The sequence below is a fragment of the Myotis lucifugus genome, unplaced genomic scaffold, assembly GCF_000147115.1.
Source record: "Myotis lucifugus unplaced genomic scaffold, Myoluc2.0 scaffold_97, whole genome shotgun sequence".
Classification (NCBI taxonomy): Eukaryota; Metazoa; Chordata; class Mammalia; order Chiroptera; family Vespertilionidae; genus Myotis; species Myotis lucifugus.
The window spans coordinates 848,495-920,583 of NW_005871145.1; the positions used below are offsets into that span (position 1 = coordinate 848,495).

Below are 72,089 nucleotides of genomic sequence, written 5' to 3' on the forward strand. Positions count from 1 at the left end.
ACCTCACAAAATTATATACTGATGAAGCCAAAACATAGCACAATGCTTAAACAGAATAGTTACTCAAAAATTTAATTTCCTTTTCTTTCCATTTCATTCCCTATCTCTTTTCATTTCTTTCTCTATATTGTCACTTTTCTCTACATAACTATTAAAAATTTTATTAATTATATTGGTTTATTAAACATATAGTTACTGTACTACTGAATAGGGAATTCTTTAAGATCAATGACATCATCTCATTTAGGTCTGTATTCTCAGGATTTAGTCAAATGTTGATTACATAGAAAAACTCATGGGAGTCTAATGAAATGGTGATTCAGTTAATGAACAAACTTACACTGGCCAAATTCCTCAATATTGACTCTATCAATCATTCCTTCATATTTTGGTCAAAATGTATAATTGTGTATCTATATTTGCATGTGTTTATTTTTTTAGTTTGTGTTCCCGGGAAAAATAAAAGTTCTATGAATACAAATTCTGACTTGTACCCTAATAAAAACTCATGTCTAGAAAAAAGTTAGGGCTCAGTAAAAGATTTTGATGAATGAATAAATGATAATGGAAAGTAAAGCAAAAGACTCTTCATTTGTTTGTAAAAAAAAGAAAAAAAAAAAAAACAGAACACAGACAACAAAACCTGTTAGGTCATTCTACAGTGACAAATTAGACCAAAACTTCAGTTTTTAATACTGCGAAGATTTTGTATTAGTTTGCCATGGCTTCTGTACTAGATTACCATGCACTTGAGAGTTTAAAATAACATGAATTTATTTCTCACCGTTCTGGAAGCCAGATGTCAGAAATTAAAGGAATGAATGGATCCATTCCCTTAGTTCTAAAAATACAGAAAATAATCTCCCCAAACATCCCAAGATCAGATCTGTAGTGGTAAGACAAATGGCTATACTTTGTTTTTTAAAATTTCTGTAGAGATTTCTAGGCTTTTAAGAAAGAAGTAGGTGTGAGAAAGCTTGCATCAGGTCCTAACATCACCTAAACCAGAGATTCTAGTGAGTTTTAATTTTTGTGGCCTAAATTGGCTGTAGCACTGCTGATTTGATGAGTGGAGGCTCTTCCCTCTAAGCTTCCCTCTCCCCTCCCATGTCCTCTCAGCTAAAAAAACATACACACATTATCCTCGGATATCTCCAGTCAGATTAGGAGGGTCAATCCGGAATTGGGAGCCTCCTGAGATATCCACTTGTATGACACTAAATGCTTCCTCTGAGATTTGTGTGATAGGTCATCTCTGCCTTGATATTTGCAAGAGCACACTCCTGAGTTATATTCCACTACATAGAGCTCCACCGGTGGGGAAGGAGTGTTCCTGGGTGCAGACTTCTGGTCTATAATCTGGTCATGAAGGTTTTCCATACTTCCTCCTTTGTACCTTCATTTGTCTGTTCCTACGACAAAGGTAAATATGAAGAAAACATACAATCATAGCCAATTAGGATGGGAAAGGGCTCTAAAAGGGCCAACAGTTTTTATTTTGCAAATGAGGGAAATATATCCCAGAAAGGTTAAATGGGACCATAGGCACCCTGTTAGCTAGTCATCTTGTCACTCCTAATATGCTGTTCTTTCCACTCTATATGCTGCTTTACAGCATCCAGATCTCCATGCTCATTACCATCAGATGTCTTATGTAAATGACTGGGGTGATGGTTAGACTCCAAAGGGATATTCCACCTCCTAATTTTTTAAAAAATTTAGAATGTGCCATAGTTGAAGTAGTGCAAATACCACCTCTCTTTCTGAATGTCAAAGGTCATAAAACTTTCAACATCTATTTGGGGATCTCAAATGTAAAGCCATTTTCTTTAGGAACATCAAAATTTGAATAGTCAATATTGTTGGCTAAGTCTCTTGCAGTAACCAAGAAGAGATGAGATAGACTATGAAAGTAATGGCCTAGATTGCCTGATTTTTAAAATGCTAGTATCTTTTTAAAAATTATTACATCAAACTAAAAAGCTTCTGCACAGCAAAGGAAATCATCAACAAAATGAAAAGGGAATCCATTGTATGGGAGAACATATTTGCCAATGATACATCAGATAAGGAGTTAATTTCCAAATTATGTAAAATGTTAGTATCTTTTATGCTTGTCAACGAATTTTCATATTCATTTTCACATCAGAGCAAGACAGCAGTCAATGAAGGATATAGAGGAGCTTATGAATTCATTTATTAATTAACTTCTTGTGAAGTAACTTCTGACCAAGTGGCAGACCTACATCTAGCTGATTATCAATAAAACTAGAATTAAAATTGGCCTTGTGTTTATAGTACAATCCTGCCCATAAGATTGATACTTTCTGGGTCAAAAGGAGTTGTTTTGTGTCCTTTTGCACCTACAAATAGTATAGATAATAAATTTAGTTAATACATTGCCTATTCTTGGTTCATCAGTAGAATACAGAAATTAACTTTTCCAAAAAGAAATTAAATCAGATTCACATGTTTATGCATTTGGACCAACTCTGGCAACTCTAGCAAGCACAGACATGTAAGAATTGTTAAACCAGTCTCAGGGGAGGTAACCTCATTGTCAGTAGGGTGTCCTGGAATATTCTGGTTACTTTTATGATCATTTTGTAACATTTATACACACTTTTATTGTAGCACATCTCTTTGGGGGGTTAACATTTATCTACTCCCTTAAAAAGTCAGGAATCACGTAACACAAGCTCCTGGTATAGAGCTGGTTTATGTGCAAAATTAGTGAGTAGGAGAATGAGAAGAAGAGAGAACTAGCATTCCATGTGCCAGGCATTGTGTTAGGAGGGCTGCACATGTCATTTCATTTCATGTTTTCAGCTCTGTATAATAATACATTGGGTATTACATGAACTGGGTATTTCATAGACAATGAAACAGATTCACAGAGTGTAAGTAATATTTCCAAGGCAGCATTCCATCTAAATTGCTCTTGAGTGAATGACACATCTGTACAATTGGGGAAAAGTATATTCTTGTATTATACTTGTAAACAGTCATCTTGGGCTCTTCTAAATGATAGTACTATACCTATAATGTGACACATTTTTTTTCTCTCTTTCAGGGCTCAATTCTACCAATTACTTTTTCACATTAAACCCTAATTGAGATTTTTGACTGTGCCATGTATTTTACTAATTATTAATACCTATCTGCTTATAATTGCCTGTTTACACAATTGTGTTTACCACTCGTGCTTTTATTCATGATGTTTCTTCTGCCTTGTCTAATAGCAGCACCAGTAGTAGTAGCCCCGGTGAACTAGATATAAAAGTGTAGGTGTCCCTAAAGCAGGGCTCCAAATTACTGTGTATCTTCAGCTATTATCAGCAAGCTTGTGAGATATCGCTCAGAAATGGGAAATGTGTTTGACAGGGCTTATCAGCATCATATACCAATGACTGACAAAATGTTTCTTATATTTTACTTTCTGTTCTTCAAGCTTTCTATGTATATCTTAGACAAGGTGCTTGAAAGATATGGCAAGCAGTGAAAAAAAGTTCTGTGATTTGATGTAATAGAGTATACCAGATAGCCAGTAAGCTGAAATGTGCGTCAGAGTCATAGTATGGTGGCCCCAGTAACAGGGACATTCCAGTGTCCTTCCACACATCTTCTAGATGAACCACTTCACTCAACCCACCACAAACCACCATTTAGTTCCATTTCTTGCACACAGGCTCCTGACCTTGACAGGAATCTGACAAGAGATTCTGTTCAATTCTCATGATAATCATCAAGTAGCATTATCTTGTGTTCACTCATTTCATCATAGATGCTTCTCATGATGTTTTCCGAATGACTTCAATGGAGAACATTTCAGAGGTGACTGAGTTTATTCTTGTGGGGTTAACAGATACCCTAGAGATGCAGATCCCACTCTTCATAATCTTCTCTCTCATCTACCTTATCACTCTGGTTGGAAACCTGGGGATGATCATGTTGATTATGTTGGACTCTCAACTCCACACTCCCATGTACTTTTTTCTCAGTAACCTCTCCCTGGTTGACTGTGTTTATGCCTCAGCTGTCACTCCCAAGGTAATCATGGGGTTTCTCACAGGAGATAAGATCATATCATACAATGCATGTGCTTCCCAGATGTTTTTCTTTGCAGCTTTTGCCACCACTGAAAGTTTCCTCCTGGCCTCAATGGCCTTTGACCGCCATGTTGCAGTATGTAAACCCCTGCATTATACCACCACTATGACAAATACTGTGTGTGTCTTACTGGTCACGGGACCCTACATCTGTGGACTCTTGGAATCTTGCATCCATGTTGTCTTCACTTTCCACCTCTCCTTCTGTCATTCCAATATTGTTAATCACTTTTTCTGTGATATTCCTCCATTGCTGGCTCTCTCTTGTTCTGATATTAACACAAATGAGACTGTACTCTTCACATTGGCAGCGTTCAATGTCTTTTTTACTCTCTTGGTTATCTTGAACTCTTACTTGTTCATTTTTATTGCTATCCTGAGGATGCACTCAACTGAGGGACAGAAGAAAGCCTTCTCCACCTGTGTGTCCCACCTAACAACTGTTTCCATTTTCTATGGGACAATCATGTTCATGTACTTACAGCCAAATTCTAGTCATTCCATGGACACAGACAAAATGGCATCCATATTCTACACCATGATCATCCCCATGCTGAACCCTCTGGTCTATAGCCTAAGAAACAAAGAGGTCAAGAGTGCATTCAAGAAAGTGATTGGAAAAGCAAAGTCTGCATTGGGCTTGGCCTACTAACTAGAAATGGCATGCAAACCATTGAAACTTCTAATAGATTTCTAGTGTCTATAAATATTTTTTGAATTTATATTATTTATTTTTTAAAAGAGAAGTAAGCCTTTATTTCCTTGTTTCACAAATAAAGCTGGATGAGACAGTATATTTTTTTCTTCAATTTTTCTGAGCAGTTCCCTCCAAATGAGATTGATTCTATTCATGTTTTGGGAATATGACTAGGTAGGAGAAATGTTGGATGCATTTTCCCAGAAATTCAATATTACTTCTAACTTAAGATCAAGATTATAATCCTAGATATTATCAAATCTTACACTATATCACTCTATTAGTCTGAAATGCTTTGTAGGTAAACCTTCTAAGTATATGACATCAAAGTTATATTTTCAATTACTAAAATTTGAAAGAACTTCATGATTCTTTTTTTCTGCAAAAAGCTTTATTTGTTTCATTTGGTTCAATGCATGGAAGAGGGCTCCAGGGTGGTTAAAAGAGTGACTAGTAGTTTCAGGAAGAGGCTCAAGTAAAAAAAGGCTAGTTCTTGATAAAAGAGATTTTAAAAATATGCCCAATAAATTGAAATAATATTGAATGCAGAGGGGCCTCTGAAAGGCCTCTGGGCTCCAAAGGCTCCTAGTCATGCTTGAGGGTGAGCCTTTCTAAGAGATACTCGCTCAGCCCAGCCTGGGGGCCCGCCAACCTGCAGATGTTAGTCAGGTGTCACCCATCTTCTTGATCAGTTTCACCTCCTCACCCAGGAAGTGGTTCTCCAGGAAGTCACAGAGATAAGGGTCTGCACGGGTAGAACCCAGGGCATGCAGCTCCAAAGGGCCTGGTTCAGGTTCTTCTCCAAGGCCAGGGCGGCTTTCCTGGCGTCCTGAGTTTTGCCCCACTCCTCTTGAGAAGGTTTCAGCACATCCTGGAAGAGAATGCAGCCACCACACTTGTTTTGCAACTTTAGGAGATGCTCAACGCCCTCGCACTTCTCCGCCAACTCTCAAAAGAAGTGGCCTACATCCTCGAGAACCACATCGTCAAGGTCAAAATAGAAGCCCAGAGAGAGGTAGGTGTAGGAGGCCTGCAGATGCAGGTTGGCCAGGCAGTTGACCAAAACCTCCACCCGGGTGGAATAATTCTGATGAATTTGGGAGCTCATGGTTGTTCAGCAATAAGGAGTTAAGCAGAAAAAAACCAGGTGTGTTGGCTGTTTCTGGAGGTGTTTCTGAAGGTGGTGACTGGATAAGACGCAGGAGAGTGGTCGGAGCCTGGAAGAAGTGGTGCCCCTGGGTCTGTTCCATCCAAATACTGTTGAAGCAAGAGACAGATCCAGGACCACCAAGGGCACTGCCTCCATGATTCTTATTACATAGCATAGAAGCTTGGTTCTCCAACATTCATGCTCTTAAGAATTATGTTGAGACCATCGACATGCAGAATCCTAAGATCTAATTTCAAATAATCTAATTTGGTATACCATGGTGGAGCCCAGAAATCTATATAATTATCACTCATTAGCTGAGATAGCAAGAATGCCAGTGGGGACTTTGGATGTTGAGGGATATAATATAAGCAAAATTTATTTGGTTTCTGAATTTCAGAGATTAAAAAACACAGTTCAGAAGGCAAAAATATATCCATACCTACTCCTTACCTGAGTTCTAATAGATAAAGTTCATATAAGAGAGTCTGGGTAAGGAAGACTGTCTAATGCTTAAACTTCCCCTGCATTCCAGATGGAGTTGGTGTGGAGACCACACTTTGAGAACTGTTATCCTAGAGCAGTGGATCAAGGGCATTATTAAAAGACCAACAGCATCAGCATCTCCTGGAATTTTTCATAAATGTTAATTATAGGAACTCTTCCACCCAGACCTATAGAATCAGAAACTCTAAGAGTACAGCCCAGATATTTGTGTTTTAACAGGTCCTCCTGGTGATACTAAAGCATTGAGAACCACCAGACTCATGCAACCTAGGTACACTAGCCTAAAATTTTAGTTCAGCTAACAATTGTTTGACCCTATAACATACTGTAGTGGGCATATTTTTAAAATCTCTTTTATCAAGAACCACTAGTCTTTTTTAATATATATATATATAAAATTATTACATATGTGAAGGACAACTAGTCTTATCAGGGCATCTTTGTTACGAAAGCATTAGAAAGTCTGAAAGAGACATGAAAAAATTGAAATAATATTGATCTAGCATTTTTCTTGAAAGTTTTAAAATCTCCTTTAATGTTGATATTCTGAAGACTCTCCATTACTCACCACCTAACAACTATAGGAGCACATTAGGTCACATAGGTTTTTGAGACCATCAGAAGTATATAAATGGGTTGGACCCCTTAGGTTCTCTTTTACTGCCACTACTTACAACAAAGCCCATGTTATCTGGAAAGACTTGTCATTTCTGTTTTCTAGAAGTTTCTAGGAGCTTCACCTAGATAAAGAAACTAAACTGGAAAATTCATATGCTCAATGAACATTGACTTTTAGGAGGGTCAAATACCACACATCTCACTTTCAAGAGGATTTTATCTAGTTTTATGGTTCAAAATTTCTCTAGAGTGCTAACAGTGAATTTTGGTCTATCATAAATACTACACATTCTGGGCTATTTTGTATAGATCACTGACCATAGGTAAATTTCACACTACCAAACAAGACAATTTGGTCCTTGTAATTGCTGGTGGACATAATTATGTCATGTTTAAAGAATTAGGGATATTGTAAAGTATCTATTATTTTGAAGAAACTGTGGTTCCATTAATGTGCTTAATTTCTGTGCACTTGCTTCATAGATGAGTCATCTAATATTGTTCCTAAGTCAAAGGAAGGCTCTCTCAACTGACCACGGTAATAAAAAAATAGTCAAGCCCTAACGGGTTTGGCTCAGTGGGTAGAGCGTCGGCCTGCGAACTGGAGGGTTCCAGGTTTGATTTGGGTCAAGGGCATGTACCTTGGTTGCGAGCACATCCACAGTAGGGGGCGTGCAGGAGGCAGCTGATTGATGTTTCTCTCTTATCGATGTTTCTAACTCTCAATCCCTCTCCCTTCCTCTCAGTAAAATCAATAAAACATATTTAAGTAAATAAATAAATAGTCAAGTTAATGTGTTGTTGTTGTTATATAATATATATGTAGACTAATACATAAAAACCTCTGATAATCCTTAGATGAAAGGTTTTCAAGAAATTACAGGATTAAATGGAGAGGTTGAAAATAGAAATTCTTTTAGCAGAATCAGGGGTAAAACAGTACATGAAATTGAAGGGAAGTAAATAAAAGAAGAGTAAATAAAACAACCTGGTTGGGTGAGAGTTAAAAATACAGTTATCATCATAGAAATTAGTAGGATTAGGGCAGGGTTCAGCAGAAAGAAATATAAATATGACTGACAGGGGAAAGAGAAAGCTAAAAGTGATAAATGGGACATAAGTCCAATCTAAGAGAAAGGAAGTAGAAATTACAATACAGAGTTTTGAGGTTAAAAGGGACCATGAACATCATCTAATCCAATCATTTGTGACACCTCTAATTTTCCTAAGTGGGCTCATTTTAGTGCACTTTAGGCCTTCTGTGAGCCCTGACTTGTCATGAACATTTCACTGGTTAGGTTTGCCAGAACAGAACATCCCGAGGTCCCTATCAGTATAGATAGGAATGAGGACACCATCCTGTGTCCCTAGACAGCAGTTATTTGTGAGCAACACGTGGAAACTTGCCTATTAACTTCGCCACAGTTGATCAACTCAGGAAATTTTTTCCAAATATGATTTTAGTTGGATTTGTTTTAAGAAAGACCATTGGGGAAACTCCTCCTCTTTGGGACCCATTATTTTAAGACATGCTATAGGTCACTAAATTGTCTGGCTAAATCAGGCAAGAATGGTCTCAAGAATAAAGAGGAGAATGCAAAAGATGAGCCTGGTCCTCCCATGCACGATTCTGGCATAGGATGATTTCTTGCTATCCCTCTTTATTTTTGTCCTATCCTAAGGAAGACATTCTAACATTTGACTCTTTTCCTGAACCCCGGCACACTCTTTCCCACCCACATCTAAATATTACGAAGACATCACCTATCTGCCACTTTTTATTTCTAGGGGATTGTGCACATCTGAAGCCCATGTATTCTTATTTCATTTCATCCTTAAAGAACAGGATACATAGGGGCAGAAAGCACGTCAGGAGAGCTCCCTTAATCATCTGTGGCAGAAACTGTTAGCATTTCAAAAAAAATTGTTTTGTCTGTATGAATTTTCTTTGATGGCTGATAGAATGAAGTAAATTACAAGAGGTAAGAAATCATCTTCAGAGCTCTTTCAAAAATTAATTGGTTATTCTTTTCCTAGTTGATCTTAACTGACTGTGTATAATACTTCAGAGCAAGGGAAGTCAAACAAGACTTGCAGACCAAATTCAGACTCTTTTTGTATGGCTCTTGAGCTAAGAATATTTTTTTTACTTTATTTTTAATTCCCATTTTTTATAAAGCCATAATGATCACCATGAATTTGTTTTAATATTACATGTCTTAAATTTGTCTTGCTACTATATTACATATATTGATCTTATATTTGTGTGACTATTGGGTTTTGAGTGTTCTAAGTAGTTATTGCTTGTATGGAAAAAAAAACTATTGTGTTTTATGTAAAGTAAAAGCCCTTTCATCCAAAGCAATTAGATCCAGTGCTTGATTGGTTCATTAAAAAGGCAGTTATAAGAAAATTAATTTTAAACTGTATGTATTCCTTAAAATCTTCATTCAACTTAAAACATATATTTGCACATTTTACCTCTAGACTTCTGATATTTCACCAAACTTTTTCTGTGTGCTTTTTTCTTTTATTTTTTAATATGTTTTTATTTATGTCAGAGAAATGAAGAGAGAGATAAAATCATTGATGAGAGGGAAACATCTATTAGCTGCCTCCTGCACACCCTGGATCGAGTCCACAGTCCAGGCATGTGCCTTGACTGGGAATCAAACCGTGACCTTTAGATTCATGGGATGATGCTCAACCAATTGATCTATACCAGCCAGGTCTGTGAGTGCTTTTTGTTGATGGATTATTGCAAACTGAATTGTTTCTTGCATGAACCATACTCACAAATCATTGCCTCAATTTGCAATATCAATGTCTTTAACATAGAATAAATATGTAAAGACATTTGTGAAAAAATATATGCTACATCGTTTTTTATGATTTTCCCCTCAAACATATATAGCAGTTCTGTCTGTCTTAGCAAATTGATCAGTAAATTATTATTTGTTTGCAACTCACTTTTTCACATTCACAATTCCATATTTTATACACTTCTAGTAACTTTAATAATATCAGGTGCATCAACAAACACAATTGACTTGGTAAACAGAAACCTCAACTGGAAGAAATACAAGAATCCAGATGTAGAGGAGTTCAGTGTGGAGTGGACACCCACAGGGCGGTTTATAGAGGGAAAGAAAACAAGGTGGTTAAAACAAATTAGTTAACTATTGGTCTTCTTAAAAATGTTCCTTGTTATTTCTAAAAACTTCTCAGTTGGCTGCCTTGGGGCTTTCATAGGAGCAATTAGTTGTCTCATCTTTTTTGGTTGATGTTATGTTCTAGAATTTCCAGAAAATGTTTGGATAAAAGGAGTAATAGTTTTTATATGACACTGTATTTTTTGCCTCTTAAAAATATCTTTGTTTTTTAACTCAATCTGAACAAAGACTTTATATTTTAATAGAGGTATATGTCAATCTATATTAATTGTCCTAACTGATATGTTTTATCCTGCTTCTGACAATTGTCAGAAGGGAGGGGGCCTAGGAGACTGGGTAAGAAGGTGAAGAGATTAAGCAAAAAAAGAAAGGGAAAGGAAAGGAAAGGAAAGGAAAGGAAAGGAAAGGAAAGGAAAGGAAAGGAAAGGAAAGGAAAGGAAAGGAAAGGAAAGGAAAGGAAAGGGGAAAGGGAAAGGGAAAGGAAAAGGAAAGGAAAGGAAAAAGAAGACCTCACAGACAGAAAACAGTATGGGATTACCAGAGGGAAAGGTTGGTGGGTGGAGGTAAAAGAGAGTATAGGAGAGATAACTGGTGATGGAAGGATGCTTGACTTGGGGTGGTGAACACACAATACAATATACAGATGATGTATTATAGAATTGTACACCTGAAACCTATATAATTTTATTAACCAATGTCACCCCAATAAATTCAATATAAATAAAGACAATTTAAGCAAAGTTCTAAATTAAAAACTAAAATAATAAAAATAATAAAACAAGAACTTGGGGTCTGGCCAAAATAGTCATATAACTTAATTATTAGCACCTTTCTAGGATAACTTCAATTATTTGGCTAGTGGCCTAGAATTTGATTTTTTTAAATCTTTTTAAATAAAAAAAATATTTGTTTTTTCATGTGAACAACTAAGCTATCAAAGGGTGCACAATCTTATTATCCAATGTCATCTCATAAATTTAATAAAAAACAAAACAAAGATTTTTGTTCTATATAATTCTTTATTCATTTTGTTCTTTTTTTTAAAAACTATAACTTCATTCTCTTGTGTTTTTTCTCTTTAATTTTTGGGAAAGATATTTATATGATATACATTTGGAAAAATACATTCTCTTTGTGCTTAAAGTGATTAACATTAAATGTTAAGGAATATAAAAATTAAAAACGTGAAGTATTCACATCTAAATAATAATTAGGTTTATACTGAATTATTATTTATGTAGTTTGAGGGAACTAGCACAATATTACCTATCTTGCCTTTCTATTATCCATTTCTCATATTTTTATAAAAGTTATGATTGTAGATTTAGTTTAATATTAGCCCAACCAGTGTGGCTCAGTGGTTGAGCATCAACCTATGAACCAGGAGGTTACGGTTCGCTTCCCAGTCAGGGCACATCCCCGAGTTTTGGGCTCAATCCCCAGTGTGAAGTGTGCAGGAGGCAGCAGATCAATGATTCTCTCTCATCATTAATATTTTTATATCTCTATCCCTTTTCCTTCTCTTATGAAATAAATAAAAAAATATTTTAAAAATTATTTTCCATAATAAGTTTTTCAAGAATTCTATTTGAAATTTCTGTTTTTTTAAAACAATATTTGAAATACTTATTTAGACATAACTGTGTTTTACTGTGTTTTATTTTCTTTTGTATCACAAAATACCCAACAATTTTTATGTTTACTTTTTTAAGTAATTATTTGAGTTATTGAGTTAATGTTTCAGCATGGATGTAGACAATATAATTCCAGAACTATTACAATTTTTTTAAAAGTTTTTCATGTTATAATACATGGATGACAACTGGATTGGATAGAAACTCTTAATCAGGACTTTTTTTTCCCTTAAAACATTTTGAATAGTGGTCCACCATCTCCTGAATTTTTTTATCATAAAAAATATTTTTTAAATATAAATCTATCAGAAAGTAGTGACTTTGTGAAAAATGGTTACTTTTCTTTTTTCCCTTCTAGGAAATTTCTAGTTTCCTCATCATCTTTCCTTATCTCAGCTAGCTCCACTCTTGTTTCTACCTACCATATATCCAATGCTTACCTGCCAGTATATTTGAACTCTAAAATTTGAGTTGACAATTGAAATCTTACAGAAAATACTTCAGTAAGGGAAAATATATGTGGCATATGTCAAATATAAGTGGTACTTTGGAATAAAGATGTGTTCCCAGTCCTCTATGAGACCAAAACATCCAGAATAACATGAAGATTTTTATAATTCAAAATGTAATCTATAAAATAAATGTCTACAATAATATATATATAAATAAATCTTTTACAAAAGCAAAGAGCTAGCACCTATGGATGAATACTGAAGGGCTGATGTTTAAAGTTATTTTAAGTCTTTTTTTCTTCAGGAACATACATATGAATCATCCTAAGGATTATTATTCATATCTTTTATTACAATTAGAATCTCGATCACAATAAGGCAATTTCCATATCAGAAACAAAACGTAAAAATCTTTATTTTCCTCAGGCAATAGATGAACTCAGCAAAGGAAGATTCAGCACTTTCTGTTCTTTTTTGCAGGAGACATGTTTGCTAGGAGCCCTGTCCTCAACCAGTCGGGCCCCACTGAGTTTGTGTTCCGAGTATTCACTGCTGTTCCTGAATTCCAGGCCCTTCTCTTCGTCCTCTTCCTCCTCCTCTACCTGATGATCCTTTGTGGCAACACAGCCATCATCTGGGCAGTGTGCACACACAGCTCCCTGCGCACCCCAATGTATTTCTTCCTGTCCAACTTGTCCTTCATAGAGATCTGCTACACCACCGTGGTGGTGCCCTTGATGCTTTCCAACATCTTTGGAGCCCGGAAGCCCATTTCTCTGGCTGGCTGCGGGGCCCAAATGTTCTTTTTTCTCACTCTTGGTGGTGCTGACTGTTTTCTCTTGGCAATCATGGCATATGATCGCTATGTGGCCATCTGCCACCCACTGCACTACACCCTCATCATGACCCAGAAGCTGTGCATCCAGATGGTGGGCTGTGCCGTGGGCCTGGCGCTCTACCTGTCCCTGCAGCTCACATCTTTAATCTTCACCTTGCCCTTCTGTGGACACCTCCGGGAAATCAACCACTTCCTCTGTGATGTGCCTCCGGTCCTGAGGCTGGCCTGCGCTGACATCCATGTGCACCAGGCCGTCCTCTATGTCGTGAGCATCCTCGTGCTGACTGTCCCTTTCATCCTTATTTCTGTCTCCTATGTGTTCATCACCATGGCCATCCTGAGCATCCGTTCTGCTGAGGGCCGCCGCCGGGCCTTCTCCACCTGCTCTTCCCACCTCACCGTGGTCTTGCTACAGTATGGCTTCTGTGCCTTGGTCTACCTGCGCCCTCAATCTAGCTCTTCTGTGGATGAGGATCGCCAATTTGCCCTCATTTACACTTTTGTCACCCCCTTACTCAACCCCCTGATTTACACCCTTAGGAACAAGGATGTCAAAGTTGCCCTGAAAAAGGCCATCAGTAGCAAAGGAACAGCTGAAGCTCTCTGAAGAGTTAGAACTTGAAGGATGTGACAACAATGAAACTCCTACATACAAATGCCATAGTTACATTTATTTCCCCACAATTTTGATTTACATTAATTATTTTTTCCTAATACATGTAGTTGCTACAGTTTGCTCTCTCTGTCTCTCTCTCTCTTTTTTTTTTTTAGGTTCTCTGAACTTTAAACCTCTGAAAACTGAACAGGAATACTATAGGCTGCTATTGTTCACTTAGCCCCAAACTAAAAATTTACATTTCCTTTGAAGCAAGTTCATTACTTTTAAAGTTTTCTCCTGAGAAGCAATGGTATTGAGTCCTTGAACTCTGATTTGGATGAGAAATGTTCATAAAGACATTTCACTCAATCTAATGTGCCTTATTCTTGTATTTGCCTTTAAACGGTGACAAATAACCATCTGGTCAATTTACCTGTTTCTTTCATTGAACCTCTTTTGCATGTAACAATGGTCCCTGTGTGCTGGTCTAATCTATGCTCTCACATTTAATGCAGGCATGTGCAAGTAGGTCGGAAATGGTGGAGCAGTCCATTTGCTCTCAGAGTTAATATGTGTTGAGGGAAAATGCCAGATTTCTAACCTAAGACTCCTAAGTTGTCAGAAAATAAGAGTGGGTCATTAAGTGCCATGGTCACACTTTCTAGAGGTCATCCTGTGCATTAGTCAGGGATCTCCAGAGAAACAGAGCCAACAGGATGTACAGATGCAAAGGGAGAGATTTATAGTATGGATTGGGCTCATGTGATTATGGAGTCTGGCAAGTCAAAAATATCCAGCCCAGGTTAGCAGGCTGGAAATTCCAGCAGGCATCAATGCTGCAGTCTTAAGTCCAAAGGCATTCTGAAAGAGAAAGCCCTTCCGTTTCTGGGCATCTTGTTTTTTTCCCTTGAGACCTAAAAAATAAGGCCCATGCACATTGTGTTGGTAGACTGCTTTACACGAAGTCTACTGATTTATATGTTAATCACATCCAAAAACCACCTTGACAGCAGCATTTTGACAGGTGTTTTACTAAACAACTGGACACCATATATAGCCTAGCAAGTTGACATAAAATTAACCATCATAATCTACCCTTTGTCAGCTTGGCATCCATACTCATAAACCATATTTAATCTCTAATCAAGACAATAACAAAGTCATACTTCTGCCTAACCTGGTATAATTATCCTACATATAACTCAGAAAATATTAACCCTATCCCCAGAAGAGTATGCAAAGTCCTTGGGTGATGTTCACCCTTCTACTTTATATTCTGTAACTTAAATGCTATGCTGTAGAGTTAACAATATTTAAATACTATAATGCAAAGTCTATATTATGTTATACAGTAGGAGGATAAGAGAGGGAAGAAAACATACATACGTAAAAACATTTTTATGAAAATAAAGAAATGCATGTAACATTTAGTCTTCATTTCTGCAACTGCTCATATGGTCAAAACTGGTATTTATAATCTCTTTTTCCAATGCCCATTCCATATTCTCTTTGTCCTCAGGAAGTTCCACAGCTTATTATGGTTCTTTGCCTGGTGATGTGACCCAATTCTTCATTCCCTAAGTTACAGTATTTTAGCAGTCTTCAAGGGGCCATTCACCGATTCCATTGAGCCAGATGGCTTCAGGATGGTGAATATGCTAAGACCAGTGAATTCCATGAGTATGAACTCATTTATGTACTTCATTTGCTATAAAGTGAGTTCCTTAAGCATAAATAGTGCTTTATGGAATACCATGACTAACAAAACATTCCGTAAGTCTGTAGTTTTGGCAGAAGCTTTGTGTGCAGGGAAGGTAAATCTTCATCCAGGGTAAGTGCAATTATGCAGAATTCTGTAAGATGAATCTAAGCTGAAAACTCCACTGATTACATGGCATCCTTAAGCACCTATTCTGACTGGAGAACTACAGTGACATTTGGATGTCTGCAATTAGTGTCAGTTCAGAATCAGTCAAACACCAATCTAGATGTTACTGCTTAACCCTGCCAGGCTGTTGGCATCTGACTATCCTACACACACACACACACACACACACACACACACACACACACACCAAAGAGCTACATTAATCACTCTAGTCTAGACCCACACAGAGGACTGTCTTTGAGTAAATGGGGCACATGGGAGCATATATTCACTCACAAACTTATAAAAATTTATATACACATGACCAACCAATATTTTTTCAAGGAATAAGCAAATTTGCTAAGACCTATAAGAGTGTCTCTACTCAAAGAGATTCAAGCAAGGAAAGATGCCATCGAAAATATAAAACATTTGATAAATATTCATTGAGGTGCTATTTTTTTTTCTTTAAAATATATTTTATTGATTTTTTACAGAGAGGAAGGGAGAGAGATAGAGAGTCAGAAACATCGATGAGAGAGAGAAACATCGATCAGCCACCTCCTGCACACCCCCTACTGGGGATGTGCCCGCAACCAAGGTACATGCCCTTGACCGGAATCGAACCTGGGACCCTTGAGTCCGCAGGCTGACACTCTATCCACTGAGCCAAACCGGCCATGGCGATTGAGGTGCTATTAAGTATACACTACTCTAAGTCCCATTGAAACCATATAAAAATATAGTCTCAGTTCTCCAGGATGGGACTTAGGCTAAACCCGGCTATGACAATCTGGTGGGAATAAACTCCTTGAAACAGGAGTCTCGGGTGACCTTGATTAGGGAACTTCATATTTCTCAGGAAATTATGCCAAGCACCGATAATGTCACTAAAGGGTTTAATACTGGCCTTTACTTTGACAAGCATCCCCCAGATCATCTATTGACAAGGAACACCAAGTGTAGGGATGGTTTTAGTTTGGACTAATTATCTATCTGCTACCATGGGAGGAGATCAGCAATTACTACACTACCTTCTTCTGGGAGATGGAACCTATGAGATAAGACCCTAGATAGCAAAGTAATTGACTCCTTCCATTGCTTTTCATTTAGGAAGTTTACATAAAATTTCAGTTCTCTGAATAGTCTCTCCAGGCTCATGTTCCTTCTTTAAATATATCCAACAGAGCAGTCAGATATCACTTACTAGGTCCTGTCTTTTAGAATACAACTGAGAAGGTTGGTTTGGTATACTTCTCTTTCTTCTCATGCCAAAGGTAAGAGTAAGTTTTTTTACTTCCTTACAACATACTAGGCACTTGCTGATGCTGGGCTAGAAAAGCACGTAATGGGCTTTACAAGTGGAGATTCTAGGATTTCAGAACCAGCTCAGCCCATGACTTACAGTGTTTCTATTAATTCACTTGGAAGGTCTAGTCTTCTGATTAAAAAGGTAATAATCCCCATTTTCAAACAATGAGCATAATACTGATTTGAATATTTTTTTAAAAGGTAAGAAAGGTTGAGGGAATGACTAAAATAAATTATGATACTGTTTAAGGATAAATGGAAACTCTTCTTGCATAAGATATCTTATTTATCCTCTGCCATGAAGCAGATATTAATAATATCATCCCCTTAAAAGAGTCAAAGAAAGGAGGGAAGAATTAACATTTATTATGTAACTTAATAGGTTTCATACATCAAACCAAGTGTTCTAAATACATTAGCTCATTTAATCTCATCACAACTCCATTAAATATTGTTGTTTACATCTTTCAAACACTCTGGAAGAGAAATTAATTTGAGATGATCTGCTCAGGCAACAAAGCTATTAGTAATAAATTGAGATGCTACCTTGGGTCTGTTATTGCTGAATCCACTAATTCCCTTTTTTTACAAAATGCTAACTAGAGAATTGGACAAGCTGCTGCAGCCCAGACTCTCTTATTTCCAGAATAAACAAGGATGATGTTTCTCATCACATTCTTGCCAACTGGGGCTGGTCTGGCTGTAGAGGTAAGAAAGAAGATGAGGATATATTGTGGGAGGCGACTTGGAAGCATGAGATGGGCTTGGAATCATGAACAGATGCCAGCCTGGGGAAGATTCCTGGATATGACACCGAAGAGCTGTCTGGCCCTGTCTCTGTTCTATTCAACATATTTACTAACAACTTAGAATAACAAGTTGATTTTATGTTGATATGTGTCACTCTCTCAGAATCATAAAAAGCACTATTTTTCTATCCAGAATAAGGACCCCATTACTCTATCTCTCTTCTCATAGTTAATTTCCATTTTTCAGAACTAAACTTAACATCACTTCTTCTTGGAAGCTTTTTCAGTATCCTTAGTCACAAACTATGTCAGAGTCCCATGTTGTACAACCTTACAACACACTATTTTTTTGTTACAGCACTTATTCACAGCTTTAATTATACATATAATTAAATTATATATGTTATGTTAATGAGTGATGGGATTTTTTTCCACAGTGCAGCCCAAGGATTGGATGCTAAGTTGCTTTCTATAAGGCCTCTTAATAATCTTAAAAGTAAAGAAGAGAAAATGAAAAGGTGTAAATTACATATTTTACGATATAGTTATACATATGACATTTATTTATTAAATGTCCATAATTTGCACATTAGGTTTGGTGATATAGGGGGGAAATATAAATAAGAGAGGATGGCTGCCTTTGAATTTACAAATAATAATCTTGGCTACCTGTTATTAGGTTGCTGTTACTATGGGCTAGGCATTACGGTAGATACTTTATATTATAATCTCATTTAATCCTCACAACAACCCTCAGAACTAAGCATAATTATTGTCCCCATTTTTCAAGCCACATCATTTAGTTTCAACACTGATACACTGCCCCTCCTCTGTATGTTGTAATATAATTTTAAATATGCTCAGTGACATTAGAAATAATTCAAAATATTATTGAAGTTCAGAAGAGGAAAAAAGAATGGATTAAATGGATTCTACTTGTTAACTGTGGAAAAACAACAGAGACCCAGCCGTTCATGCCTACAGTACTCTTAATATTAAGGACAGTGACTAATCACATTTCTCCCTATGCTTGTGACAGCAAGTGGGGTTTTGTGAATGATTTTTTACTGCAAGTTATAATTCTGGATTAAGACTTTTTTTCAAACCTCATAAAAATAATATTAAAAGTGGGAAAGTTGAAACAAGGTCACATGATGCCTATTTTCTACCTTCTTTAATATGAGTTGGTCATTGAAAAGTAGAATGGATGCCCTGTGAGAGTTATATATCTTCATTAGAAGGTTTCCAAGGAAGCTGAATCATTTTTTTCTGGACTTCAAATTAGCTCCTTAGTAGAGAAGAAAAATAAATGAAGACTGGCTTTGTCTTTCCTATTCATCCCCTAATTCACAGAAGGGATTCTTAGATCTGCAATAGCTTATGAGCACATATTTCTCATCTTGCGACAAGCCAGGATGAGTGCTATAATAACACTGTGTTTCCTTCAAGTCCCACACTTCTTTTGTTTGGAAGGAAGGAAGGAGGGAGGGAGGGAAGGAGAAAGGAAAGGAAGAAGGGAGGAAGGAAGGAAGGAAGGAAGGAAGGAAGGAAGGAAGGAAGGAAGGAAGGAAGGAAGGAAGGGAGGAAGGAAGAAAGGAAGGTCCCCACTCTCACCTTAATGACTCCTGCTATCAAGAATTTCTTGACACTGTCTTATGGATTTACTGAAAGTATTTAATTTTTATTTCACTTGTACTGAAAATGGCTTTGAATTCCACAAACTTCTTCTGCCTCTTTTCCTCAAAAAAATCCTACATAATTTAGCCCAACTTTTGGCAGTTAGAAATTAAGTTGTAGATTTTTATGTTGTGAAGAGTGTTGTAAAAAGGAAATTAAAAAATTAATCCTGTAGGGGGGTGGGGGGTAGAAGAGGGTAATGGAGGAGGGGAATCTGTAATACTTCCAATAATAAAGATACATTTTTAAAAATTAATCCTGATTCTTCTAGTTTGTAACTCCAACTCTGGTGAGATTACATCATGGCTCATGGTGTGAACTAATATATTGTCAGTTTGATTATTTCTTCTGTTCTTGTAACTCATGACAGACAAAGCCTGTTAGCTCAATGACCTGGGGAAATCGCTCAGTGTTGATGGAGTTTGTGTTCCTGGCTTATCCCTCTCACCCTGAGCTGGGTGCCTTGTCCTTCCTTGGAGTCAGCCTGGTATATACATTGATCATCAGTGGGAATGTCCTCATTGTGGTGGCCATCCAGACAGAAGTCCGCCTCCACACACCCATGTACTATTTCCTGGGCAGCCTCTCGGGAGTAGAAATATGCTACACTGCAGTGGTGGTGCCTCACATTCTGGCCAACATCCTACAGTCAGAGAAAACCATCACCCTCCTGAGCTGCGCCACTCAGATGGTGTTCTTCATCGGACTTGGCAGTACCGATTGCTTCCTCTTGGCTGTGATGGCCTATGATCGTTATGTTGCTATCTGCCATCCCTTGCGGTACCCTCTCATCATGACTTTAGCTCTTTGTGTTCGCTTGGTTGTAGCTTCCGTGGTCATCGGCTTGGTCCTGTCCTTACAGCTGGTGGCCTTCATCTTCTCTCTGCCATTCTGCCAGACTCGGGGTATCGATCACTTCTTTTGTGATGTGCCACCGGTGATGCGCCTTGTTTGTGCCAGTAGCCACATCCATGAGCAGTCAGTGCTGGTGGCGGCCACACTAGCCATCGCCGTGCCTTTCCTCCTCATCGCCACCTCCTACAGCTTCATTGTGGCTGCCGTGCTCAAGATCCATTCAGCAGCTGGCCGCCACCGGGCCTTCTCCACCTGCTCCGCCCACCTCACTGTGGTCCTGCTGCAGTATGGCTGTTGCGCCTTCATGTACCTCCGCCCCAGCTCCAGCTACTCCCCCAAACAAGATCAGTTCATCTCACTGGTGTACACATTAGGAACCCCACTGCTCAACCCACTTATCTATACTCTGAGGAATAGTGAGATGAAGGGAGCCATAGGGAGAGTTCTTACCAGGAGTTGTCTCTCTCAGATAAACTAGGGGAGAGTACAACCTATCAGGCAAATCCCCATACAACTAAGATTTCTCTCAGTTGATGTTAAAACTGACCTTTAAAAATAGTATAAATTGTCTGGATACTGTTTAGCTATGGGTACCAGAGACCTTGAAAATGTTTCTACCATTTTAGTAGACTCGGTAATTTTTCTTCTAGAAAACAAAAATTAACAAATGAGCATAACATAATAGAAAGTGACAACTATAAGACTGCATCTCAGGTATCAACTGGAAGCAGATATGTCATTCAGTAGATTTTAATTTTTAAAATGTAATAAAGAGATTATATGCAGAGGTATGTGAGTGGGAACTAATAAGAGGTGGCAGCACTCTTACATACTAGCAATAGCAGGGGGCCATTATAACCCCTAGACTCCACAGGCGAAAAGAAGGTACAGTATTATTGGAGATCATTGAAAGCTACATCTATCAAGAGAAAACACTTGATCAGAACTGTGACTTTAGAAAAATAAAAAAGCCAACTATTGGCAAAACTATGACCATGCAAAGAGATACAGGGAGATAACTACCCAACCTCTCTCTGCTTGTTTCCTCCCATCTCTTGCCCTGTCTCCCATTGGCCAAATCCAACTGGAAGCAAGAGGGCAAGGGAGACTGAATGATTCAGTTATCAGAAGCTAGCCTTTTTAAACAGGGCGGAGAAGAGAAGGACCTTGAGAGTTGTGACAAACAGAGAACAATCAGAAAAAGATATGTTAACAATCTAATTTCCCCAAAATAAGGTATTTGCTAAACAATGATTGTATGAAGGAATTTTTTTCTTTGTGGCTATTCTTGTATTTATTCATTTATTCAGTAAATTTTGAGCATTTAAATATGCCAGGCATTACTCTTCCAAGAAACCATATAAAAGGGTAGATAGCTCTATGAATTTCCTTCGTTCTGGTTCATTCACATCCATTCCCATGGCCTCACCTTGGATTTCTTTAGCCTTAAATTTATGTTCTCAAATTTTAGTTATCTGTAATGACTAGCATTAAGTACTTATTGTGAATTATAAATATATATTTTTCTAATCTTCAAAAGTTCTATGAAGTAGGGTTGTTATTATTCTATTTCCACTGATGAAACTAAGTCACATAGTTTAAGTAACTGGTGTGAGTTCGTGCAGATAATATGTGATGGAGTTCGAATTTGGAATTTGAACCCAGAGATCCCAGCTTCTGAAGCAACGTTTATTTGTACTTTCAGCATAAAATGATGATGAGTACCTTTTCATAGACTTACTGGCCATTTGGCTCTTTTCATTGTGAAGTATTATTTTAAGAATTTACCTATTTTGCCCTAGCCAGTTTGGCTCAGTGGATAGAGTCTTGGCTGTGGATTAAGGGGTCCCAGGTTCAATTCCAGTCAAGGGCATGTACCTTGGTTGCAGGCTCCTTCCCAGCCGGCCAGGCTCTGGTCAGGGCTCATGCAGAAGGCAACCAATCAATGTGCTTCTCTCTTACATCAATATTTCTCTGTCTTTTCCTCTCTCTTCCACTCTCTCTAAAAATCAATGGGAAAATATCCTCGGGTGAGGATTAGCAACAACAACAAACAAAATGAATTTACCAATTTTAATTGAACTATTTTCTTTTTCTGAGTTTATTGTATATTCTGGAGATAATTCCTTTGACAGATATATTTATTGTTAACATTTTCTTCCTAATTTTGATTTAAACTTCTCATTGTTATCTTTTGTTCAGAAGAAATTTTTTAATGAAATCCACTTTATCATTGTTTTTCTTTTTGGTAATGACTTTTGGGTCCTATTTTAGAAATACCTGCCTTCCTCAAGTTTGTGAAGACCCTTTCTTATGCTTTCTTCTAAAAGCTTTATGGTTTCAGCTAGCACATGTATGTCTATGACACATCACATTACTTTTACATATTTTATAGTACATATAATTATTCTGGTGCTGTTTTGTTTTCTTGTTGAATTTTTGTACTTTTGTGGAAAATCAATTGAACATGGGCTATGTTGTGCATGTGTGTATGTGTGAGTTTATTTCTGCATCCTCTATTCTTGTCCACTTTTGTTTTTTAGAATGTTTAATATTACTTTATTTGGCCTTTTTGTTTGTTTGTTTAAACAAAACGTGTTATTGTCATGCCGTCTGCAGTTTCCAAAATTGTTGGAATGGTTGAAGAAGTAGATGAAGCTTTCAGGAACAATTTCTAGCCACAGCATTTTACTGCCAAAATCAAAAAGCCACCAAACCAAGAAGCTCCTTACTATAAAAATCTTAATCCCTGAGCTATGATCCTTGCCAGCAAAATGGTGCCTTATATCTTTCCTTATTCCTTCTTTAAATTTTTTATTGAGGTATAATTAGCATACAACATTATTTAGTTTTAGATGTACAGATAATGATTTGATATTTATATATTGCAAAATGATAATTACAGTAAGCCTAGTTAACATCTATCATCATACACAGTTACCAAATTTTTTTCTTGTGATGAGAATTAAGATTTACTCTCTTAGCAACCTTTACATATACAATACAGTATTATTGAGTATAGTTGTCATAATGTACATTACATCCTCATGACTTATTTATTTTATAGCTGGAAGTTTGCAACTTTTTATTCCCTCTCTTTTTCATTTTAATTGTGATAAGAACTCTTAACATGAGATCTGCCCTCTTAAACTTTTTTTAAAATATATTTTTATTTATTTCAGGGAGGAAAGGAGAGGGAAAGATAGAAACATCAATTATGAGAGAGGATCATTGATCGGCTGCCTCCTGCATGCCCCACACTAGGGATCAAGGCTGGAACCCCAGCATATGCCCTGACCAGGAATTGAACCATGACCTCCTGGTTCATAGGTCAATGCTCAATCACTGAGCCACATCAGCCAGGCCTACTCTTTTAAACTTTAAAGTGCAAAGTACAGTATTGTTAACTATAGGCACAATGGTACACAGCAGATCTCTAGAACTTATTCACTTTATATAACAGAAATTTTATGCCCATTGAATAACAACTTTCCATTTCTTCCTGCCTCCAGACACTGGCAACCAGCAATTTCATTCTTTCTGTGAGTTTGACTATTTTAGAAACCTCATATAAATGGAATCATGCAGTGTTTGCCCTTCTGCAATTGGCTTATTTTACTTAGCATAATATTTTCCAGGCTCCTCCATGTTGTCACACATGAGAAGATTTCCATCTTTTTAAAGGCTGAATAATATTCCATAATATGTATATAGCACATTTCCTTTATCCATTCATCCACTGATGGGCATTTACATTGTTTCCATACCTCGGCTATTGTAAGTAATGCTGCAGTGAACATGGAAGTTTAGATATCTCTCTGAGCTGTTGTTGCAGATGTCCCTCATTTTCCCCCATTTGCCCACCTCCACCCAGTCCCCACACCCCCTCTCTTGGCCCTTACTCCACTATTGGCTGTGTCCATGGGCTATGCATATATGTTCTTTAGCTAATCCTTCCACCTTCTTTTATCCAATCCCCCCCACACCCCTCCCCTGATATTTGTCAGTCTGTTCCATAAAAATATTCTTTCTGAATTTTTTAAAATTCAGTGTGATAAAACACTTAACATGAGATCTATACTCTTATCAAATATTAAATGTACAATACATTATAATTACCTTCTAAATTATACAAAAATATCCAAGTAAATTAAACATAAGAGCAATAAGAAAGTGGAAATTTTTAAAATATTATATAGAATTACTAACTGAATCAAGTCATCTAAATTACCTGTATTTTTATCTAAACTCATTTTAAAATTTCAAATATCCAATGTTAAGAAATAGTTTAATAAATTGTGGAACATTAACACTATTCATATTATGTAATAACAAAAAGTATAACTATGAACACTACATTTAAAAAGAAAACGTTTGCCCTAGCTTGTTTGGCTCAGTGGATAGTGTATCAGCCTGCAGACTAAAGGGTCCCAGGTTTAATTTCAGTCAAGGGCACATGCCCGGGTTGCAGGCTCAATCCCTAGTATGGGGCATACAGAAGGCAGCCAATCAATGATTCTCTCTCATCATTGATGTTTCTATCTCCCTCTCCCTTCCTCTCTGAAATCAATAAAAATATATTTTAAAAAATAAATTAATCTAATTTTTAAAAATTTATAACCTACTGTTACATAGAAATACTATAGGTTCTCATTGCAACCATGAAAAATACATTTGTAGAAATGAAGTCATCTGAACAAATAAATATATCTGGGTGAGGGGAAGGAAAATAAGTCTGCATATAGCCTCCATATGCACTTAACCACCCATTCAATTATAAGCACAGACTCTTTTAATTGACCATTGCGAGGAACATAAAAAAAGCAAGCTGTCTGCATTCACATGGATTTTAGATATTTTGGACCTTTATGGGAACATCTGCATAAATCTGGATAAATTCGATACATTTATTTTGGCTTCAGAAAAGACATTTTTATGTGCTGTTGCCTCTGCCCTAAAACATTTTCCCTTCCTTTCTCCTGCTGGCTTGTCAGCTATTAGATCACCATTGGACCATCGCCTCAGCGAGGCCTTCGCAGAACACAAAGCAGCCTCTGCACCTGCTGTATCTGTCACAACACTTCTTCACACTCACTTTCCCAGTGCCCTTACCCTATTCTGCCTTTATTTCTATAGCACTCACCCCTTCGAACACATTATTAAATGTTCCTATTCTTATATTATCTTCCCCCCTCCAAGAATATATTCTCTATGTGGGCAAAATTGTTGTCTATTTTGTATACTGAAGTATCTCAAGCACTGGAAATAGAACCTGGTTCATAATAGGAATTCAATATATATTTGTTACCTATTGAACAAATATTTTATTATTGATAGTGGACATGAGACAGGAAAACTAAAGATGGTTAAAATGAATGGCAGCAATGAGAAGAAAGTATGTGATTTTAAGTTTGTGAGGTTTGCAAGGAGTTGGAAAGGTAGAAACATTAAAAATATGATTAGGCTAAGAGTTGGGAATATAACTACACACACACACACACACACACACACACACGGCTTGTTTTTTATATTCATGGCAATGGTATATATGTATATATACCTAAGTGATAGTTATGACCAAACGACCAGAACAGCTGGTCAACCAGTTGCTATGATGCGCACTGACCACAAGGGGGCAGATGCTAAATGCAGGAGTTGCCCCATGGTGGTCAGTATGCTCCCACAGCCAACTTCTGGCAGCCCCTCATCCTTCATCCCTCTCCCCCAGCTGGCCCCCCTTCCCATAGGCCTCAATCACCAGGCAGACCCAGGGATGCCACCCCTGCACAAATTCGTGCACCAGGCCTCTAGTGTGTGTGTGTGTGTGTGTGTGTGTGTGTGTGTGTGTGTGTATGGAAAGTATTAGCAGAGAGAAAATTTGATCAAGAGACAGAAATAAGTAGAATAAGGAAAACTGAAACCAAATATCAGAAAGGATGATTTTGGAAAATTCTTCTGCTTCTAAAGAAAATAACACAATTCACAGAATTTTAGAGCTAGAAGGATCCATGGAGTCCAGGTAATCAACACCTCTTATCACAGATGAGGAAGCCCACATAAGAGCTTCCTAGTTGCCTGAGGTCAACAGTTACCACATGGCAGAACCATAACTAGACTCCAAATCTCCAGATGCCTACAGTACTGTTGTTTCATGAGCTTAAGCTGAAATCAATGTTTTCCTTCAACAGTGCTCACTGGGAGACTGTCTGGAGCACAACACTAGTAAGTTCCCTGTTCATATAGGAAAGGAATGAGAACATCCCCCTGGAATTTCCAGATAATAATTGTCTATGATGACCACACAGTAGAGTTGCCCATCAATCCTTATTAGTTTATCAACTAGGGAAATTTTTCTCAAATATTTTCCTTAGTTGGCTTTAGTATGAGGGGAACCACTAGGGATATTTCTCCTCTGTGGAGACCCATTAATTTTAAAGAGATTTTATAATTGACACTAAAAAATCTGACTAAATCAGGCAAGGCTGGACTCTTGGTGGATGTATCAGAATTTGTTTTCTGTTGTAAAGGAGGAGACAGGTCTCATTCAGGACTTGATTTAGGATTATTCCATAATATCATCCTTCCAAATGATATGCCTCTCGCCCTGCTCCAACCTAACACACATTTCTAAGAGGTGTCTCTTCTTCTGCATATTAGCTTCCAATGGACACTTCTCCATTCTCATCTGGATATTATGCAGGTATCATATACTGTCTAGTTGGCCTCTCCAAGAGATACTGCACAAAGTGTGTGGATCCTCATTCCATTTCATCCTGTTAGAAGAGGATAGAGGGTTAGTGAGCTCTCTGGCAGAGCTCCTTTAGTATCTTTGGCAGAAACTCTTAGCATCTCAGCAAAAAGTTAACCTGGTCTTACGTGGCTGATGGAATGAAGCATATTTTCAAAGTGGTAAGGAAATATCTCAATAAACATAAATTGTTTGATTGATTGGATTTTGGGTTTATTTCTAAAAATAATAATAAGACACAAATTTCTACAATGCTTTATAATTAGGGGAGAATATTCATATATAGCAATATTAAATTGTAGAAAACAAATGAGTTATCAGAGTAGGTATTACTATTCACTTTTATGGATATAGAAAATGAAATTTTGATAAATGGCTGAATTACCCAGCAGCATATATGTAATAAGTGTAAAGCTAGGATGAAACATGGATCTTTTGCCTTTTGTTTGAGTAGTCCCTCCACAGAACTAGCTTAAAGAGTATGGTATGGTTCTCATTTTTTTCAAGTAGCATTATTAAATCATAAGCATTTAATAGTGCTATGTGGGGGAAAGAGTATTCTATGATGAAATAGACTTGGAAAATTTTTGAGGTAAAATTAAGTTGTTTGTTTTACAACAGGACTTCATGCAGAACTTTGCTGTGCTACAGTTCTTATGCATTGTGAATCTTGAAAAAAAAGTGTGAATGTTTTATAATTTGACCATGAAAATTTCCATTTCTGAAGTGTCATGAAGAATTCTGTTCTAGGGAACACAATTTAGGAGTTAGCTTCTCAGATGATGTTTTTATTCTCTTCCTGTGTCATGTAACCTTCTGAGACTAAAGTCTTATAATTATCTTCTATCCCTCCCACAGAGCTGAGACCAAGACTTGAGTTCACAGCAGATATTCAGTAACTATTTCTCTTCTTGATTTATGTATTGATAAGGAACAGCAGTCTTTTGGTTGAGGTGAGGAGGTTTTCTGAAAGTTTATAGAAGGAATACCTATACCTAGAGTTGGGGAAAGATAAGGGTCAGGGAAAACTTTCTGGGAGTGATGAAATATGAATTGATCTATGAAGGAGGAGTAAGATGTAGTTAAGGAGTGGGAGGAGACGAGTGTCCAGGGCAGACAGAAGAGATAATGCATAGTCTCAAGAGCAAGAGAGACTGTGGAACTGAAAGTGGTTCAGTAGAGCTGGTGCAGAGACTGCAATGAGAAAAACAGTGAAATCAGGCATTTGATTTTGTTGGAGAAGAGCATTCATGTGGTGCAGAACTCTTCTGAGCCCAAAGGAATCAAACAGACAAAGCTAAAGCCTCTCTTGAGTTTTGTCTATGCTTTGTAAAATAATTTCTGCAAAAATTTAATAATGACCCATGAATACCAGTGACAAGAAAAATCAAATTCCCATGGATTTTGGTACAGTTTATGAATTTATCAATGCTACTAGAATCCATGTTCTGAGCTGACATAATTGATTTTGTGCCAAAGCCATCCCAAGCTGGAGAAACAAAATTCTCAGTCAGGAAATTGAGAAACCTTGTTAGTCAATAAATGATTGCATTTTCATTATAATATAACAAGGTTTTTTCATTGTAAAATTAAAAAATCACCATAAGAAATAAATTGCTTCCTAACAAATAATTTATTCATGCAAAAAATAATGAGAAAATATCTACTAAAAGTCAGGCAGAGACTTAATGTAAATTATTGTTAATTCTCACAATATCCTGTAAGATAACTATAGCATACCCTTTGTAGCTAAAAATCTTGAGATTCATAGAAAGTAGGTAACTGTCCATGGTTCTAAAACTAATAAATGGCAGATACATATCCGATACTCTTGTTGAGAAATTTACCGTCTCCTAAAGGTGTAAATATCTTGTGAATGGTACAGTGGTCACCATTAGGGGAAACAATTTAGATTAGGAGAAGTTTTGAAGAGTTCTACATTATTCTACAAAAGATTTTGCTTTTCTTACCTGTGTGCATAGCACCAGACTGAGTTTGGGCATGTTTCTCAGCAGCACTGCCAGAATCAGATGAAATGTTCTTTCTGCCTAGAACTTTGCACTCTCTTAACTAAGTTACATAGTCTTTGATGTAAATGAAAAGTGTTTGTGTAGACTCCACGCTGCTAACTAATCCGATAGAATGTGGATTCTGGCCTCAGGTATGCACATAATAAGCCATATACTTTGGACAAGGCTTAACCTTGATGAACTTCAGGTTTTGCATATACTAGGATATGAGAAGATAGGGCTAGATGTCTCTTGAGTTCACTTACAATTCCTAGATATTGAGATTTAACTTTACATATGTTTTCTAAATGATCACACATTTGACCTATGACTGGGCTTTGCTATTGGTTTCATGGCTCCCTGACATTTTCAAAACTGGTTTGGTTTTATATATGCATTGTGATTACGGGTTAGCACTATGCACACATTACACATTGTAATACTGCTTCATAACTATTAAGGACTAATTGCTACCTAGATGAGTATCCCAACATTATCAAACTTATTTGTACATCAATAGTTTAATTGCTTTGCTGCCCACCATCCATTATCAACTGAATCTATTTCACCCACATCTTCCTTTACTGCATGTAGCAGACAAATAGAAAAAAAAATCATTGGGCTGAGAAATTCCCAATCTATGTGGGGCTAAAGAAATTACAGCATAATGGGGATTTAACTACAAAGTATTCAATCTGTTCAAAACAAATCAATTGTGGTTGGGACATAGCGGTGAACAAGACAGGCTTTCTGGCCCTTGTGGAGCTTAGATAGAGCCCTAATTGAAATGTTAATCAAACTGGCATTGCCACAAACTGAGTGCTTTAAGCACCAGCTCCCCAAGGAGGAAACATGGGAACCCAGAAGTCAAGTGAGTTCTATGGGTGGTGATGATAACAGGGTTGGGAGATTATCTGAGGACAGGTTTGAGGAGAAGACTGAGAATAATAAATATAGTTTATGGCTTTGTGTAGACTGTTAGGTGATACAGAAATGAAGTTTTGAATGCCTCACATCATGCAATAGGATGATAAAGACTCAGAATAGAGAAAAGAGCTCTTTTAGACATGAAATAAAGAGCTGGTACTGGGAAGATGTCTAATAATAACTTTTAAAAATGCAATCAACCTCTCACCCATTAGCCGGATGAAAATGTTGAAATGGTCAGATATTCCATTTGTGCCAGTGGACAGGTTATTTCAAGGTCAAAGAATTGAAATTGAGTGATGGAATCAGTTATTTAGGGTTGAAAACATGAACATGAAGGCAATTTATACAAAGACTGTGCCACACATCTTGCTTAATAAACCTAATGGCAATGATTTTATTCTTATATGTCATAAAAGCCAAAAAAACACATTTTTCATGCTTTTTACAGCACAACATTAGCCTCACAAACTCTTATTTTGAACAAAATTTATAGTGAAGAATGTGACCACCTAAATTATTCACTGTATCCATCTCACTGTACCTTAAATGTTTTGCTACTAGTTTTGTGTTCTCCAAGTATGAACATATATCACAGCTGACGACATTCAAGAAAACGAATGCAGTCTTTGAAAATAACCCCAGGGGAGCTCCAGATATGGTTTGAAAGAAACAACAACGTTAAGAGTAAGTAAAAAATTTTTTAAAGTTTGGAAGTACGAATTCTGATGCGTTTGATTTTTTAAATATGTTATAGCCTCACCTTGGGTATATGTGCTAGTTCTTTCTTTGAAATTGCCCTAGCTTGCCTGTCCCAACAGACGTCAGATTTCAGTACTACATACCTTGCTTTATCCTCAGATTAAGGATGTTTTACACAAAAATTTGTTTGCTCCTAGTTGGGTATAATGCTGCTCATTTGATGTTCATATCTAATAAGATAGAATCATTTTTACAAGTTTTCCTAAGTCAAGGTCTATTTTATTTGGTTTTGATGATAAATAATTAGAATTATTTTACTGCAATCTCTCTTTAATTTTACTTTTTCTTATTTCTTTTCTCTTTTACTCTTCTAATTATTTAAGGTTCAGCAGACCAACTGGAAGGCCTAGGAAGATGCAGCTCTAGAGGAGCCTCACTATCTACTCTGGAAAAGATAAGGCCTAAAAGGTAAATATCCAAGTGAAACTCATCATGGTGAGGGAAAAAGAGGGGAAGACAGTTATGCTCACTGGACACCTGCCCTGTCTCAGGCACATTATACACTTGACACATTTAATCTTTATAAATTCCTTATAAGGCTCCATATTCGCATCCCCAATCATTAGAGAACCAAAGCTCAGCAATTAACATAATTACTAGGAAATTTAATTAGCAAATAAGGGGACTAGGTTTCAAACCTAAATCTGGTTAACTATAAAAATCCATGTGATTGACATGCTACTATCCTTCCTTCTCAACATTAGATTTAAATAATAAACCAAAGATATAGAAAAACTTAACATTTATTATATGATTGTAAAATTATGTATATTCATTGCAAAATTTTTAAATACAGAAAAACATAGAAATACATAAAGGTCCACAATCCCACCAACTTGGTAAGACTCACTATTAACATTTTAAGGTAAGTGTTTTTTATTAATAGATATAATTATATTTAAATGGAACCATGATATAATACTTTATCATCTGCTTTTTCATGAGCCTTCCAGATCTTATTAAGTATTTTTCTATAACATAATTTTTAAATGGTTGCAATGTTTCATCACATGGATAAACCATAATTAGCATTTTCTTACTATTTATATTTAAGTTGGTAGAATTTTTAGCCATTATATTGAAATCTGTGATGAACATTCCTGTGAATCATTTTATGCACCTAGTCATGGTTAGTTTATTTGAAAAAAATTCCTTAAAATAATTTTGCTGAATTAAAGTGTATGCATTTCTTCAAGTCTTTTATTGTATACTAGAGGCCCGGTGCACAAAATTCGTCCACTGGGGGGGGGGGGGTCCCTCAGCCCAGCCTGCATCCTCTTGTAGTCCGGGAACCCTCAGGGGATGTCCGACTGATGGCTTAGGCCCGCTCCCCATGGGAAGCGGGCCTAAGCCAGCAGTCAGACATCCTTAGCACTGCCATGGATGCAGGAGAGGCTCCCGCCACAGTTACTACACTCAACAGCCATGAGCCTGGCTTCTGGCTGAGCAGCATCCCCCCTGCCCCCCCGTGGGAGCGCACTGACCATGAGGGGACAGCTCCTGTGTTGAGCGTCTTCCCCCTGGTGGTCAGTGCGCATTAAAGCAACTGGTCATTCCACCATTCGGTTGATTTGCATTTTAGCCTTTTATTATAAAGGATTATCAGTTTGCATTCCACACATTTTTACAGCACTTTATATTTCCAGTATCTATATTTGGTAATATTATCTCTCCTTGCAACTTTAACAACACCAGTATTATCTTTTTCCATTACTCTCAGTATGTAAACAGAAAATAGTACCCAATTTTGTCTAATTTTATATTAATTTGAATACTATTTAAATTGAATGTTTATATACTTGTTAGCCTTTGCATATTTCTTTTTTGAATTGCCTATTTTCCTAATGGTGGGATTTATTTTTTTCTGGGTTAAAAATTTTCATTTTCTCTTCAGTTTGCTTATTATATTTTCCCCACAGACCTTTACATTTTTATTCTGTCAAAATATTTTTGTAAACTTTGCTCATTTGATTATAATTTGGTTACACTCTGAGATCTGAAAAAAATCTTTTAGCTTTCTTCCATTTTTAAAAATATTTGAATGTAAGTCAATCAGAAGTAAATTTTCATGTATAATGTATTGACTTTACTAAATTTTGCATTTTATATTATGTATGTTTTCAAGAATTATTCTTGGAGAATTATTTTGCTTTAAACAATATTTGCATTTAACCATTCAGTCTTAAATACATATTTTACTATTTGATTTTTCAAATCCAGTTTTTATACTACAATTTCCTCAATCTTGAATTATGTATTCTAATTAATCACCCAGCATCCAAGAGTCTTCGTTGAGGAATTGCTTTAACTGTATTTAGAATTAACTGTATTTTTAAGTGTTTATAAATCTGAGAAAGCCTGTTGCTTTTGAACATAAATCACTAAATCCTGGTTACAGAGTTCTTTCGCAAGAATTTGTTTTTCTTAAAATTCTGTAGACACTTTTCTATTGTTTCTTGAGTTTTTATATTGAAAATAAAGTTGTGTCCAAACCAAAATTGCCTAGTTTATAGGTATTTTTCCCTTCCCAGATGCTTATAAATCTCTTTCTTTTCTTTTTTTAAAATATATTTTATTGATTTTTACAGAGAGGAAGGGAGAGGGATAGAGAGTTAGAAACATCGATGAGAGAGAAACATGGATCAGCTGCCTCCTGCACACCCCCTACTGGGGATGTGCCCGCAACCAAGGTACATGCCCTTGACTGGAATCGAACCTGTGACCCTTCAGTCCGCAGGCCGACGCTCTATCCACTGAGCCAAACCAGTCAGGGCTAAAGCTCTTTCTTATTCATGTAATTATTTTGATGCCTGCTTCAATTCTGCTACTGCATTTATAGTTTTCTTATGGTCTTTTCTTATCTCATGCAGCTCCACTCATTTTTACCTGACTCACTTATCTTTTTCTTTCATTTGATCCTGAGTTCTAAAGTTCAAGTTAATTATTAGAAACTTAGGAAAAAAATATTTAAAAGAGAGAAAATAAAGAGTATATATCAAGAAGGATTAGAATGAAAGGTGGTGTTTTTTTTTTTAGTTTTATATGGAGTCTAAACAACTGATTGAAAAGTGAACCACCCATGAATAAATCATTGGCTAGCCATAAAATGGGATACCACAAAACCAATGAAAAGAACAAAGTCTTGTTAGAACAGCAATCAAGAATGACCTTTGCACACATCATGATGAAGCCAGTTACAATACAGTACATACTTTATCATTACACATATAAATTGAAACATAAACTAATGTCCAGTCATAACATTTGAAAAAGTAGTTACCTTTGGGAGGTATAATACTGAAAGGAGGTACAAAAGATGCTTGTAGGTTATTAGAATTGTTCTATTTCTTAATTTTGGTAGTGGTTACACTAGTATCTTTACTATGTGAAAAATAAATCAAGCTTTACACTTAAGATCTGTGAAAGTTTCTGTATGCATGTCATATTTCAATAATAATTTACCAAAATAGTGAACTACACACCCATTTAGCTAATTTTTAAAATATCTACAACTATACAACTTTTTTGTTTTATTAAATGCAAGCAAATAATTAGCCCTTGTCAATTTGATTTAAAATGCCAGAGTAAAAAAAAAAAGTGAAGTACTGAAAATTCAGATTGATAGTTACAAAATAATATGAGGATGTAACATTCAGCACAGGAAATATAGGCAATAATATTGTAATTTGGTACCAGTTGGGTACTGGAAATATCAGAGGATATTTGTAACCTATATGATTGTCTAACCACTATGCTATACACCTGAGACTAATACAAAATAATATTGAATGTAAATTTTTTTAAATATATTTTATTGATTTTTCACAGAGAGGAAGGGAGAGAGATAGAGAGTTAGAAACATCGATGAGAGAGAAACATCGATCAGCTGCCTCCCGCACATCTCCCACTGGGGATGTGCCCGCAACCCAGGCACATGCCCCTGACCGGAATCGAACCCGGGACCCCCCAGTCCGCAGGCCGACGCTCTATCCACTGAGCCAAACCGGTTTCGGCTGAATGTAAATTTTAATGAAAAAAATATTTTTAAATGACAAAATGATCATAACAATAACAGCAATAATAATAAAATATACCAGGGTAAAAAAAAAAAAAAAGACATTGCACCAGGAATATCTACACATCTTTGTCACCAGAAATGTCTACAGATGAGTATATATCCCATTCATGAGCTTTCCATGGAAACACATACCATACCGTCTATGTACATTTATTCCAAGCATTGATATTGGCAACTGGATACTAAATAGGTAATTCTAAATCAAAAACTGAAGTTAAAGTCACTTATTTTCCTCAGGCAATAGATGAACTCAGCAAAGGAAGATTCAGCACTTTCTGTTCTCTTTTTCAGGAGACATGTTTGCTAGGAGCCCTGTCCTCAACCAGTCCGGCCCCACTGAGTTTGTGTTCCGAGTATTCACTGCTGTCCCTGAATTCCAGGCCCTTCTCTTCGTCCTCTTCCTCCTCCTCTACCTGATGATCCTTTGTGGCAACACAGCCATCATCTGGGCGGTGTGCACACACAGCTCCCTGCGCACCCCAATGTATTTCTTCCTGTCCAACTTGTCCTTCATAGAGATCAGCTACACCACCGTGGTGGTGCCCTTGATGCTTTCCAACATCTTTGGAGCCCGGAAGCCCATTTCTCTGGCTGGCTGCGGGGCCCAAATGTTCTTTTTTGTCACACTTGGTAGTGCTGACTGTTTTCTCTTGGCAATCATGGCATATGATCGCTATGTGGCCATCTGCCACCCACTGCACTACACCCTCATCATGACCCAGAAGCTGTGCATCCAGATGGTGGGCTGTGCTGTGGGTCTGGCGCTCTACCTGTCCCTGCAGCTCACATCTTTAATCTTCACCTTGCCCTTCTGTGGACACCTCCGGGAAATCAACCACTTCCTCTGTGATGTGCCTCCGGTCCTGAGGCTGGCCTGCGCTGACATCCATGTGCACCAGGCCGTCCTCTATGTCGTGAGCATCCTCGTGCTGATTGTCCCTTTCATCCTTATTTCTGTCTCCTATGTGTTCATCACCATGGCCATCCTGCGCATCCGTTCTGTTGAGGGCCGCCGCCGGGCCTTCTCCACCTGCTCTTCCCACCTCACCGTGGTCTTGCTACAGTATGGCTTCTGTGCCTTGGTCTACCTGCGTCCTCAATCTAGCTCTTCTGTGGATGAGGATCGCCAATTTGCCCTCATTTATACCTTTGTCACCCCCTTACTCAACCCCCTGATTTACACCCTTAGGAACAAGGATGTCAAAGGTGCCCTCAGGAATGCCATCATCGGTAAAGCAGCCTTGGACACTGATTGAAGGCTTAGGGGAACTAGGGTGGGTGTCTGTAGGTCTCCATGATAATGAACTCTAAACAACAAATATAAAATTATAACACTGACTTTCTCACACTTTTCAGTTAACATTTCTCTTTTGCCACATTTGCTCTATGTCTATAATTCACAGTCATTTTCCTGAAGTGTCTTAAACAAGACTTGAAAATTTGGACAAACCTTTCTATGGAGGAGCTCTAGTCTGCTAGTCCTAATTGAAAGATTCTTGACTCAGACATGACATTAGCTCTATCAGGGAACTCTCACCCCATACACGCTGTGAGTAAAGGTTGGTACCTTTAGACGGCCTGTCTCCTGAGGAGGCAATGATATTAATTTATCCCATGAAAGATGCCTCGAATAAGGACTATTCATTAAGACATATATTTCACTCAAATAAATATATTTTATTATTGTTTTAGTTATGAGTGTATGGCTAAACATAACTTATTTAATGCATCCATATCCTTTACTTCATGCACCCCAACTGGTCATCTTCATTTCCTTTCATTCTTCCATGCAGGGAGCTGTCAGAATTAGCATTCACTGACAAGGCTCTCACGCTATGTGTCATTCATGCAAGAGTATGGAAGACAGCTTGGTGTTGATGCCAGCACTGCTTTCATGAGCTGCCTATGCTGGTGGTTTCAGGTAGCCTTGTTCTTACCCCTTCATCACCTCTTCCAGTGCCCTCATAATGGCTGCTGCTCAGATAGCCACTCAGCAGGTGGCACTACTGTTCCTCCCACCTCAGCAAGGTCCTGCTGCAGGATGGTTGCTACACCTTCCTGTCCCTATACCCCAACCACAGGTAAACCCTCAAGTAGAATGGGCTTCCCTTTCTGGTGTTCCCCACTGACACCATACTGCTCATCTCTCTCTCTCTCTCCTGTCTCTCTTGCTCTTTCTCGCTCTTGCCCCCCTTCTCTACCTCCCTTTCTCCTTCCTTTAATACCTCCCTCTCTCTCTAAAAATCAATGAAAAAAAATATCCTCAGGTGAGGATTAACAACAAAAAAATAGGAGCCCAATTCTGTAAAACACATGTATAATGATGAATGCAAAAACACCAAAAAGTTAACAGTTGTTATCTGTGGTTTGTAGAATTATAGATACTTTTCCTTCTTTATTAATTTACTAAAGGCCCAGTGCACGAATTCGTGCCCCAGTGGGGTCCCTTGGCCTGGTCTGTGGGATAGGGCTGAAACCGGCTCTCTGACATCCCCTGAGGGGTCCCAGATTGCAAAAGGGTGCAGGCTAGGACGAGGGACCCCACCGGTGCACGATCGGGGCCGGGGAGGGATACAAGAGGTTGGCCAACTGGGGAGGGACTGTGGGAGAGCTCCAGGGCATGTCCAGCCTGTCTCACTCAGTCCCAATTGGCTGGACCCCAGCAGCAAGCTAACCTACCAGTTGGAGCATCTGTCCCCTGGTGGTCAGTGCATGTTATAGTGAGCAGTGAGCAGCCTTAGCATATAATTAGCATATTATGCTTTGATTGGTTGAATGGACAACCAGAAGACTGGACGCTTAGCATACTAGGCTTTTATTATATAGGATTCATTTTTCATCCTATCTAATAATAGACAAACATGGTAATTGACCATACCTTCACTATGCCTCCCATTGGCTAATCAGTGCGATATGCAAATTAACCCAACCAAAATGGCAGCCGGAAGCCACGCAGCTGAAGCGAGCAGGAGGCTTGCTTGCTCCAGTGATGGAGGAAACCAAGGTTCCCTGCCTGCTGCAGCCCGGCTCTGAACTCCGAAAGCAACAAAGTTTCAATTATAGAAGCTAAACAAACCCCAGATACCTGCTTTCAGCAGGCCGTGGCCTTGGAGCTGGAGTGAGCAGGAGCCAGCTCTCAGCTCCAGTGACGGCAACAAAGTTTCAATTATAGAAGGTAAATAAATCCCAGAATAAAAAGAAAAGAAAAAGAAAAAAAGGAGAGGCTGGGAGCTTCAGTCGCTGGCCAGCCTGAAAACGGCCCTCAGCCCCTCACCCAGACTGGCCAGGCACCCCAGTGGGGACCCCCACCCTGAAGGGGGTGTGACCAGCTGCAAACAGCCATCAGCCCCTCACCCAGGCTGGCCAGGCACCCAAGCAGGACCCCCACCCTGATCCGGGACACCCTTCAGGGCAAACCAGCCAGCCCCCACCCGTGCACCAGGCCTCTATCCTGTATAGTAAAAGGGTAATATGCAAACTGACCCTAACAGCAGAATGCTGGGAATGACTGGTCACTATGACACACACTGACCACCAGGGGGCAGACGCTCAATGCAGGAGCTGCCCTCTGGTGGTCAGTGTGTTCCCACATGGGGGAGCTCTGCTCAGCCACAAGCCAGGCTGATGGCTGCCAGTACAGTGGTGGTGGTGGGAGCCTCTCCTGCCTCCTCAGCAGCACTAAGGATGTCCGACTGCAGCTTAGGTCTGCTCCCCGTTGGCAAGTGGACATCCTCCGAGGGCTGCCGGGCTGCCAGAGGGATGTCTGATTGCCAGCTTAGGCCCAATCCCCTGAGGAGCAGGCCTAAGCCAGCAGGTGGTCATCCCCCGAGGGGTCCCAGACTGCGAGAGGGCACAGGCCAGGCTGAGGGACCCCCGCCCCCCGAGTGTACAAATTTTTGTGCACTGGGCCTCTAGTGTTTTTAATAATAAGACTGTGTTTCTCCTACACTCAAAAAAGAATCTGACATGCATATAGATTTATTTGGCACATAAACTTCCCATCATCACAGTACCATGATCCTTCTCCACTTGTCACATTTTTCCTAGATTCCACTTCTTCTTCTTCTTTTTTTTTTTTTTTTTTTTGGTAACTTCTTTTTTTCTTCAAACCTACTGTTGATGCTTTAAAAATTTTTTAAGCTGATTTCACATGGGGATAAGGAAAATGAATTACAAAGTGTTACTTATTCTGGAAAGAGTTATGGATTTAACAATATATTAGAAATGTCTTTGTTTCCAACTAAATGTTGGAGAAGAACAAAACTCTCTGTTTGGCAGTTTGCTTATTAACAAATGCAGGCCAAGTCACATCATACTATATGAATCAATTAAATGTACATAGTGTGCTAGGCATTGTCTGGAATGCCAATAAAAGGTAAGTTTGGCTCTGACTGGTTTGGCTCAGTGGATAGAGCATAGACCTGTGGACTGAAGGGTCCTGGGTTTGATTCTTATCAAGGGCATGTACCTTGGTTATGGGCTCAATCCCCAGTAGAGGGTGTACATGAGGCAGCTGATTGATGTTTCTCATCAATGTTTCTAACTCTCTATCCCTCTCCCTTCCTCTCCATAAAAATCAATAAAATATATATATATTTTTAAAAAGGTAAGCTTGCATGCATTTCCATGCCTCCTTTCATTTCTATTTAATGCCACAAATCATTCAGAAGATTAACTTGGAACTCAAAAAGAAGAGGGTGAAATGTTACTCTATTGGGAAGAAAACCTGAAGGGTCTATCAGTCCTTTCAACTGAATTACTGGACTCCTTTAGTTACTTTCCTGTGCCTATTTTAGCTGAATAAAATTGGCTTCTCTTTCTTAATGAAAAATTGTCCCTTTAATATAAAATTGTCCCCATAAAATTGTTAGTTCCTGGAACTAGAACATTGAGTGGAGTATATCAGGAGTCAAATGATGGAACTGAAATGTCAATCAATGATGTTTCCCTTGAGAAAATGCTGATCTCCCTGGTTTCCCTAAATGGTAGCTTTCTGGTAGCATAAGTGGAAGTCAGAACTTGCAAAACTGTTTAGGTTTCCTCCACTTTTCCTCTCCTGCATCTTCAGCACTTCTTTTAAAATTCTATTCCTTCATTCATGCCGAAACCGGTTTGGCTCAGTGGATAGAGCATCGGCCTGCGGACTGAGAGGTCCCAGGTTCGATTCCGGTCAAGGGCATGTACCTGGGTTGCGGGCACATCCCCAGTGGGAGATGTGCAGGTGGCAGCTGATCGATGTTTCTCTCTCATCAATGTTTCTAACTCTCTATCTCTCTCCCTTCCTCTCTGTAAAAAATCAATAAAATATATTTTTTTAAAAAAATTCTATTCCTTCATTCAAAACCCTGCTCATCTCTTTCATGCAGCCTTTTGGGTTTGTGAGTTTGTTCTTTGTACAAACTGACTTACAGAGAAGTACTTGCCCAGGAAGTAACCTCTCCATCCACTAACATTCTCTATTTACACCTCTCTTGTTGGAATTTTATTAAAATACATTTTATCATGTAGTGTAATTAATTGAGTATATGTCTCCCTACAAATCAATAAGCAACTTGAGTCCAGACTACTTGGCAAAATCATCACTGGTATGGTATGTTGTCACAGTGGATTTCTCCAACTCTTTCCTTACAGTTTAATTGGTGGTTGAAAGGAAAGCTTAGTCACAGTGATGGGAGCAGTATTTTTATGTGGGAATTTTTTCCCAGCATTTCTCAAACATATATATATATACACACTAGAGGCCCAGTGCATGAAAATTCATGCACGGCAAGGGGGGGTCCCTAAGCCCGGCCTGTCCCCTCTCACAGTCCAGGAGCCCTCAGGGGAAGGCGACGCCCCCATCACACCTCTGCTGCTGCCACTGCCAGCAGTGCAAGCCTCAGCCGGCCCTGGTTACCTGAGCCTCGGGTGGTCCTAGGCAGCTGGGCAGCCGCCATCCGAGGCTTGCCTGCACCTCGGGCTGGCCCTGGGCGGCTGGGCAGCTGACAGCCAAGGCTTGCCTGCACCTCAGGCCAGCCCTGGGTGGCTGGGGGGCTGAGGAGACTGGGGAACTCCGGAGGCAGTCGCCCCAGCGGGGTTGAGGGGATAGGGCGCCGCCATCTTGTGGCTGTGGGCACCGCCATCTTTGAGGGCATGGTAGTCAATTAGTATATTCCCTCCTTATTGGCTGTGGGCACCACCATCTTTGTGACAGCACGAAGATCAGTTTGCATATTCTCTCTTTATTAGATAGGATGTGTGTGTGTGTGTGTGTGTGTGTGTGTGTGTATACATTTAAATCCAAATTCTGAGAAAAAGTAGTTGAGAAATCAAGAAAATGGGGGGAAATATTATAATTCTCCTGCATGAATTACAGCATGATGATCAACACAGAGAGGCAACGAGTTCACAGGAGTCATGTCAAGGGGAAAGCAGGAAACATGGCACACAGTCAAAGGTTAAGTCTGCATTTCTGGAATCTGGACAAGAAGCACTAGAAGAAGAGCAGTCACGATCTAATCAGTCAGTCTTGCTAGTAGCTGCTTCTGAGTGTGTGTGCTGCCAACATGAGTCATTCTTACAAATAAAATTAACATTTATAAGTTTATATGTGTAGGATATTATACAAATCCTATGAATGATGTTCCAAGAAATAAATTTTGGAAGCAAATTTAACTCCTTAAATTGGAAATTTTGACATGTGGTTCTGTGTAGTGCTGTTCATCTTACTGGGAGATCCGAATGCTTATTAAAATATTAAAATATCACCCAATAATACTCATGGGCATATTCCAGTATTTGCCTATTCATTGTAGTCTACATACTTGATATATACTAATACACCTGGTATTTATAGTTATTAAACAAATTTAGATACCTATAATAATAAGTAAAGTGTATAAAGAATGTTGAAATATTTTAAGAATGACATAAGTTTATGCATTCCTGAAAATTTCTAGGGATTTCAATTTCTCATTCTCACATGTTGAAGACCAAGGAAACCATGTAGAAAGTGTGTGTTTGTTCATGTCTGTGTTGTCTAATTACAACTAATAAGTGTAGATAGAGAGATGGCTAGATAAGGAAATGATTGAATGAAATAGATTATAAAACACATCCTGGGCAGACAGTTTGTTTTATGGATATGGGATGAGTCAGAATAACCTACAGTACCACATCATCAAGAATCTCAAATGGTGCCTAACCAGTTTGGCTCAGTAGATAGAGCATCGGCCTGCAGACTGAAGGGCCCCAGGTTTCATTCCAGTCAAGGGCATGTACTCTGGCTGTGGGCACATCCCCAGTTGGGGGGTGTGCAGGAGGCAGCTGATCAATGCCTCTTTCTCATCGATGTTTCTAACTCTCTATCCTTCTCCCTTTTTCTCTATAAAAAATCAATAAAATATTTTTTTTAAAAAAAAAGAATCTCAAATGGTGAAGGGGGCAGGGATTTAGGATAAGAAGAAGAATATTGAGATACAGTGACTTATAGATGAAGAAGGGACTATTTTATGTGTCAGACACTGGGTTATATGCTTGAATTTATAAACAGAAACATAAGATATTTGCTTTCAAAGAGTTCAGACTATTGGGAAAGTGAACATACAATTATGAGTCAATCTTTTTTATCTAGAGTAGAAGAGAGTAACATATGCAAGAAGACAATAGTGTCACATAGGCCAGCGTCTTCCTCAACATAAGTTTTGGTAAGTTCTTCTGTTTTTTCCAATAAGGATTTCTTACTTTTTCCCCATGACCGAGGAGTTCTCAGAAGCCCTAGCTCCAAAATGTCTAAATCAACAGCTCCCTCCTACCTGCCTATATGAGGACAGCAAATCCATGTATTTATACATAAGTGCCTCCCACTTACTTGTTCTATCCTGGGTCTTATTTCTGAGTAAATGCCACATACCTGGTCTCTTCCCTCTTGCCTAATGTGGATTAACTTCCTATGCAACTGGGAGGCTGACTCTTCACTCTGAATGTTATCATATGTAGGAGCATCCTTGGCTCCACTCTGTCTCCCAGAATCTGCTTCCAGAACCCCAGCAAAGATTTAACATCTCAACCTCTGCTTATCTGGGAGAAAAGATAAGGCAAGAAAATATTTTCCATTGATTCAGATGTGATAATAGATTAAAATTCCATTTGAAGCAAAAAGAAAAAGTGGGAGCTTGTTTTGCTTCTATTATAATGTAATCAAAGTGTAAATACCATACAATAAAATACATAGATCTCAACTGGTTCGGGTTGATGTGTTTGGACAATTGTACTCAGTAATGAAATGTTTTTATCACCCCAGAAAGTTCTCTTGTGCCCCTTTCCAATCAAGTCCTCTCCCAGCCCAATCAACCACTGCACTGTTCTGGCTTCTATCACTCATATTTCCCTCCTAGCTGTGGGTAGCTATATAAATGATAGATAGATAGATAGATAGATAGATAGATAGATAGATAGATAGATAGAAAAACTTGCTTTTTCTTTTTTCTCCATTGTCCAGTTATTTTAAATACTAGAGGCCCGATGCACAAAATTCGTGCAAGGGGCTCGGCCCCCACTGCAGCAGCGGCAGCCAGCTCTGCCTCAGCGCCCCCCGCCCACTGTGGCGGCCACTTCTGCCTCGGCCCATGCCACTGTGGCTTTGTCCAGACATCTGGAAGGACGTCCTGTCTAATTAGCATATTACCCTTTTATTATTATAGATTAGTCATGAATAACTATACAGTTAGTCTGTAGGTGAAGTTGCTTTCTGCTGAGGAGGGGGTGAGTGCTCTTGGTTTGGGTGAGAAATAAGACATATGTAAACATTAGAAGAAGGAATGTACTGATTTGGGCTTTGTCTCTGGCTATACAGCCTCCCTTGCTCCTATCCATTTCAGGGTCTGTTTTTTCAGCTTTCCCAATGTATCTGTAAAACACTCAATATTATTTCAATATGTTTCTTTTCAATATTAAAAACCCAGATTTTATTTCTTTTATTTGCAACTAAGAGTACTGAGTGCTAAATCAATGGGTCCCTAGATTCCCTTCCCATGCTGACATTCATTCAAGTGACACAGAGGCCATAGCCTACCCTTTCCACTAGAGATAGCATCTCTTGGGACTCCTTGCCCCTCTTGCAGAAATTAACTCAATTCTTGAGATATTTTATTAATTTCTCCCCCTCTACTAGGCACTACAGGGTAAACAGAGAAGGAATTCTCAAAATGCTTACTATCTCATTGGGAACATAAGACACACAAATAATTCACTCTCTGCGAAGAGCAGTAACCAACTAAGTTACAAACAGGAAATCACAGGTAGGAAGAGGTACCAGAAGATGAACAAACAAAAAAAGCAGAGTTAACTGTCTATTCCCCATGTACCTCATAGAGACTGGTATGTGAAAACAACTGTTTGTCTTGAGGAAAACACCCTGGGGATACAATCCCAAAGGACTTAGAAGGTGCTAATGTCCCATGTGAGCCCAGCATGATGACTATTAACTCCAATTCTTGGGAAAAGAGTCTGATCCTGAAAATCACATAAGAGCTGCTCTTAGTCACTCCACTGCTGCCCTGCCAACAACACATTAAACTATTGAGTCTAGAGTCCAGTCACTTTCTGAGATCCTACCATCTTTCAAAGGTGAGCTTTTTTAACTTAGTGCTGCTCTTAACCAGTGAGGCAGATGCCTCAGGAGGTCAGCAAAATTTGTACAGTATAGCTGACGGGTGGAAAAGGCAGGACAGGAAGGTGAGAGTAGAGATTGTCCCTCAAAAATATACAGTTCTACATTCTGGTTAAGCCCAAACCATTTGAGTGAATTTTTACCCTCATCTTTCTATGATTCTTCTTTCCTAAGAGAGCCACTCCATGACCTCCTACTGCTATAATCTCCTCTACTCCGCAGGTTGCTTCTTGGTTGGAGTCCCAATGACATGGTTTGAATCCGACAACCCCCTGCAGCATCTACTTGGCCTATAAAAAAAATCACATATTCATTCTATGCCATGGATGAGGAAGGATTGCCCTACCATGCTTTTTCCTATCCCTGGTATACTGGGCTGATCCAGTGAGCCTTCTCATTTAGAAGTGAGAGGCAAACATGTCTTTAGATCTTTATGTATCCTCTAAACTGTCTTTGTTTACCCAACATCTAGCCATGAGTAAAATTCTGGTCTCCCTTCTTGTACACATTCTCCAAGAGCAGTTCTTTTGGAGTCCCCCTAAGTTGAGGAGGAAGGAGTATATACCCATACTCATTCTTAACCCTCAATTGTTTCACCTTCCCCTAACTCTTCACTTTAATGACACTTCAAAATTCTATCTTCTTCGATTTAAAGGATGAGGATGGATGGTGGGAAAAGTCTTAGAACTAAGTTGTTCATTTTTAAGTAATTCCTTCAGAGAGGGGTATCTAGCATCTTTAGAATATGGCGTATACCTCAAATATTATCTTAATTTGGGGCATTTAACTACAGTTGGAGCCCACTGTAAAAATTACATTCAGAATTATGTTAGAGTTTAAAACATGTTCATTGAGAAGTATCTGTCATGTCTCTATTTTTTCTTCGTGAGGCATTTACTGGAGCTCTGCACTGCTGACACAGTTCCTTATTAAGTAATCTTTCTCCAACCTTCATTGCCCTTCAGCCTAAATGAAGTGCCCACCCCCCTGCAATGGCTATAACTAAATGGTACTATATTGGGGTTCCTTGTGGGGATAAGAAGACCTTGTGTTCCTTTCTTCAGATCAATAGAAATATGCATCAAGGAAACCAAACCAGCATCTCTGAATTCCTCCTCCTGGGACTCTCCAATGAGACTGAGAAGCAGAATCTCCTCTATGTGCTTTTCCTTGGAATGTACCTGGTCACTGTGGTTGGAAATGGCCTCATCATTCTGGCCATCAGCTTGGACTCTTACCTTCACACCCCAATGTACCTCTTCCTTGCTAATCTATCCTTTGCTGATATTTCCTCCATTTCCACCTCAGTCCCCAAAATGCTGATGAATATTCACACCAAGCGTCAATCCATCTCCTATGAGAGCTGCATCACACAGATGTACTTTTCTATTGTGTTTGTTGTCATTGACAATTTCCTCTTGGGAGTCATGGCCTATGACCGTTTTGTGGCTATCTGCCACCCTCTGAACTATACAACCATCATGCAGCCCAGGCTCTGCATTTTGCTGACAATTATTCCATGGGTCCTCAGTAATATTGTTGCCCTGACACACACTCTTCTGCTCCTTGAATTGTGCTTCTGTGACAACAACACTCTTTCACACTTCTTCTGTGACTTGGCCTCTCTGCTCAAACTATCCTGCTCAGACACAATGATCAATGAGCTTGTGTTATTCATCGTGGGCTTATCAGTCATCACTTTCCCTTTTGCCCTCATCCTCTTCTCCTATATCTGCATTGTCAGGGCTGTCCTGATAATCTCATCCACAGAGGGAAAGTGGAAAGCCTTCTCCACCTGTGCCTCTCACCTGACAGTTGTATTGCTCTTCTATGGGACCATTGTAGGGGTTTATTTCTTCCCCTCATCCACTCACCCTGATGACAGAGATAAAATTGGTGCAGTACTATTCACTGTGGTGACACCCATGATGAACCCCTTCATCTATAGCCTGAGGAATAAGGACATAAAAGGTACCCTGAGGAAGCTCATCAATAGGAAAACTTCCTGCCTTTGATGTCCCAGGTATCTGAATTCCTTTTATCCTCATAACCAGATGGATGATTCTGTCCAAAGTTTGTGGTATAGTGGTAATAGTTCAGCTTTTAATAAGCTTTAGGGTATCTGCCTTCTATTCTAACCTCTGAAGAGTTGGGGCTTTTTCATGTTGCTCTGATCTTGGAAACAAACCCCTTAATTCCCTTAAGTCACAACCATAAATCATGTCTGATTATAATGTGTATTACTATAAACTTTGACAGAAATTGTACATAACTTAGATAATAACCAGTGCATGTAGTACCTACAGTCTAGCTTTTTCAGCTTTGAATATGTTTATTAGTAATTCCTTTATTCAATCTAGATTTCTCTATATTGGCTTTCCTGTTTTGCCAAGTTACTATTCAGTTACTATAAAGAAGGACCCACGTTCAAACAATTTTGGACCACTTAGAGTTAAGTAAAACAAACTGTTTTAATTAGACAACTTCTCAGAGCTTTTAGTATGGATAAATCTCCAGAAGGGTAAGATGGTTTGCAGTATTTCTCAAAACTAAACATGTTCAATCATACCGGACCTGATTCATTACAGATTAGTTCATAGGTCGTGTGTTGTGAAAAATACATTTTGGGAAATGTATTTAGATGGAAAACCAGAGAGTGTGCATATAGAAACCATCAATTCTTATCCTGACTCTGTGCCCAAGTAGCTGTGAGATTTTAGGCATGTCAGTTCACTTTATTGAGCCTATTTTCTCATCTATAAAATGAGGTCATTGGTCCCAGTTGTTTCCAACTGTGTGTGTACATCAGAATTACTTGGGGGTACTCATCTTCTTCATCTGTAAAATGAAAATAATAATCCCAACATCTTAAAGCTGTGTGTTGCTAAATGGACATGTATATTATACAACTACCATGCTATTTAGCATACCGTAGACACTAAAATAAAATTTAAAAGGTGTTCCTTTTTTGCGACTGTCACATGGCTTCCAACTTTAATATGCCTTCCCTCCTAAACTAGGTTTTTCTGTCTCCAGTCTAAGCTGACTTCTATTTTTCTCTAAACATAAAATCCAACTTCTTTAAGAGAAACTATATTATCAGCCACCTGCTTTTCTCTGTGGCATCTCTTAAACTTTTATGTCTCATGTGCATTTTCATTACAAATGTAAAACCACCTGTTTTTATATGGGTTACCAACTAGCCTCTTCACTGTCCTGCTTTCCTCAAGTGCCTCAACATCTACTCCATTCTACCCACAGCTTCAACATGAAACATCACAGAGCTGCACTTTCATTATTCCACTTAGAATAGTAGAAAGTCCTAGATTTGTAATCAAGACACTTGGAGTCTGGCCCAACTCTGCAGCTAACTCACCGCGTGACAAGCCATGTTACTAATCTGTTTCTTTTTCTGTAATAGGACCATTGGGTCTAATATAACAAAGCAGGTTCTATAACAGCATGTATCAGAAAACCCATTTATGTAAAATAGAAAGAGATGCCTAGGAGGAGAGTCAATTAAATATTAACAGTAGTTGTGGCAGATTGTATTGTCCAAAGATGCTCATGACATTTTCCATTCCACATGCGCTTGAAGAACTTGGCCATTTCCCCATCATGAAATGGAGGTTATGTTCCTCCCCTTTCAACCTGGAAGGTTTTGGGGACTCCTTTCACAAATAGAGTACCCCGGAAGTAGTGTTGCATGTTTTTCAAGAACCGTCTAAGAAAAATCAACACAGCTGCCACCTGGCACTCTCTCTCTCAGGACATGTACCTCTGGAGCCCTGAGTTACCATGTAAAAGGTCCCACTACTATGAAGCCACCATGCTGGAGAAGACATGTGGAGAGGTCACAACGACTTGAGAGAGAGATGCCCACGGAGCCCGAGCTGCTTCAGACTACAAGTCTCTGAGTCCCCCTAGTCAGTCATCCAACTTATGAGCAAGTGAAACGTAAGCTGATCTGTCTTTGCTCTGTCTCCAAGTGAAAACTGCCTACCAAAATCCAGCCAACTTCTAGAACTGTGAGAGATAGCAATAAAAGGATTATTACTGTTTTGAGTCCTCCATTTGGGGCTGATTTGTTATAGAGCAATATGTAACCAAAACAGTGGGGTTTATTTCAAAGAATAGAGTAATTCGTATTATACTCTGTTATTGCTTTAAAATTTTAGAATAACTATCACATTAGGAAGAAAATAACTTTTTGTTGTTGTTAATCTTCACCTGAGGATATCTTTCCCATTGATTTTTAGAGAACGAAGGGACAGGAAGAGACAGAGAGAGAGAAACATTGATAGGTTGCCTCCCGCACACACCCTGATCAGGGCTGGGGATCAAACCTGCAATCCAGGTACGTGCTCTTGAATTGAACCTGAGACGCTTCTGTCCGTGGCTGACACGCTAACCACTGAGCAGCAAAACCGGCTAGGGTGAAAATAATTATTTTTTATTTTAAGGAAAATAAACTCTCTTGCCTATTAAATCTATTAACCCAACATGTACCAGAATCTTCTCAGTTACATAAACATCAGTTGGGCCAATATGTAATTTTCTCTGTTTATTCTGGTTTCATCTAGCCCATATTTGATATAAGAACCAGCAGGGTTAGACCAAAGCCATTTAGTTTAATTTGGTTGCCATCCCTGTGGACCTGTCCTGGCCCTCTATTACTTCTAACTTATAGATTCTATAGGAGACTGTATCCATACTAAGGTATAGCTCCATCTGCAGTGAGTAATGGGAAGTTGATTTGGCTAGGAATAGACTTGTATGTAAATTGGGAGTTATGTAAATTGGGAGTTTGCCTGACAAAGTGAATTAGGATTAAGTTTTGGACACAAAGGGCAACTGATTAAGGAAATGCAGGATCACAAACTTTTATGAAAACCTTGATACGTTTTCACAGAGGAGAAGCATAAATCTGTACCTAGATGCTTGTGCTTCCTGAATCCTTCTCCTATTTGTCATTTTCAACAAACATCTATTGTAAACCTTCACTTTACCAGGCTCTGAATCTGGCCCTGAGACTAAAAGGGTGAATGATTCACATTCCATGCCCTCAATGCACTCACAAACTAGAAAGAAACTGACAAAAAAAATAATTTTTAAGTGATTTTTAAGACCAGATAATCAAAAGACAATATTTAACATCAGGAAATTTAGAAAGCATAAAATGTGCAAAGCACATTCAACTAAGTTTTATGCTATCCTTGTTCTTTTGTGTTAACCAACTTGTGATTTTATGAGTAAATGAGCAGAAACCCCTGTCATCTCAGTGTAGGTAACTGAAATGCAAAAGAAATGCATAGAAAAACAAACCAAAAAAACACCATGCATTGGATAGAATTTACTTATTAAACTTAACATATAAAGTGTCAGTAAAATATTCATTTATTTATTCACTAAACAAATATTTTTTGAGTACCTAGTGAAAGTTAAAATGAAATAAGACATCCCCATGGCTTTCCTGGCTCTTCTATCACAGTGCAGAGCACAATGAACATATAGGTAAATAAATAAGCAATGGCCATAAATATAAAGCAGCAAAAAGGTTGTGATAAAAAAAAAATCAAGCAGGGTCAGCGGACAGGCGATAACATAAGGTGGAATAGCTATATTAGGTAGAGGGGTTTAGAAGTTGGGGAAGTCCTCTCAGTTATTTGACTGAGAACTGAATAAAACAAGGAAGTGAGCAACGAGAAGATCTGAGGAAACACATGCCAAGAAAAAGGAAGAGCAGGTGTAAAGATCCTAATGTGGGAACAGGTTGGCTTGAACTAGAGGGAAGTAGAGGAGAAGATAATCATGAAGGCAGTTAGGGACCCAAACTGGCTAAATATCATAGTCCATGGCAAAGACTTTGAATTTTATTTAGATACTTTAAGTAAATATTTAAACCCATGGGAATGGATGAAATTAACCTAAGGAATGACTACACAGGGAAAGACCTATGACTAAGCCCTAGGTAACTAATATCCTATATAATAAAAGGCTAATATGCAAATTGTCCCCTGTTCAGGCATTAGACCAGGGGGTGGGGCTGGCCAGCCAACCATCCATGGCCCCTCCCCCCAGGCAGCTCCACCCCCAATTGGCCCACCCACCCCGATTGGAGGTGGGGCAGGCAGGCCAGCCGAACCCCACCTGTGCACAAATTCGTGCACTGGGCCTCTAGTTTAGAAATAAGAACCCAACATAGAAGTCTGAGAAGCTGAAATGAGGGAAGGAGGAAACTAGAATAATTGGTGTCTAGAAGATGGAGGAAGAAACTGAAAAGACTGCCGATAAGAAGAAGGTATTAACTGTTTTAAATACCACTGGAGCCAAACCATCACTCCTGAAATCACACTTTCTAATCTGCCCTCTTCAACTCTTGCAGCTATCACTCCTAGTGATCTCTAAACCACTCCTGCATCCTCAGGGTTGAATTCTAAGTTAAACTAATTCAAAACATATTTCTTAGAAGATTAAAATATCCTGAATTTCTTTTTTCCTCCATTTTCCTTTTACTGCCTCTCTCTTATTCTCCTTTTAATAGAGAAATTTAGAGGACTCAAAACTACAAACCCCTCGCAGTGCCCTTAGCAGTCCCAGATCTGTCTCTTGCTTCAACATTGTTTGGATGAAACAGACCCAGGGACGCCACTTCTTCCAGCCTCTGACCACTTTCCTGCGTCTTATCCAGTCACCACCTACAGAAACACCTCCCGGACCAGCCAACACACCGGGGTTTTTTCCTCCCTTAACTCCTTACTGAACAACCATGAGCTCCCAAATTTGTCAGAATTATTCCACCCAGGTGGAGGCTACTATTAACCTCCTAGCCAACCTGAATCTGCAGGCCTCCCACACCTACCTCTCTCTGGGCTTCTATTTCGACCACGAAGATGTGGCTCTTAAAGGCATGGGCCACTTCTTCTGTGAGGTGGCGGAGAAAAAGCACGAGGGCACTGACATCTCTTAAAGTTGCAAAACAAGCTCGGTGGTAGCATTCTCTTCCAGGACATGCTGAGGCCTCCCAGGATGAGTGGGCAAAACTCGGGACACCATGGAAGCCGACCTGGCCTTGGAGAGGAACCTGAACCAGGCCCTTTTGGAGCTGTGAGACCTGGGTTCTACCCATGCAGACGCTCATCTCTGTGACTTCCTGGAGAATCACTTCCTGGGTGAGGAAGCAAAACTCATCAAGAAGATGGGTGACACCTGACTAACCTCTGCAGGCTGCCGGCCCCCAGGCTGGCTGGGCAAGTGTCTCTTCAAAAGGCTCACCCTCAAGCACAACTAGGAGCCTTTGGAGCCCATAGGCCTTTGAGGGGCCCCTCTGCATTTCCTTGGTATCTGGCTTTTTCCTGAGCCTCTTTCCAAAACTACTAGCCATTCTTTTAACCACCCTGCAGCCCACTCCCATGCATTGAAACAATACAGCTTTTTGCAGCAAAAAATACTACAAACCCCTTTTAAAATTGGCATATGGTGTTAGACAATACCATCTGTGACCTTCTTAACCAACCAAGAAGTCTCAGGAACATCTTCTACTTTCTTTGATAATAAAAAGAATACTTGTCTAGTATTGGATATCCAAATGCTGTCTGCATGGATGGACCTGGAAAATATTATGCTAAGTGAAATAAGCCAAACTGAGAAAGACAAACATCACATGATCTCACCTATTTGTGGAATCTAATAAACAAAATGGTTGACAACAAAATAAGACCCAAACCATGAAGGCATGGAACAAACTGACATACCTCCATGTGGGGTGGGGGGGACAAGAAGAGATAAACCAAAGAACTTATAAACTTATATGTATAGTCCATAGACACAGGCAATAGGGTAGTGAAGACCTGGATGGGGGTAAAGCGGAGGGGGTAAGGAGTGGTGGACATGGGAGATATCTATAATACTATCAACAATAAAATATATATTTTTTAAAAAATAAAGTAAAATAAAAAGAATACTACATGTAACCAAGTGTGGTTTATCCTGGGATTATAAAAATGGTTTAACATTCCAAAAGCAATCAATGTAATTAATCATATTAGTAGAGAAAGAAGAAAACTATATGATCATCCTAGTGGATACAGAAAAATCTTTTGACAAAATCTAAAATTCATTCCTGATTTTAAAAAAACAAAAAACTCTCAACAAACAAGAAGTCAAAGGGAGCTCCCTTACCCAGATAAGGGCATCTATGAAAAATCTGCATAACAAATGGCAAAAGACTGAGAAGATTCCTCTAAGATCAATGACATGATAGAAATTTACACTTTCACTGCTTCTATTCAACATTATATTGGAGGTTCTAGCCAGAGCAACACAGAAAGGAAAAATAATAAAATCACTCAAATTAGAAAGGAAGAACACTGTTTTTATTCATAGATAACATGATTGTATATGTAAAAAATTCAATGGAGCCGAAACCGGTTTGACTCAGTGGATAGAGAGTCGGCCTATGGACCGAAAGGTCCCAGGTTCGATTCCGGTCGGGGGCATGTACTTGGGTTGCGGGGCACATCCCCGGTGGGAGATGTGCAGGAGGCAGCTGATCGATGTTTCTCTCTCATTGATGTTTCTAGCTCTCTATCTCTCTCCCTTCCTCTCTGTAAAAAATCAATAAATATATTTAAAAAAAAAATTCAATGGAATCTATTAAAAGTTACTAGAACTAATAAGTGAGTTTTTCAAAATCAAATAAAAAAGTAATTGTATTACTATACAAAAAAAGAAACAATTTCAAATGAAAATTTTAAAATTGATATCATTACAATGGCATCAAAAATAATAGAGTATTGCCCGACCAACATGGCTCAGGGGTTGAGCGTCGACATGTGAACCAGGAAGGTCATGGCTCAATTCCCGGTAAGGGCACATGCCCCCAAGTTGTGGGCTTGATCCCCAGTAGTGGGGGCAAGCAGGATGCAGCCGATCAATGATTCTCTCTCATCATTGATGTTTCCATCTCTCTTTCCCTCTGCCTTCCTCTCTGAAATCAATAAATATATATTCTTTAAAAATAGATAAATAAAAATAATGAAGTACTTAAGAATAAATCTGGCCCTAGCTGGTTATTCTCAGTGGTTAGAGCATTGGCCCATGGACTGAAGGGTTGAGGATTTGATTCTGGTCAAGGGAATGTACCTCAGTTGCACACTAGATTCCCAGCCTCAGTCAGAGTGCATGTGGGAGGCAACCAATAGATGTGTCTCTGTCACATTGATGTTTCTCTCTCTCTGTCTCTCCCCCTCCCTTCCACTTTCTCTAAAGATCAATGGAAAAAATATCCTCGGGTGAGGATTAACAAAAAAAAAAAAAGAAGAAAGAATAGTTCTAACAAAAATTTGAAAAGCTACATACACTGAAAAACACAAAGCAATGATGAGATAATTTAAAGAAGACCTAAATTAAAAAAGAGAAATACATTAAATTCATGGATCAGAAGAGTCAATATGTCAGTTTTCCCCAAATTGATCAATAAGAATCAATGCAATCTCAACCAAAATTATAATAAACATTTTTGTGGACATTGACAAATTGTTTTTTTAATTATATAAAAATTCAAAGGGCCCTAAGTAATTAAAATGGATGAAGTTGAAGTACTAGCACTACCTGATCTCTAGACTTATTCGTATTTAAGACTGTGTGGTATTGGCATAACAACAGACAATTAGAGCATTGAGACAGAATTGAGTTCAGAAATAGGCCCAAATATATGGACAATATACTTCCAACATATATGGACAATTGATTTTCAACAAAGATGTGAAGGCAACTTAGTGAGGAAAAGGATAGTCTTTTCAACAAATGGTGCTGAAATAATTGGATATCCATATGCAAAAATATTTATTTTGACCCATACCTGATTCCATCTATAAAACTCAACTCAAAATGGATCCTAAACTTAAATGTAAAACCTAAAACTATAAACTTTTAGATGAAAACAGAGGAGAAAATCTTTGTGAACATGAGAATAAGCAAAGATTTCTTAAATATAACAACAAAAGCACAATCCATAAATGACAGAATTGATAAATAGGACTTCGTCAAAATTAAAATATTTATTCTTTGAAGGACACTGCTAAGAGCAACAGAAGACAGTGCAAGAACTGGGAGAAAATATTTGCCAATCACATACCTGATAAAGGACTTGTATTCAGAAATATAAAGAGCTTTCGATATGTCAATTATAAGAAAACAAAAAGTCCACTTAAATAAGAGCAAAAGATTTGAACAGACACTTCATCAAAAATTTACTCGTGGCAGTTGAGCACATTAAAAGATTAAATATCAACATTATTACTCAACATTATTACAAACTAAAACCACATTGAGGTAGCTATTAGAATGCTAACATTAAAAAGTTTGGCCATAACAAGTGTTGACGGGGATATGGAAGACCTGAAATGTTCATGGTGGCTGGTGGAAATGTTAAGTAATACAACCACTTAGTAAACAGTTTAGTAGTTTCTTAAAAAGTTAATCATATACCTACTATATGATCCAACCATTATACCCCTAGATAGTTAACTAAGAGAAATGAAAGTATATATTCATACAAAGATTTCAGGAATGTTCATAGCAGCATTACTTAAAATAGCCAAAAACTAGAAACTACCCAAATTCCCATTGACATGTGAATGAATAAACAAATTATGGTATATCCATGAAATGGAAAAATACCAGCAATAAGCAATGGACTACTGATACCTGCAACAACATTAATGAACCTCAAAATAATTATTCTGTGAAAGAAGTCAGATATGATTCTATTTATATAAAATGTATATGAAATTCTAACTAATGTATAGTAAAAATCAGATTAGTGTTATGAAGGGGAGGGTGGTGGAAGGGACATTTAGAAGAAAGTACAATAGGATAAAGGAAACTTTTGGAAATGATGTATATGTTATTATCTTGCTTGTGGTGATGGTTTCATGGGTGTGTGCATATGTTAAAACTTACCAATTAGTGCATTTAAATGTGTGCAGTTTATTGCACATCAATTATACCTCAGTAAAGCTGTTTTTAGAAAGACAAAGCATATCAGAAAAGATTTCAGACACATCCTTTGAGTAATCTTATAATACACAGGTTGTAAATGATAGATGATTAGATAGATAGATAGATAGATAGATAGATAGATAGATAGATAATGATAGATAGATAATAGAACAAAATAATGTTATGTATATTTTGAATGGTAAGAAATAAAGTTTGGAAAGGAATCTTCAATTCTTAGGCAATCACTGAAAATTGAAAAAGAAGATACGCAGGCAAGGTTGGTGACTGCTTGGAGGCACCTATGGATGAAATATTTATTGGAGGGAGTTTTGACTCAGAGATAGGTGCTCTTAAAGGACTTCAGAAGGCAATAGTTCATCTGAGTAATCCTGCTCTTCCTGAGGGAGTTGAAAATTCCTTCATATCCTCCTCATTGACCTACAAGAGGGCAAAGGTAAATTCCATGAATTTCACATTTATGTCTGGCCATAAGATGCACCCAACCCAGCCCAGACCTATCAAATATTGAGACTAAGAATACAGTTGAAATCCAGACACTTCCAAAGCAAACTTCAACTGAGAATTTGGACTTGGTAGAGAGAGGAGAAAATGCAGAAGGGCAGATAGCATGTAAACATACATACTTTTACTAGAATTATGGGGTGATTGCTCCCTAAGGCATATAAATGTCTAATCACTATGTAGTATATCTGAAACTAATATAATATTGTTATATTGAAAAATATAACATTATTTGAAAATATTTTTTTAATTTTAAAAAAGGGCACATACTTTGGAGTAAGAGAGACGAGATTGGATCCTCCCTGGACTGCCATTTTCTTGATGAATAAACTTGGGCAAGTTACATAACTTCTTTGGGTCTTATTTCTTCCTTTTGCTAAAAGAGGTCAATAATAACTACTATCTGTTAAAGTTGTTAGGAGAGCTAAAATAAGTGATTCACTTTTAGCATAGTGATTAGTATTCATTTAAGTGTTTATTTAGGTGTGTATTAGTTTAAGAATTAAGTTAAAATTATTAGCAAACTCTCCATTTCTGAAGATGTCTGGATTCAAGGCTGATCTCATCCCTGGAGAGATAGGTCCAACAGTTCTGAAGTGAAGAGGTCCACTGATCAGCTATGGGTCCCTATGCCTATCAATGCTTATTTGGTTGTGGATCCTGAGACAGTTACCATAATAACACTAATTAATGTTTGTGTAATTCACCCAACATCTTCCCATTCTCCATGGACACCAAGTTGTTATGAGAATTAATGAGGTACATATAAAACCTGGTCAAGAGTAAAGGCTCTGTAACTTTTATTTCACAGTTGAGAAAGCAGGCTGAAAGGCTCTAGCTAATTTGAAGCTATATAGCTGAGAAGCAACAGACTGCACACGTTAGTGTCAAATTCTGAGCTCTTTCTACAACACAAACGCCTCTACCACCTGCTACAGAAGTTGATGTTGTATTAGAAGGACATTTGCATGGCAGTTACTATTTGTAAAATGGCCCCCAAGATGCACTCTTTAGAGTTAGTTGTTCCACGCCTATTCTGCACTTTTTTAATGATTTGTGGAAAAACAATAACAAAAGCTGATATGTGAATCCAAATCTCTTTGGCCACCAGTGCAGTTTTTTCCATGTATCTTTTTGTAGACATGCTCACCCAATTCTTTCCTAAATTTTTGTCATGTGCCCTTAAAAAGAAAGTTCCTAGAGTCCAGAAACTGCCATTTATTGAATCTACACACATCAGCTTCTCATATACAATTACATGCACACATACATGCACACACACATACACACACACCAACATGTGCTGTCACATTACACAATACTAGCGCATCTGGGGCTATAAAGTGACTGTTTTTTACTACCCTCAGACCTCTACAGATTGGACTTTTACCATTACAGCATAGGGAATATAGTCAATAATAATGTAATAACTATGTATGGTATCAGATGGGTATTAGACTTATTGGGGTAATCACTTTATACAGTGCATAAATGTCTAATCATTATGTTGTATACCTGAAACTAATACAATAGTGTATGTCAACTTTAAATGAGAAATAAATTACTTTTTTTAAAGTTTGAACTTTTGCCTTTTCTTTGCCAGGTAAAAGGAATAAAAGAAATGCAATAACAATGAATTCCAAAGGAGTGACTGTATAGAGTAGACCATAGCAGGAGACTATGTGTTGTGGCAATTAAGTGAAGTGCTCAGGCTCTGATTGGTGGAAGCCCCTCTCTACCACTTACATGTTCGCTGACCTTGGGAAAATTGCTCGACCTTTCTAAGTCTCAGGTGCCTCATCTACCAATGAAGAGGGATAATAGAACAGACCTCATAAGGTTGTGGTGAGAATTAAATCAGGTAATTCCTGTAGCAAACATCACAATTCCTGGAAGGTAATAACTGTCTAGTAAATGTTAGTTTCTATATATCATCATCATTATCGTCATCGTCATCATTGTCATTCAAAACCACAAAAACAATACGAAAGAAAACAATTAAAGAATAAATTATGGTATTTGGGAAAAGAGTAGTTGCATTTATAGATAACTTTTTTATTTTCCAAATATTTTTGCTCCACTCATCAAGTATTTGTTGTGCCAGGCAATGTACTTCGTTCAACAGACAGTAACGAATAAGACAGACGTCACCCCTGCCCATTCATGCACTGAACCCCCAAATATAGTCCTATAAAGTAGATAAACTCACTTGGCAGATTAAAAAAACTGAGGACTGAAGAAGTTAGAGCTTAAAAGTAGACACTGGAACTTGAGATTAATTTATTCATTCAACAAATACTGGAGCCTTTATGTGCTAAGTACTTTGCTAAGCACTGGCATACAGAAATGAATCGCACAGGTAAAAATGCTTACTCTCATGTAATTTACACAATATCAAATATGTAAAACATAGTACATCTGATGGTGACAAGCATTACATAGATTAATAAATTAATAAGTGGAAGTGGGAAGTTCGGGTGCAGTTTTAAGTAGGGCTGGGAAAGTCTACCCACGTAGGTGATATTTGAAGAAAAACAAAGGATGGATAAACTAAGGAATGACATATTTGATAAGGATCCATCTAGGCAAGCATGTCAAACTCAAAGGCTAACACGGGCCAAAGAAACAAGATTTAAATTTATGTGGGCTGCAAAAACAAAAGCTTCAATATTCATAGAAGCATAGGTTTATTTCGATAGAGACATGCTGAATACAAAGGGCTGAAATAAATGAGTAATTGTTAACATAAAATAATAGGACATTTTAATAAAAAATAATATTTTTTCTTGAACATTAACTTACCAGACACTGAATAACTGCGCAAATTAGTAAGTGTAACGCAAATAAACCTATTTTTCTTGTTCTCCGAAAGCGAAATATTTCCTGTTGCGCACATCAAACAAGTCAGTCCAAGACTAATGACATGGCAATCAGCTACCAAAATATTCGCTGCTAGTATTAGTGGAGAGAAAGGGTGCACCTACACATAAAGCACCTAAGGGAAATGAATGCAACACGATTATAGTAATCAGTCATTAGCAAACATTGTAGTTTGTTATTAATAATTTTGTACAACAGGATATTGTAAAAATTAAGTTACAAATTTTTTTAAAAACGTTTCTTACATACCGTTATATTGGCGGGGCCACGAAAATATTCATTGTGGGCCACATGCAGCCCGTGGGCCATGAGTTTGACATGCTTGATCTAGGGCTTTCCAGAAGCCTTTGATCTGCTTAGGGCTTTCCTGACAGCTGCCTTTACCTCCTTATTCCTCAGGCTGTAGATGAGGGGGTTCAGCATTGGGGTCACCACCGTGTAGAGTACAGACACCACTCGGTCCTCCTCTGAGGACTTGCCTGAGTTATCCCGCAGGTACATGAAGATGAGGGTGCCAAAGAACAGTGACACAGCCGTGAGGTGGGAAGCACAGGTAGAGAAGGTCTTGGCTCGACCCCCAGCAGAGCGGATCTGCATGATGGCCACGATGATAAACAGATAGGACACCAAGATCACCAATATACAAGCAGGCATGACAAAAATGGCAAACACTATAATCACCACCTCCTGAGTGAAGCTTTCCCCACAAGTGAGTTTTAACAGAGGAGGGAGGTCACAGAAAATAAAGTTGATCTCATTGTTCCCACAAAAGGAGAGCGTGAAGGCTGTGACCGTTCGCACAAAGGCGCTGGAAAAACCAGCAATGTAAGCCCCAGCCACCAAGCCCCAACGGGCCCTCTCAGTCATGATGGTGACATAAAGCAGAGGTTGGCACACGGCCACATAGCGATCATAGGCCATGATGGCCAGGAGGTAACAGTCAATGGACGCAAAGAAGGTGAAGAGGAAGAACTGAGCTGCACAGCGAGCCTGTGAGATGGCTGTGCCGTGCTCCAGCAGCACAGCCAGCAACTGAGGGACGATAACAGAGGAGTAGCACATGTCCACGAAGGAAAGGTGACCGAGGAAGAAGTACATGGGGGTGTGGAGCTGGTGATCTTTGTGGATCAGGATGATCATCCCCGCGTTTCCCAGCAGAGTGACAAAATAGAAACTCAGAAATAACAGGAAGAGAGGCAGCCCCCTCTCGGGATGTTCAGTGAATGCAATAAGGAGGAACTCAGTCACTAGAGTTCGATTCCTCCCAGCCATCCATTCAGTGGTGTATGTGAGAGGGCTAAGACAAGGGCCAGCAGCGGGGAAAGTTCAAGTCATTTCAAGTAATAAAGCTTTAAATTGGGTGTCCGACATGTAGGTTCTTGACTTGAACAAACTGCCGTCTGATGTGGGAGTAGGTGAATATAGATCTCACTATAATATAAGATAAAAAGTGGTGAATGCTTCTCTTATACTAAGAATGGAAAGCCAATGATTGTCTGCCTTACAAGTCAGCCCTTGTTTTTGCAACTCTGTCCCCAATTAGCTGTTTGATCTTACATAAGGCACTTAACCTCTCTGAACTTCAATTTCCTCTTCTGCCAAAAGGGAATCATAACATCCGCTCTGCTTTATGAGATAAGGTTAATGAATAGATTAAAACAGATGAGAAAATGCTTTGGAAAGCTAAAGGCACTCCACATAGATAGGGTGGCTATTTAAATTTTTAAATGAACATTTTAAAGAAGGAAAATGTATATTCTATGAACAAAAGATCATGAACCCAAAAAACCCATTAGCAATCAGTAATGGGCTCTGCTTTTAGAAATATTTCTATTTTCAATCAACATGAATGTTTAACAAACAGCTGTTACACTAATTAGAGCTGGCTGACTTGTGTTTTTTGTTTTGTTTTGTTTTGTTTTCTGAAAATACTAGCATTAACCTTGAAATCAAAAGAGCAAACATTAGCTCATTTTAGCCCCTAACAAAGCTTCATAATCATAGCGTGGGTGTCCTCACAGTCTTAATAAAAGCAGTAGTATGATGACAAATGGCATCTGAATTTGAAAGCAGAGATAGCTCTGGTGTTGTCTAAATGTTTTTGAAGGACTCTGAGTTAATGGATCTGTGGGTCCTAAATAGAGTTCTAGAATAGGCTGTAAAAAAAAAAATGCTTAGATCAAGTTTCATTACCTGATAGAACATCAGTCAGATCAATACCAGCTAACTCCTTAGGGGTAACAAATAAAAGAAATTAGATCTGGAAGCCATGAGCTGGGCATGAACCATCCTCACCTGAATTTCACTTCGTTAGTGGCTTCCTCCTTTGTTTAGCGTTTCTTCTGCTGGTGACCTGCTGATCCAGGGGAGACCTGGATCTAGGTCACTCACACTAGATGTGTGAGCCTGGACAAATCACTTTTCCTCTCTGGACTTCAATTGCCTTATCTCTGTTCCCTTTCAATAAAGAACAATGCAGCATGAGATGTTCATCATAGCAATCTGCTTGAGATGGGGTCACTCCCAGAACCTCTATGTTCTATTCTCACTTCATGGAGTCCCTCTCTTTCCTCTCACCCTTCACAAAACAGCACATCCCTGACACTAGAGTTCCCTGGGATTTTTTTTTTTCAGACTCAGCCCAGGATCGTAGGACTAGGGGCTCAGCTTCTTTCACTGAGCTTCTGATTCAGCACTAGACCTTGCTGGTGGTGCTTCTTACATTAACTGCACCAGCATTGTGCACTAATTGGTTCCTGAGGTGAATCTCCAAGGACAGGCAATTTATCTTCATGTGACTTCCAAACAAGTCATCTTTGAAATTTTCTCTTTCATTTCAAACTCCCAAAGCCCCCATCCGATGTCCTGTCATCACTCAGCAGGGCCTCATGGGGCTAATTCCTACCCTTGCCTTATCCCTGCCTTGTGCCAAAAGAAATGAATTTCTTTGATGTTTTCTGTATCTCACTTGGAAATTTAGTCAAGGGTTTTGTACAATGGTACCCTGGCTGGCACAAATGGATCCCAAAGGAGGCTGTTTTGTTGGCATAAGCTCTTGCTTCTCATTATTGAGACACACTGTAGAGGGTAACTCTGAAAGTTCACCATTTGGCAGAAACATGATGGTGCAAGTGCAGGAGTCATGAGATGAAATGATGGAAAGGCAGGTGTGAGCAGGTCATGAACAGACTTCTACCAGGCAAACTGACCAAATTCTTGATAGTGACCAACCTCTCCTCCAGAGCACTGGCTCTCAAACTTCAGTGTGCATAACAATCACCCAAGGAATTTCCTGAAAATGAGAGTATTATCATCCCACTCCCACAAATTCTGATGCAGTGTGTCTGCCATGGGACAAGGCATCTAGATTAATGGCCATCCCAGGTGGTTCTGGCACAGCTAATCCCAAGAAATTATATCTGGAGACAATGCCTTGGGAAGTGTTCTCAGAAGCTCTAACTCTGCTTGACCTCCTGTGCATTGTGCTGTAAACAAAAAAATAAAGGTGTGCTCTTGAAGACCATGATTCCTTCAAAGTCCCATTAGCACCTTCCTTCCTCACAGGAGACTTAAGATAGTCAGGGTGGGCTTGATGGTTCTCTGTATTTTAAATTTTAAAATGTAAATACAGAGTGGGTTATGCAGCTACTTGTTCATAAAACAATGACTTGAACTGGGTCAGTGGTCTGTTGACTAAGCCTATTCAGAGAATGACACAAGACAAGAAGCCCCAAGGGCATTGGTTCTCAACTTTGATGCAAATCAGAATGACCTGGGCTGTGGAGCTTTGAAAATCCAAGGCTCAGTCCTAACCGGTTTTGCTCAGTGGATAGAGCATCAGCCTGTGGACCGAAGGGTCCCGGGTTCAATTTCAGTCAAGGGCATGTACCTCGGTTGCAGGCTCTTCCCCGGCCTCAGCCCTGGTCAGGACACATGCAGGAGGCAACAAATCGATATATTTCTCTCAGATCAATATTTCTTTCTGTCTTTTCCTCTCTATTTTATTCTCTCTAAAAATCAATGGAAAAATATCCTCAAGTGAGAATTAAAAAAAAACAAACCCAAGGCTCAGAATGTACCCCTTAACAATTAAGTCAGAATGTTTGAGTGTAGAAGCCAGACATAAATATTTTTTAATCCCCAGATAATTACAATATGCAGTAAGGTTTGAGAACCACCACAAAGGACTCCTACCTTGCAAAGTCTTATTTCCCCAGATGTCTTAGGTAGATAATAAATTTATTGTTCTTTAAGTTTGAAAATCACTGCATATTATATCCCCACATAGAAAATCATGTTTCATATCATCATTTTAAAGGATCTATAAAGTGCTATAATGAAGAAATCTTGTTAACTTTCTTTAACTCACTATTTATCAAAAATATTTGACCAAATTACTTTTTTTTCATTGAAAGCAGATTAGCATGCTGCAGAACTAAAGTTCCTAAGGAAGGATGCCACTTAAGCAGCACAGCTTTAAAAAATCTCAGCAATTGTCCAAATGCCAAAGAGCAAAGCAGTAACCATTCCAAGAAAAGGCATCTCCTGATGACTCATCTCAGAATCTGGCTCCTTGAAGTCTCTGTCAGACTGGCTGCCTCAAGAACAATGGTTCCTACTGGGAAAGGAGCTGGGAGGGGAGTGGGAGGGTGGGGGGTAGCACCATCTGCCGGGAGCCGGTCCATCCTTGCTGCTTGACACAGTCACTGCAGGAAAGAAACATCTGCACAGCATATGTTTCAAGAGACCTGGCATATATAGCATATTGTTCTTAATATGTTTGCTCTCTTTAGCGCCATGTGTTTTAACCAAGGTCACCTCTCCGAGAAAGGTTGTTTCCCCAGGTGGGGATTTTTCCCTGAGGTTAGGGAGGGGATACAACCCCTTAATTAAGTGCCAGGTGGGTAGTTAAGCTACATAATCTTTACTCCCTGGAATGGAGATAAGAAACGCCCTAACCTTTGTAATAGAAATTGACAGGATTAAAATCGGCTGGTATAAATACGGATGTAACAAGACAATAAACATCAGATCCTGGTCAGTTCCTAACCAGAACTCCGACCAGAACTTTGGCTGGAGATCCTGGCTAGAGGTCCTGACTAGGCTGCTGATCAACTGAAGGCTGTCATCGTGTCATTCCTTCTTCGCCGACTCCGTTCACACCTTTGGGGACCCCTGGACCCGCTGGGATTGGACCCCAGCAACCATCCATCCATCCAGATGGATCCCCTGAGAGCTATGGAAGAGGAGTCCATCTTTCCTTTAAAGAAAGACTTTTCCTTCAGTTGTGAAGTGAGTCCAATGGCTGAGCCTGGCAGTTCTGCTTCACAGATAATAGTGAACCTACCTCACCTCATCCCCAGATGAAATAAGCTGCTGAGGGTTTATATCATTCACATACCTGGGATCATGTGTTTTGCTAATGCAAGGAACAGGAAGAAAAGGAGTTTGAGTTCCAGGAATAATGATCAAAGAAAGCACAGAAAATGATGAGTAGATGAGACCTGTTCCTTCCAGTACCTTGGGTTTGATTGAGGCACCTACAGTTAGAGAAGTGAGCCATCAGGTTCTGGGAGGCTTTGGACACAGGCTGAACCTTGCAGAGCACAGCGACCCTGTGCAGGCCAGGATTCCCTCCTGCCCACCTCTGTGTGGAATGCAGCAATGTTCTGCCTCCCCAAGAACAAAAGCTTTAAGAATATACTAGTAGATTGTCAATATCTACAGAACAGACACTGCAGATATTATGAGCAGTGGTAATGGTATAAATTGGCCAAGTGGAGTCTCAGGAAAACCATGTGATGAGTGGGCAATAGAACAGATGGAGAAGAAGAAAGAACAGAGATATTTCCATCCAGATAGTAATTCACAGACATGTTATTGTGGACATTTTTTTACTGATTCAAAGGAGGCATCGCTGTGAACTAGTACAAGAGTCTGAAAAATACTTTGAGCAGTGAGTTTTATTAACTGGACCATCAGACTACTACCTTAATTTAATCATTAAAAATAAATGTAACCTAAATGTTGAATTCTAATTGATGATATTATTCTGAAGTATACAGGGGTGAAGAGTACTAATACCAATATCTACAATTCATTTTGAAATGCATCAAAAAGTAAAGCGTATTGATGGATGATTTGTTGGCTGGATAAATGAATAAATAGATTATATATGTGGTAAGTCAAATATGACAAAATATTAGCAGTTGCAAAATCTAAGTATTGAGTTTAGGGGATTCACTGTACATTTTCAATATTTTTTAAAATATATTTTATTGATTTCAGAAAGGAAGGGAGAGAGAGATAGAAGCATCAATGATGAGAGAGAATCATTGGTCAGCTGCCTTCTGCATGCCCCACACTGGGGACTGAACCTGCAACCCCGTCATGTGTCCTGATTGAAATCGAACTGTGACCTCCTGGTTCATAGGTTGACACTCAACCACTGAGCCACGCCAGCTGGGTTTATTTCAATATGTCTATTATGGAAATTTTTAATGGAAAATTTTTCCAAAAAAATGTAATTGTGTTTTATAGTCATAGACCTGTGAAGTATGCCACACCTGGATTACACAGGATTTAATTTCAGATGCTTTCGTCATTTTTCCTGGGAGTTAAAGCTCTCACCACAATCTCTCTTCTGAGGCTGCCTCTTCTTTTCTCCCTTTCTCTCTCTAAAACTAAAATTTCTGGTCCTTTTACCAGGACATATTCATTTAAACATTGAGTGTGCTATAAACAATGTAACCAGAATGCTGGCACTTATAGAGGTGATTCTCAGGATTGCCCAAGGTTGGGGATAGTTAGAACAACTTGGCTCTGTTGAGAATCTTCCTCAGGGCCTCCTTCACTTCCTTGTTCCTCAGGCTGTAAATGAGAGGGTTCAACATGGGGATGACAGTTGTATAGAACACAGACACCACCCGATCCTCCTCTGAGGACTGGCCCGAGTTATCCCGCAGGTACATGAAGATGAGGGTGCCAAAGAAGAGTGACACAGCCGTGAGGTGGGAGGTACAAGTAGAGAAGGTCTTGGCCCTGCCTCCAGCTGAGGGGATCCTCATAATGGCCACGATGATAAACAGGTAGGACACCAAAATCACCACCAGGCAGGCAGGGATAACAAAAATGGCAAACACAATAATGACCACTTCCTGGGTGTAACTATCCCCACAGGTCAGCTTTAAAAGAGGAGGGAGGTCACAGAAAATAAAGTCGATCTCATTGGTTCCGCAGAAGGAGAGAGTGAAAGCTGCGACTGTCCGCACCAAGGCACTGAGGAGACCAGCAATGTAAGCTCCAGCCACAGAACACAAACAAGCCTTCTGCGTCATGATGGTAGCATACAGTAGGGGTTGGCACACGGCCACATAGCGGTCATAAGCCATGAGGGCCAGAAGATAGCAGTCAATGGAGCCAAAGAAGGTGAAGAGGAAGAACTGAGCAGCACAGCATGTGTAGGATAAAGTTGCCCCAAGTTCCAGCAACACAGCCATCATCTGAGGCACGGTGACAGATGAATAGCAGATGTCCATGAAAGAGAGGTGACTCAAAAGGAAGTACATTGGGGTGTGGAGCCGGTGGTCCACATGGATCAGGATAATCATGCCCAAGTTCCCCAATAAGGTGATGAGATAGATAAATAGAAAGAGGAGGAAGAGAGGGAGTGCCCGTTCAGGATAGTCAGTGAATGCTATAAGGAGGAATTCGGTCACTAAAGTGAGGTTCTTCTTTGCCATGGAGTCAGAGGAACCTGAGAGGGCTGGATGAGAAGCAAGTTAGGAAGCTATAAATAGGATTTAACTGCATTTCTAGTTAACATTTTATTAAACATGTACTAAGGACAAAATATGCCAGGTACTGTGTGGGGCTTCAGAGATGACTGGGCTTAGCTCTTACCTTTAAGGAAATTCTCTGACAAGAAGTCATTTTAGTATATCAAGAAAACCAATACAGGCAGACATTTTTAGAATAAGAGTACATATTCTCCCACCCTTATCACTAACTAACTGAGTGAGCCCTTGTGACTCAGATAACCACTCTTTTTTAAATTAAATTTATTGAGGTGACATCGGTTAATAAGATCATACAGTATTCAAGTGTACATTTCTATGATACATGATCTGTGTATTGCATTGTGTGCCCACCACCCAAAGTCAAATCATCTTCTGTCACCATATATTTGACCCCCTTTACCCTTTACTACCTCTCAAACCCCTTTCCCTCTAGTAACCACCATATTGTTGTCTGTGTCTATGAGTTTTTGTTTGTTTTTCTTGTTTGTTCATTTATTGCTTTCAGTTTTATATCCCACATATGAGTGAAATAATATGGTTCTTAACTTTTTTGGCCTGACTTATTTCACTTAGCATGCTATCCTCAAGGTCCATCCACGTTGTTTCAAATGACAGTATTTCATCTCTTAACCAAAATTTTCCTATTGCTCCATTAGGGGGTGGTACATGGAATCCTGCCTACCACGGAAACATCCATCTCAGCACTCTGTCCCCTTTCCTTTATGACAACAGCTTCTCCATTATTTCAAATCTTCTTTATCTCTTGCCTAGATCAAAACTACAGCTATATAACTAACAGCTCTTTCTGCCTTCAGATTTGCTTCTTGCCAATGCTTGCTCTTAATTGTGACTAGAGTGATATTTCTAAAACTTTAATTTGATCACATCTCACTCTCCTGTTAAAAATTCAATCATGGCACACCAGAAAGATTAGAATATTATTTAGACTCTTTGACATGTCGGGGAATGCCCTCCATGAGTTGCCCCCTACTTACTTCCTCATGTTTCCTTCTTCTCACTGCTCACACTCACACCCCACCCTCTCTACTCACTCTAAATTATTTGCAGCTTCTCTAATCCCCTATGTTCTCTCACATCTCTGTGCTTTCTAATCCCCTATGTTCTCTCACATCTCACAAATCACTCCTTGCTGAAACACCTTCTTTTGCCCATCCCCAGGGTCCTGCCCAGCTCCTATACAACCTTCAAACCTCAGCTAAGATTGTACTGCCCACAAGAAGTCTCTCTTACGTCTGTCTTCCCTGGTCAGGGTATGAGCCTTGGAGCTCAGCACATAGTAAGGGTTCCATATGTTTTTGTGGAATAAAGTTATCAAATGAGACATGAAGCAATTTGCAAAGGGAAAGGTACTGTACAAATGTTCAAGTGATTATTTTTATTTTTATGAAAATATTTAAAAACAACAAAATGCCTGAAGTATAAAAACTCATTAGAATCAATCAACATTTATGAAGGTTATAGCCAACATTATGATACGGGATTTCTGGACTGGAACACACAGTGTTCCCCTGGGCAGGATGGCTTCCCCAGATTCTTTGTCCGTCGGAGTCAAAGAATAAAACCATGGGCGGAAGATGGTATAGCAAAGATGGAAATTTATTGAAGAACAAGTACAGATGCCCAAGTGGGGAGGGAAAGAATCTCACAGCAGAGACTCCCACGTGGGGAAGGGGAAAGAGTCGCACCAAGTTCCTTTTTCCCGGTTTATAAAGGCTGCAGTTTTTGTGCCTCGATATCCCCTCTGATTGGCCACTATTCCCTTTGATTTGTTCACTATAGTAACTCCAGAACTCAAAGGTCAAACCTCACATGGGACACATAAGGTCCTCTTCTTTATTGTGTAAATATATGTATCCTTTTGCAACTCTATAGCCCTGTGTTTTTTTTTCCATAAACCCCCTTAATTTTAAAAATTCCCTAAATCTGCCTATTTCACCCCTAAAAATTCCTATTTCATTTAGTTTGATATTTCCATTCTCAACCTACCAATGTCCTTACTTAACAGAAAGCTGCTATATTATAGCCTCTTAGTTTGCCAAAAATAAATTTTATAAGAACTAGTATTGTACTAAATAATAGAAACACATAGAACAAAACTATTTTAAGTGATTTACATATTAACTCATTTAATCCCCACAACCACTCTTTTAGGTAAGAACTTTTATTTTCCTCATTTTATAGATAAGGAAACTGAGACAATAAGAGTTTAAGTAATGGGCCCAACATTGTACCAGTACATGGTGGAACTGTCATTAGGAACAACACTACCACAGAAGCACTATTCATCTTATAAAAGAAGTTTACGTTCATTACGTATCTACTCCAGCAGTCCAGCAGGACTTAGGAAATGTCTGCCTTTAAGTAAACAAGCGTGAATCGCAGCTCTGCAGTCTATTCATATCTGAAGGCTGATGGAGACTTTTGTGCTAATGGACAGAAGTCCTTTGGCAGAGTTGCAGTGTTGCAGGATAAAGAAGATATTTGATCGTCTTTAAAGCATTAGACTTTGGCAGCTATTCCAGTGTTGGACTGACATATTGGGGGAAATGAAAAATAAAAGAAATTGGATCTGGTGATCCATACTGAGCATAAATCAAAAGAATTGGATCAGTTTTCTCACCTGAATTCCACTTCACCTTCACCCGGCAAGTCCTCTTCTCTCTTTGTCCACTAATTTTCCTTTGTCGCTAAAGGTCTTTCACTGCTTGGAGAAGTATCCTAAATGTGTAGGGGAGAACCGCTGGTCTGGGTGGTTCTTGTCCTCCCATACCTGCTCAGTTACAATGATGAGCAAGTTACCTAATCTCTTGGGGCCTCTGTGCCCTTCCACCTCCTCCTACACTCCCCTCAGTGAATCAACATGGGGACATTAATGTCAAAGCTGCTTGAATACCGGTCACTGTACAATATCTTTCTCAATACTAATCTGTCAAACACTTTTTTCTCTGTGTTTCCTTCATATTTCTGTTTCCATGACCTGGCAATCTAGTTAAGATGCAGTCCTCACTCTGGGTTTTGTGCAGGTGCAGGATGGAATAGCAGATGTTGGAGAACAGCCTCTTCCTATGGGCTCCTGGCCCCAACACAATTCCCTCATGGAGAAGACACTAATAGTTGCTACAAAAGCTCTGAAGTCCCCAATTGATGGCTAAAGTGGTCTCTAATGAAAGGCAATTATTGCTTATGGTAATCTCAACTCCCAGTCCCAAATCCCAAAGCCCTAAGACACACTGAGTAGAGTATAAGACACACTGAGTATAGTCTAAAAGCCCTGAGCCCCAGTTCTGCACAGTCCCTTGAGGAGTGAGATACCTCTGCTTTAACTTCTCCAAACAGAACAACGTCAAAAATTGTGCCTGTTGCCATCCTCATCAACGTAACCATATCTTAGAAGAGGGGTATTTTGCAAACACAAGGCTTTGCAGGAGGACACACTGGGGACTCTACAAAGACCTCAACAAGACACAGCACATCTTCTAAGTTTGCCCTCCATATGGATCAGGTGTTTTATTAGGTCTCCCCCTTTTTTTCTCCTTAAAAGCAAATGAAATTATAGGGAAAACAATAGCCTGGGATTTTGCCCAGAGGAGAAATTGGCAAGTTCTTGTTGGCATGATCTTTGCCAGCTCTCTGCATCTTTGACACTGATATTTTTAGCCCCAAATTCATAGGTATTTTGTTAAGTCATTGAATTTCAACATGTCCCAATTTAGAAAAGGAAATGAGAAATAAGAGAAAGTAAGACCACATAGTTCATTGATTCATCATTGTACTAAGAGTTCTAAACAAAGAGCAAGAGATACAAAATGAAACAAAGCCCTCAAAAAAACCACCCACAATGCCTGTCTATAAGGAATATGCAGCCTAATAGATAGTATACATCCTATAATAAAACAAGGCCTGAACTCTAAAGCAAGATGTAGGTAAGATGCCATGGGGATTCAATGTAGGCAACATTACTTACATGGGGTGAATCAGGAATGACTTTCCAGAGGAGGTGACAGTTAGTTTGGATAGAGGTTGGGGTGGAAAGATGATGGGAAAACTTTTCAGGAAAGGGGACCAGTGTGAGCAAATTCATAGGGTAGGACAGCCCAGGGAATACTCCTGGGATGATGAGTGCAAGGAACTTTGGCAACAGAAAAGGTTGTCACTAGGCAAGTCCAGAACTAGGGTGATGTGAGTGAGCCACTCTCCTTAGGTACAAAAGTTAAGGAGGCACCAAAAACATTAGTAAACAAGGTAAATAATATTTAAAAATCAATGCAAAAATTTTATTATGAACAAAACATCATATTAAACAAATTGATTTTTCTTTTTGCCTCAGTCTCTAATTATTATGATATTATGTCATAATAGACGTATCATATGATATCATAAGACGTATCATATGATATGTCTTAGCATATCACTAGTATTAGGAGATATGCTTTAAAAGGGAGGGCAAGATCAGAGGGCTTTCAGAAGACTGGCTTTTTAAAAATGCCTTTTAATCATCTAGGGATATTCCACTTCTTTCCTCTCTTCCCTCCACGTAAGAAAGAAAAGAAAATGTAGGAAGGTCAATTTCATGAGATTGAATACTTGCAGAGTATTTTCACCATTTCAAAGCACTCTCTTCATCTATCTTCACAAGAGCCCTAATTATTGAGAGAGATAATGGGACTCCTCATTTGTCCTGATATAAAAACAAGGCAAGAGGGGCCCAAGGTCATATAGTTAGTTACTTGGTAAGTGAACTAGAAATTTTGCCTATCCTATATACATTACTAGTGGACTCTACCTAAGCCACAGCCCTCAGTGCCCAAACGCACATTTATTTATGACCACATGCACACACATGCATATGCATGCCAGAGCTCATTAGGTGAAGAGGTGGGTCCTCTGGGCTAGGCTATATTAACAAACTACCTTAAAACTAGAGTGACCTTACACAATAAGTTTTTTTACCCATGAAAAATCTAGTGTGCTGAACACACTATGCAATATACAGACAATGTATCATAGAATTGTACACTTGAAACTTATATAATCTTATTAACCAATGTCATCTCAACAAATTTAGTAAAATTAAAAATAATACAATTATTTACCACAGGAAAAAATCTAGCATGATTTAGTTAGTTCTCTTCCATCTTGTAGCTATGCCATTTAAAACAAGTGGCCTTCAAGATTGCTAGTACAGGGGAAGAGCAGGTGAAGGTCATGTAAAATATCGCTAAGGACCAGGCCTGGAAGTGGTCTACTTCACCTTTCCCCACATCCCAGTGACCAAAATGCAGTCATATGGTCTCTACACCACTACAGGGGATCTAGAAAATGTACAGGAACATGTGAATATTTGTGAAAACAAATATTGGGGCTAAAATCTCTGCCACAACCCTCTTCCTTTGTTGAGTATAATTTCTGGAACCCATCCCAAAATTTCCGAGGACACTCAAGGGCTCACTATTGC

General features: G+C 38.8%; 7 protein-coding genes across 7 annotated transcripts; 5 read left to right on the forward strand and 2 right to left on the reverse strand.

The window, feature by feature from the left end:
* Positions 1–3,816: 3,816 nt before the first annotated feature.
* On the forward strand, positions 3,817–4,761 carry LOC106697701 (olfactory receptor 5B12). Its single transcript, XM_014458446.1, has one exon. The coding sequence runs from the start codon at positions 3,817–3,819 to the stop codon at positions 4,759–4,761; it is 945 nt and encodes a 314-aa protein (XP_014313932.1).
* An 8,064-nt stretch (positions 4,762–12,825) lies between these two features.
* LOC102417095 (olfactory receptor 10Q1) lies at positions 12,826–13,785 on the forward strand. The gene has a single exon (XM_006092030.1). It carries the CDS (start codon positions 12,826–12,828, stop codon positions 13,783–13,785), a length of 960 nt encoding a protein of 319 aa, XP_006092092.1.
* A 6,010-nt stretch (positions 13,786–19,795) lies between these two features.
* Positions 19,796–20,713, forward strand: LOC102417406 (olfactory receptor 10W1). The gene has a single exon (XM_006092031.1). It carries the CDS (start codon positions 19,796–19,798, stop codon positions 20,711–20,713), a length of 918 nt encoding a protein of 305 aa, XP_006092093.1.
* A 14,342-nt stretch (positions 20,714–35,055) lies between these two features.
* On the forward strand, positions 35,056–36,015 carry LOC102417725 (olfactory receptor 10Q1). The gene has a single exon (XM_006092032.1). It carries the CDS (start codon positions 35,056–35,058, stop codon positions 36,013–36,015), a length of 960 nt encoding a protein of 319 aa, XP_006092094.1.
* Positions 36,016–45,453: 9,438 nt separating this feature from the next.
* Positions 45,454–46,423, forward strand: LOC102418036 (olfactory receptor 1S1-like). Its single transcript, XM_006092033.1, has one exon. The coding sequence runs from the start codon at positions 45,485–45,487 to the stop codon at positions 46,421–46,423; it is 939 nt and encodes a 312-aa protein (XP_006092095.1). The 5' UTR covers positions 45,454–45,484.
* Positions 46,424–59,141: 12,718 nt separating this feature from the next.
* LOC102419516 (olfactory receptor 9Q2-like) lies at positions 59,142–60,086 on the reverse strand. The gene has a single exon (XM_006091853.2). The coding sequence runs from the start codon at positions 60,084–60,086 to the stop codon at positions 59,142–59,144; it is 945 nt and encodes a 314-aa protein (XP_006091915.1).
* Positions 60,087–65,620: 5,534 nt separating this feature from the next.
* LOC102418359 (olfactory receptor 9Q1) lies at positions 65,621–66,556 on the reverse strand. The gene has a single exon (XM_006092034.2). It carries the CDS (start codon positions 66,554–66,556, stop codon positions 65,621–65,623), a length of 936 nt encoding a protein of 311 aa, XP_006092096.1.
* Positions 66,557–72,089: the final 5,533 nt, after the last annotated feature.

Coding starts and splice junctions, on each gene's coding strand:
- LOC102417095 (XM_006092030.1), top strand. CDS start 12,826: ATGTTTGCTAGGAGCCCTGTCCTCAACCAGTCGGGCCCCACTGAGTTT.
- LOC106697701 (XM_014458446.1), top strand. CDS start 3,817: ATGGAGAACATTTCAGAGGTGACTGAGTTTATTCTTGTGGGGTTAACA.
- LOC102419516 (XM_006091853.2), bottom strand. CDS start 60,086: ATGGCTGGGAGGAATCGAACTCTAGTGACTGAGTTCCTCCTTATTGCA.
- LOC102417406 (XM_006092031.1), top strand. CDS start 19,796: ATGGAGTTTGTGTTCCTGGCTTATCCCTCTCACCCTGAGCTGGGTGCC.
- LOC102418359 (XM_006092034.2), bottom strand. CDS start 66,556: ATGGCAAAGAAGAACCTCACTTTAGTGACCGAATTCCTCCTTATAGCA.
- LOC102417725 (XM_006092032.1), top strand. CDS start 35,056: ATGTTTGCTAGGAGCCCTGTCCTCAACCAGTCCGGCCCCACTGAGTTT.
- LOC102418036 (XM_006092033.1), top strand. CDS start 45,485: ATGCATCAAGGAAACCAAACCAGCATCTCTGAATTCCTCCTCCTGGGA.